Source organism: Sprattus sprattus, assembly GCF_963457725.1.
Source record: "Sprattus sprattus genome assembly, chromosome: 1".
NCBI classification, from domain to species: domain Eukaryota; kingdom Metazoa; phylum Chordata; class Actinopteri; order Clupeiformes; family Clupeidae; genus Sprattus; species Sprattus sprattus.
This window is the reverse complement of record NC_137920.1, coordinates 26,433,336-26,505,424: the sequence shown is the minus strand read 5'-3', so window position 1 is coordinate 26,505,424 and position 72,089 is coordinate 26,433,336. Positions and strand designations below refer to the sequence as shown.

General features: G+C 42.2%; 2 protein-coding genes across 2 annotated transcripts; both read left to right on the top strand.

Annotated features, from left to right (window-relative positions):
• Positions 1-14,472: 14,472 nt before the first annotated feature.
• LOC308368853 (zinc finger MYM-type protein 1-like) lies at positions 14,473-16,194 on the top strand (the record flags this gene model as incomplete). The annotated part of the gene is made up of 1 exon (XM_080843136.1): positions 14,473-16,194. The coding sequence occupies one exon, from the start codon at positions 14,473-14,475 to the stop codon at positions 16,192-16,194; it is 1,722 nt and encodes a 573-aa protein (XP_080699262.1).
• A 10,005-nt stretch (positions 16,195-26,199) lies between these two features.
• On the top strand, positions 26,200-59,086 carry LOC308366569 (NACHT, LRR and PYD domains-containing protein 3-like; the record flags this gene model as incomplete). The annotated part of the gene is made up of 9 exons (XM_080840285.1): positions 26,200-26,503; positions 26,717-28,514; positions 42,175-42,345; positions 43,434-43,604; positions 46,077-46,247; positions 47,923-48,093; positions 51,751-51,924; positions 55,995-56,041; positions 58,551-59,086. 9 exons carry the CDS (start codon positions 26,200-26,202, stop codon positions 59,084-59,086), a joined length of 3,543 nt encoding a protein of 1,180 aa, XP_080696411.1.
• Between the last annotated feature and the right edge of the window lie 13,003 nt (positions 59,087-72,089).

Genomic DNA, 72,089 nt, shown 5'->3' with positions numbered 1-72,089 from the left:
AGATCTTAAAAAAAGTGTAATTTAATAGATTGTTTTTGCGTGAAAACACCACTTACAGACATTTTCAATCAGTCTCTTCAATTATGCCATGTACCTGCCTGTTTCAAATCTGCTGTCATCATCCCTGTACCAAAAAAGCCCAAGATCACCTGCTTGAATGACTACAGACCGGTCGCCCTCTCCTCTGTAGTCATGAAAGTATTTGAACGCCTGGTCCTCTCCTATCTCAAAGCATCCACTGACCACCTCATGGACCCCCCTTCAATTTGCATACAGACAGGGTTGTGTGCTGTCCCCCCTGCTTATCTCCCTTTACACGAATGACTGCTCCTCCCATGACCCGTCTGTCAAGACCATCAAGTATGCAGACGACACCACCCTGATAGGTCTCATCAGCAACAACAACGAGTCTGCCTACCGGAGGGAGGTCGCCCATCTAGAGTCCTGGTGTGCAGTCAGCAACCTAGAGCTCAACGTCAACAAGACAGTGGAGATGATTGTGGACTTCCGAAAAAAGGTTCAGACATATCCCCCACTTGTCATCAACAACTCATCTGTCACTGTAGTCGAACATTTCAAATTCCTAGGCACAACCATCACCAACACACTAAAATGGGACCATAACATCACTCAACTTGTGAAGAAAGGCCAGCAGCGCCTGTTCTTCCTTCGGCAGCTGAGAGGACTTCAGGTCAGCCCCCCCATCATGGTGCAGTTCTACAGGGCCATCATTGAGAGTGTGCTTACATCCTCACACTTGGTCTGGTATGACTCTGCCTCTGCTCGCTCTAAGGCCAGGCTCCAAAGAGTCGTAAGGGCTGCAGAGCGCATCATCGGCTGCCCCCTTCCTTCCATCAAGGACCTCCACAGCTCCAGATCCCGCAGGAAGGCTGTGAAGATCACAGCAGACCCCTCACATCCTGCCAACTGCCTCTTTAACCGTCTCCCCTCTGGACGGCGATATAGGACCATCAGGACAAAAACTTCACGACACCTCAATAGTTTTTTCCCCCAAGCAATAGCCCTCATAAACAACTCTTGCACATGAGCTTTATGGCTCCTCCCAGCACTTTATTTATTTAACTTATTTAACATTTCTATTATTGGACTACCTCCATGATCATACTGGTACTTTCTTGTATTGTTGTCCTGTCTTGTCCCTTTGTTCTGTTCTATGTTCTATTTGTAATGCTCCAGCCTGCATGGAGAATACCGATCTAAATTCCTAGTACCTGTGTACATGGCGAAATAAAGAAATTGAAGATTGAATTGAATTGAAAAGTTATGTATGTAATGCTGAACCCTGGCTGTATTCGCGGATCTTGTTCAATCAGATTTGTGCAAGCGCTTTGTTAGCATGATATGAATTTTAAGACAAAACTATTCAGTGAAAAAGTTTACTTTAGTAGATGAGGGGGGAGGGGAGACAGTCATGCCTGAAGAACGCACACACCTTAGGTGTTGTGGTATTATGCCCAATATGTACATGCGTCACCGCAGGTGTGGTGAATGCAGGTACTAAACCTGTTTAACTAGATAGCAATAGCTTCACATTAGATAACTAAGAGGAAGAAAAAACAGTTCTGTCATTTAGCTTCACTAGGTTTCGTAATGAGCTTGAGACGCAAACACATTCAGCGGTAAAAGTAAGCCTGTGTTATACTGTAATACCATAAGTGCAACTGGTGGTGGGTCTACAATTCATCTGCTTCTTAATCTAAACTGAGTCGATCTGTGATGTTGCTCTTGATAAGTTGAACCGAATCATACAGACCTTTCTTCCTTGTGTCGGACTTCTTTTTATTTTGAAGCTTGATATTTCATCTTATTGAGATACACAAAGAAGACTGAGGTAAGCATGAGTGTGACGTTTGAGGTGGTTTTAGATTTCATGACCTGACAAGTCTCTGAATGGGTCCTTGAACGACAGCTTGATTTTGATTTCAGAATCACGGTAGGCTGTAGGGATGCAGTGATACAGTGGGCCCATGGTTCATTACGTTTCAATTTTTTAAGCCACAGAAACGCTACGGTTTTGGCATCTTTATATTTAAGAAAAGAATACAATCACCAATTAACTATTTATGAACTATTGAACTATTGACAATTATCTATATATTTTGCCTATAGACAAAACATGGCAACATGACTGACCAGATCTTGCTTTGCTGCTGAAATGTGTGTGGGAGGAGATACTGTAACACGGTTGCTTTTTTTATTAGGTGATTTAATCCCGAATACCGAATGCCATTGGCCATCATTAAACATCATTATCATAAGTTAGCTTGTTAGTGTCATTGTATTATAATTTTGTAATTTTGTCAACATGAAACAACAATAAACAAACAAATATAAAATATAAAATAAACTTGACTAACCAATACATTTGTGGTAAGGTTTTCCATTGCTTTGGGAAAATCATCCTGATAGATTTTCCATGACACCCTTCTGTCCTTACATTTAATGGTTCAGTCTAATGTAGATGCTTTCCCACAGACCCAAACACCCCTCTGTCTCTACATTGAATGGTTCAGTCTAATGTAGATGCTTTCCCGCAGACCCAAACACCCCTCTGTCTCTACATTGAATGGTTCAGTCTAATGTAGATGCTTTCCCGCAGACCCAAACACCCCTCTGTCTCTACATTGAATGGTTCAGTCTAATGTAGATGCTTTCCCGCAGACCCCACCACACCACAAAGTTCACACGAATTAATTTGTTTTACCAGTTGGAAATAGGTTTTGACTCCAGGTATTACATGGGGTTCAGAAAGAGTCATATGCAAATATCTCAAAGTTTCCTGCTAAGGGCTCAATCTGTTGATGAATTCGCTTCTGTGCTTAAGTGACTGCAGTTAAGGCCTTTGTCGACTTTTTTCACTATCTTTGTAGGATGAAAAAGTGGAATTCAGTCCAACGTCCAATAAGTCAAAGGGTAAATTGATTGAGTTCACTGAATTATGATTATGTGCTTTCATAAACAACTTGGGAACAAAAAATTCTTTGAGTACAAGCCAAACATGAAGCAGTCAAACAGGTTTGTGTATGTGTGTTATTGTGTCGTGTGTCATGGTAGGAGCAGGGGCGGTTTTAGCAAATTGGAGGCCCTGGGCAAAGAACAATGTTGAGGCCCCCCTGGTTAATTAGCAATAAAAAATCGGAAATACGACGAGGTCTCCTGGTGGCCGAGTCCCTGGGCAACTGCCCGGTTTTCCCGTTCGTCCGTGCCGCCCCTGGGTAGGAGCTCAATCTTTGTTTGAGAGCAAACTTCAGAGGTTGTTACTTGTTACCATGGAGCAAACCTCTCCTTACCGTTTTAAAGGCAAATGTGTTTATGCGGTAAATTTGAAAAAAGAAAAAGAGATTTACACAGAATGATTCCCATACACCGGCACCCATATTCAGTGAATGTGAAGATAAAGAGATACAATGCCAACAGGCTCACCAAGACCAGTAGGGGTGTGTTATCTTTCTCTGGAACTCTTAGTCATAACATGAGTCACGAATCCTGAAAAGCTAGTTACGTAAAGGACAAATGCAGTGGAACAACAGGGATTTTAAATGCCATTCTATTACAGTACAATTTTTGTCAAATTCAGCTATTTTTCTCCTCATGGCCCTTAAAGTAAAATTGGTACCAGCCTCACATGGGCACCGAAATAATGTAGGTACTGTAATAGTCGTTATGCTACCGGAGGAGGAGTTAAGCTTACAGAAACACAGAACACACGTTCACTGTTTATTACAACTTATAGTTAAATACATACAACCTGACCACCCTGGAATGGACGTCCAACTAGGGGGTCTGTATCAAATTTATTTTCAATTTCTCTCTGTGATATTTCATAAAGCTTTGCTGCTGAAATGTGTGTGGGAGGAGACATTGTAACAGAGTTCAAGAAAATGTTTACTTGAGTAGTTTGAGGGGGGAGGGGAGACATTCATATCTGAAGAACACACACACAACCTCAGTTGTTGTGGTAATTTGTATACATGCGTCACCGCAGGTGTGGTGTGATGCAGGTACTAAACCTGTTTAACCAGATAGCAATAGCTTCACATTAGATAACTACTTGGAAGAAAAAACAGTTCCGTAATTTAGCTTCACTGGGTTTCGCAAAGAGCTTGAGACACAAAAACATTCAGCGGTAAAAGTAAGTCTTTGTTATACTGTAATACCATAAGTGCAACTGGTAGTCAAACTTTATCAGTGCAATGAGAGATTGTGAGTTATCAGTGGCAGTTTTTGAACAGTAGCTGGAGCTCTTATATTCATTGTTTCAAATCAGTGAGGTTTCCTTGAATCTATTCCTCTATATCAGTCTTGAATTCTTGTACTTACTTATTAGTGGTGGAGCAGTCTTCAATTTGTGTAAGACATCCAACCACCTAGTCAGTGGTAGAGCAGTCTTCCATGTGTGTAAGGCATCCAGCCACCTAATCAGTGGTGGAGCAGTCTTCAATGTGTGTAGACATCCAACCACCTTATCAGTGGTAGAGCAGTCTTCAATGTGTGTAAGTATGGAGGATTATCGGGGCCAAAACTAAATAAATAAATAACTAAATAAATAAATAAATGAATGGTTAAATACTTGGATAAATACATAATTAGATTTATTTATACCTACATTTATTTATTTATACTTACATATATTTATTTATACTTACATATATTTATTTATACTTACATTTCGTCATACATTTTGTCATACATTTTGTCAAACATTTTGTCATACTTACATTTTGTCATACATTTTGTCATACATTTTGTCATACTTATTGTCATACTTATTGTCATACTTATTGTCATACTTATTGTCCACGGTGTAACTTGCTTGCAGCAAAATAAATCCGTCATCCCCCGTCACCAAGTCAGGGGGCGGGTTAAAGCCTCTGATTGGTGGTTCAACTTGAATTGACTGCTTTTGACTAATTCAAGATGGCAGCACCCGGTGTGGATTAAATAAATGGAATATTGCATGCTACAGTAGTCGAAATGTTGGCTGTAGCTGAGGAGATGGAGGCAACTGCAATTCACATTGTTTTTAAAATCATATTGAGGGCTTCGCTGAGATTATATCAACGGTATCGGCCCTGACTGACACAGACATAGATGAAAATGTGTTCACGATCCTCAGCGAGATGGTATTAGATGAGGCTGAGTGATGGTCATACATCCTGGAGGTGGTCGTACTCTGTTTGATCTTCGGCTGGCACAATTGAACACTTCGCACTCTCTGGCCTGAAAATACAAGATATTGCGAACCTTTTTCGAGTGTCCAAGCGCACTATCAAGCGACAAATGCAGCAGAGTGGTATCAGGTATTAATAAGAGTAGACTGTGTCTGTGTCAGGGGTATAGATGTTCGGGATCTGGAGAAAGTAATGGGTAAACGTCCCTTGTCATGACTAAAAGGAGAGCTCCAACTATTAACTCTCTAGTCTGAGAGTTGTCATTTGTTGGGGAGCTGTGAGACTCTTTCTCTGAGACTGTTGTAACGTCATTACTGCTTGACTGTCACTATGTTTACAGTATTGTGCCCTATAAAAGATGGTCCTCCGGCCTTCAGAGCGGAGAGAGACATGATTGAGACCTAAGCCTGGTGTTGTGTGTTTTTTATTGTCAGAGGTCTGGGTTTCTCTCCCAATCTACAGATTGATAAACGTATTAAAATCCAGAACTCAACTGAACGTAGACCCCGTTTATACGGTGGGAAAACGTATATATTTTCATGCGGTTTGGCCTTTCATTTACGAGAAAAAACGGAGGTTTTATCACGGGAAACGATCATTTCTAAAAACTCCGGCCTAAGTGGAGATTTCAGGAAAACTCAGTTTTTGCGTGTGCACTGGGTCAAACGGAGTTTGCGTCACATATGCGCCTAAAATGCATTCGTGATGTGAGTGTCCTATATTTACTGTTTACTGATCATAGATGCTGTTAACGTAGTGCTCATTTATACGTTAATGCAAACGCAGGATTGCATTCTTTCAACCCTATAACTGAATCTCTCAACCCTTCCCCAGTGTGTGACTATTGGCTTTAACAATGGTATCCCCTGCACTTCCACCAGTGGACTACGAGTTTTACATTCCATCTTGTCTACCTGTTGTAGCCAAATAAACGTATAGGACATATCTAGGACTCATAGCCAATTTAATGGATTAGCAGCCTACTTATGCAAACCTACAGGTTTAGCATAGTTATGATGGCGTATATGCGGGTTCATGTAAACAGAACGTTTTTTGGAAAAAGACCTTGTGTGTACGACATTATTTTTGAACGGAAGGGCAGAAATATTCTCTATTCTGTAATTACCCGGCTATGTGTAAATGTGGTCTTACTCTTAGTCATCCGTTTATGAAGAGACGGACAAAACACTTTCTTCATCACTGGTGATTCAAAAACTGAGGACATAAGAACCATGCTACAGCGTAACATTCTAATAGCAGCCTGATGCAAACTATGGAAGAGATAGACGTGATGGGGTAACGACAGCGCTACGACCTGGCTACGACTACTACGGCCAGTGCACCCAGTAGGCCACATTAAACCCAACATTTCATAACACTACTAGAAATACTACTAGTTGTAGACGAGTTGAGTGCCTCTTAAATTAAGGATGCAGCCTCACGCAGCAGCTGAGGGTATGTCTTCTGGGACATTCTGGTATCTTGATTTATTTAAATAATGCTCAATAACTTTCATTAAACTAAATCTGGCGCTTGGCATCCATAAACGCCAAAATTCAGTATCCCTCGAGCCTGATCGACTGGTTGAGCCTGCCTGGTGTGTAACACCAATCAGAGGCTTTAACCCGCCCCCTGACTTGGTGACGGGGGATGACGGATTTATTTTGCTGCAAGCAAGTTACACCGTGGACAATAAGTATGACAATAAGTATGACAATAAGTATGACAAAATGTATGACAAAATGTATGACAAAATGTAAGTATGACAAAATGTTTGACAAAATGTATGACAAAATGTATGACAAAATGTAAGTATAAATAAATATATGTAAGTATAAATAAATATATGTAAGTATAAATAAATAAATGTAGGTATACATAAATCTAATTATGTATTTATCCAAGTATTTAACCATTCATTTATTTATTTATTTAGTTATTTATTTATTTAGTTTTGGCCCCGATAATCCTCCATATGTAAGACATCCAACCACCTTATCAGTAGTAGAGCAGTCTTCAATGTGTTTAATACATCCAACCACCTAATCAGTGGTAGAGCAGTCTTCAATGTGTGTAAGACATCCAGCCACCTAATCAGTGGTAGAGCAGTCTTCAATGTGTGTAAGGCATCCAACCACCTAATCAGTGCTGGAGCAGTCTTCAATGTGTGTAAGGCATCCAACCACCTAATCAGTGGTAGAGCAGTCTTCAATGTGTGTAAGGCATCCAACCACCTAGTCAGTGGTGGAGCAGTCTTCAATGTGTGTAAGTGTTAGATAAATTATATTAAGACGTTTATATGGAGGTAAATCCCATCATATTAAAAAAGGCAGTGCGCACAATGGAATCACCTAAAGTCCTTTACGAATGCAAGATGAGAATAAAAGGTTAAAAGAAGAAATCTTAACCAGGCTTATTAAAGAGTGTCAAGATCGGATTCATAGCATATAGCCTATCCACAATGTGTTATGGTGTTTGTGATTATGGACGCAGATCTATAAAGGAGGAAGAGAGTAGGCTAATAGCGCGTGTATGAGATGAAAGCAGTGTGACAGACCCGAGCGCAGGGTGACAGTCTGTATGTGGGTGTGGCCACACAGTTCAGTCAAAATCAGCGTTCAAAGACATAAGGGTTCATTAAGGATGGAAGATCATCACGCAAACCAACACAAAATGCAGATTAGGAAAACCCAATTACAAATCCAATGCAAAAATGTATTAATAAAAAAAAGTTAAATAAAACCTGCTAATTGTCTAATCAAGCAGAGGACAAAGTTCAGCGCACAATATTCCCATTCACATACCTGACAAGGAACTAACCTCAGTTGACAGAACAGGTGAACACAAAGAAAGGTGGCCAACACCATTTACCACAAAAGGGGTCACAAAGTAATTAAAGTGTCCTAGCCTCCTAAAGTTCTTTCAATCGGGTGTGTGCATGTTTGCATTTTTACAAGTAGTCCGCATGTGCGAGTCTTATGAGTCTCGCCCTGCGACCGACACAAGGAGCAAAAGCATTATTTTTTTTTTTTCAAGATGACACAATATTGCTTGACATTTTCATAGTAAAGATAACTATTTTCTGTACAAACACTGATTTTTCTTTTTGTTCGGTAACTTCACTTGTATGGCTTGGTACAACGTCTATTGTTTTGAAAATCCAGTCTATGAACACCACTAGGGGCGTCGGTTTTTACCTTTTACATAGAAAGTTGCTATTGCTTATGGAGGACTGAAAGTGCCAAAATTCAATAAATAAATACACCATCAATAATTATTTAAATGTGTCATTAATTAATTAAAATGGGAATTAAATACATAAATGTTTTATTAAATGTGTCATTAATTAATTCAAATTGGAAATAAATACATAAATATTTCATTAATTAATTAAATACAAATTCATTTTATGTCAAAAAACACATTTAATTATTTCACTATTTAATTAATTATGTCATGGTCCTGTGTTGCAGCGCATCAATAATTTATTTTATCTGTCAAACTCACCCATCAAAGTCAGTGGGCGGATTCCTAAAACCTGATTGGTTACCCTGCACATCAAGTCAAGGCTTACCGATTCAAGATATTTGGATTGACGCAGGCCTCATTCCTAAACGCTGTGTCAAACAAAACTTTTTCTTAAACGCTAAAAATCCAGAGCGTGCGAGATGAAGAAAACGGAAAATCGATCCAGTAGTGGACCATGGATTAAATACCTCGAAAGCAATTTAGCCATCAACAGAAATGCAAAACAAAATTGAAAAGTCAGTAAGGAAAGCTAAAATGTATGGGGAAATACGAGGAGAGTTGGATTCAAAAGGACAGGGTTCAAAAGGACAACAGACCTAATAACAAACACATTACAAATAATAAAGAGGGCTTTCATCCATCAAAATGTGTTGGTTTGTCTGCTTTGTATACATTATCTCTTTCAATCTGGCTTGTTTTTGTGTGATATTACACTTGATATTAACAGTTGACTAAGCAAGTTCTTGTAGCAGCTAGCTGCTAGCTGTCGTGAGGTACTATGCTAGTCAACTCCCATCATGAGCTGCATTGCCTGCTCGTAGAAAACCCGTAGTTGCATCATTAACTGAGACCGTGATGTAGTGCTGGTTTTGTATTGTGTGTACTGTAGAAGACTTGCCACTTGAAAAAAAAGAAGCTCTTGACTAAGCACGTTCGTGTAGTAACTAGCACTAGCTGCTGTAGGTTACTGCTACAGTTGTTAAGTAGCTAGTCAACTCCCGTCATGAACTGCATTGCCACTCGTCTGATCTACGTGAGAAAATATAGAAAGCCATGGCCAAGTAAACAGAACTTTTATATGTCGTGGAAAATTCTAAGAGTTCTCAAGAAACTTCTCAAGGCAAATAGGTGTGAATATGCTGAAAGGTTTATTTCAGAGCAGTGTTGTTTTTGGCAGGCATTTTAGATTTAGTTTTAGTCTTAGTCTTTTTGACGAAATGCTTCTTAGTTTTAGTCCCATTTTAGTCATTTCTATCTTTGAAAGTTTTAGTCTAGTTTTAGTCTGACGAAAACTCAAAAGGTTTTAGTCTTGTTTTAGTCCGACGAAAACTCCAAAGGTTTTAGTCTAGTTTTAGTCCGACGAAAACTCAAAAGGTTTTAGTCAAAAATCAAATATACATAAGATGCGTGTATTTATTTAATAGGCCAATACATTTATCATAATGAAACACACTGGCCTTCAGGTGCCTTTTGAGGTTTGTGGTATTTTTTTCCTGTGAGTTTGAAGCCGCAGCATGAAGTTGTGGTCGTGGCTTCGTCTCCGTGACCGTCGTTCGACTCGGCTCCCTGTCCCCGTACTGCCCGTACAAGCAGGGCTGGAAATTAACTTTTTGGCTGGTAGATGAAATTTTTTACCAGCCAATCATATTTTTTACCGGCCAAAATTAAACCTGCCATTTCAGACCTACTCTGACATTGTTTGATCTAAACAATCTTTGCCTATGATTTTAATATTATGTTAATCACTCTCAGAATGGATTAAAAGAAATCAACCAATATTGCCCAATTGGCTGGTGACTGCCGCAACACGCGCTGTATGCTATACCCAGGCATCCTTAAAGGCCCTCCTTAACTATACATTCATTATTTAATTTACTTTTGCATGACCACAATTTTTTAAAGCACATTCAAGAGTTGGCTATTAAGAATGTACTTCAGATGAATTAATTTAACCTCATAAGAAGCGCTGCATTAGGTCTACTAAAAAAAAAATCTAAATTAAGCTTTGAAATGACACCTATATGATAGATAAATATTGTCCAACTAACACTACAGCATGGATATTCAAAAGCTTATCATACTATAGTCTTACTGATCTGACAAAAAACCGCATTGAAAAAAACTAAGGGAAGGCAAACATTACCTCTGCTTCACTGAAGGGGGCGTGCGAGAGCAAAGGAAAAAAACTTACCGGAGCATGAAAGTGTAGTGGGCGAAAGGCTTGATGTTTTGAACACATGTGTTACACAAAATACAATGAGCCACCTACTGCAACATGCCCTTGGTGTAGCTGTAGCTGCTGTTGTGGCTGTTGTTTCTTCCTCCCTAGATGTTCTCTGCACCTTTGCTTGAGGTGATGCAACGGCAATGAATTGGCACATTATTTTAGCTTTCGTTTAACTGCGTTAACTTGCGTGTGGTCAACTAAGTCGGTTTCAACTTTAAAATCGCTCTCGAAATATTAGAACTTTATAACCTTTGTATTCGCCGGCAAAGTATTAGAACTTTGTATTCGCTGGCAAAATTGTTGTATTAAAATTCTAAGAACTTTATGTTACCCCTTCCCTTCTCCCACTGTTCGTGTTGGCGTTGCAAGCTATTTTTAACCATGACGGGCGCAATAGTCGGGAGATTTGCTCCGTAATGCCCCCCCCCCCCCCCCCCCCAAAAAAAACCGTGCACATTAACACTCACGCGCAGATAATGGGTTACAGCCTAAACGTATTGCCCTTACAATTTAAGTGAATTCTCCTTCTGCATATTGTTTTTTTACTTTTTCACTGTCGATTTCCAAATCTGTGTGAATATTCATGAGAGCAAGTCCGGTCAGTCTTTTGTCAGTCATCGTACTTCGTAGATATGTCTTAAGATTGTACTTAATGACCGCTCAGCAGACGTTGTTTAAACGGGCATTGTCAACAAGACTTAATGAATGTTTGGGTGGAAATTTGCCGAACTTTCCAGGGCTTGACAAGGCTCACTGGCCAGGCTCAGCGCATGATTGCAGACTCTCTCTTTCTTTCTTCTTCTCACGTAGCAGAAGGTACGCACAGTGCGTACAGCCGTACGGCAGCTGCGCGTGAGCGAGGCTTTTAGTGTGTGATGGGGGCGTGACTGTTAGGACAAGCAGCTGGCTCCATTTCTGATGTCTGAGCTCTTGATTGACATTGCACGCATATTATAGTTGGCGGAAAAAAAGCATGTTTTGAAACTTTGTTCGTCCACTCACTAACAATTGAGTCTCGTCTAGTTCTCGTCTGACGAAAATGTCAAACATTTTCGTCACATTTTAGTCTTTATATGGCTTTGGTGACGTTCGTCTTCGTCTCATTTTCGTCATGGAAAAAAGGGGTCTGACGACGTCATTTTCGTTTTCGTCTTGCCTGACGAAAACAACACTGTTTCAGAGGAATTAACTACTGCTGAGCTGGTCCATGGAGCATCTCAAAAACTCTAGTCTAAAGTGATCAAGTAAACAGAACTTTAACTTTAGGTCGTATGGTACTACATGGTATTAAAAAGTTAAACAAAATTTAAGTTTTATCGAAATGAATTTGCGTTCTCGCTGGAAGAAGACCACTCGTGAATAACTCACAATTTTAACCAAAGTAACATGTCACAAGATTCCATAACGTTATTTTTGGTGCTGGAACCGGTGGAAAAATGTCTCTCTCCAGGCACTTCAGACTAAAGCAATGGATCAGACTAAATCAGCGTTAGCCCCGCCCACTGACTTTGATGGGTGAGTTTGACAGATAAAATAAATTATTGATGCGCTGCAACACAGGACCATGACATAATTAATTAAATAGTGAAATAATTAAATGTGGTTTTTTTTTTTACATAAAATGAATTGGTATTTAATAAATTAATGACACATTTATTGAAACATTTATGTATTTATTTCCAATTTGAATTTATTAATGACACATTTATTGAAACATTTATTTATTTAATTCCAATTTAAATTAATTAATGACACATTTAAATTATTATTGATGGTGTATTTATTTATTGAATTTTGGCACTTTCAGTCCTCCATAATTGCTCATTATCAACGCAAAATATATAAAAACAAAAGTAGATTTGAGTTTAGCAAGGAAGGTTTTACCGGAGGACGATTGCATGCAAGAACATATCCGTCGTTTTTCATTGAGGGTAAGCATAATTAGTCAAAGTTACTGTTGTAATGTCCTATAGCCTACTAGAGGTTGTGATCCCGTTTCGTGGACTGAATATGGAAGATTAAGAGGTTAGTAGTCAGAGATGACACGAAAGTTTTCACGGACTTGATGGGCCCAATTGCGTTATGCCATGCTGTAGATTCGGCCTACATTTGAATACCACATTTTCAGACCTTAACTGATTTGTCTTGACTAAAGTCAAATACATGTACTAGCCTATACAGTCTGTTATCCGAATCCATAGACTCCGCATAGATCATCCGCAGTTGTAATACGATAAGTCAATTTGAACATTTAGGGGAAAAAATGGCTTGAAGACTAGGAAGTGACATTTTTGTCAGTAGGTTTGTAAGCCTATGTAAAGACACATGTTAAACAAGCACTTACATGTTCATTTGTAAGCTGTGTGCCCATTGTAACGTGTCTTGTAAAACATTTTTGAGTAAAATCATTACGGTAAAAGTTCAGCTCTTCCGCTGCTCCATTCCATTGAAGACGACGGTGTAGCAATGGGAAGCTCGAGACAGGTGCCTCGACACTGACTGCGTCGGATAGTTTGTCTTGTAATCGTTTTCTAACTGCTCATAACTTTTTCCGTCGAGGTCAAAGATGTGAAATAGAATGAAGGACTAAGGAAAAGACAACTGCGGTGCTAAAATAATTCCACTTCACGTGGGTCTGGTCTAGGCTACTCATTATGCGAAGTTGTTATTGACGTTAGTTCATAAACTTAAGGAGGGGAAGTGAAAACATAAGCCCCTAGGCTACTGGTTGCGTTACAATTGCAAAACAGTTTACATATAAAATCTCAGACTGAATTTAACCATTTTGAAATTGCTCGAATTTACACCACCTGTCAGCTCTCCCTGTGACTAGCGGAACTGCGGTATGCATTGTTTTTTATATGTACAGAAATATTCAGCCAGCCAACCTCATAGACCGCGGAACCGGCCGGGCCAGGGGGGCCGTGGCCCGGGTAACTTTTTGAAATGATTATTAAAAAAATAAATGAATGTTTTTTTTTCAACTCAAAACCTGTCGACAAGATCAAACTTAAACACAACCCATGCTGTAATAATTTAATCAAGCGTATTTCTAAACCAATATTGTTCACGTCACACGTCATGCATGAATGTTGCAAAATGTAGACCTATAACTGTGCAGCACTGAAAATCGCGCGAAAGAAGTAGTAGTGATTGTGGTAGACTGCAGAGATTGTTCGTGGCGTGGATTGGAATATCAAAATGAAAAGGCACAAAACCATTTTTGAATATTTCAAAGGAAAACAAATAAAAAGCGCAGCATCATCTGATGGGACAGCTGTACCCCAACCTTCAACTGTGGACCACCAACCAAGCAACAGAGAGGAATGTTCTTCAACTCCAACTACGCTAACCGAACCAAACCTAGCTGAGGCTAGCCATGGGAACTGCTCAAGTGAGTGCTGCAGGGATCTTACAACTCCTCATCAACCAAGCAATCCCGATGTGCTAAAAAGAACCAAGAGGGTGCAAGGGACAGGTTCTTCACAACGCACCCGATCCTTGCAATACCAGTGGTTCAAGGATTTTGCTTGGCTGACTCTATGTGAGACCAGAGGGAAACTGTTCTGCACGCAATGTCGCTGCTGTGCTAAGAAAAACCTAGCGGTGAGTAAGAACGAGCCTGCTTTTGCCGTGAACGGTTTCAACAATTGGAAAAATGCTGTAGATACATTCAGGGAGCATACAAACAGCAAGCATCACAAAGACAGTGTTGCTCAATTTCAAACTCTGGTGTCCCAGCAGCCCAGCGTAGCAGCTCAGTTGGACACACAGTTACAGTCAAACCAGAAGCTTAAGAGAGAAATGCTGCTGAAGCAGCTATCTTCGCTACGTTTTCTGGCGGGCCAGGGAATTCCAATAGACGGCAACGAGCCCGAGAACAGTAACTTGTACAAGTTGATGCAGCTCCGATCAGAGGACTGTCCTTCAATTAGCAGATGGCTCAGTGACAAAAACTACATGTCTCATGACATAGTGAATGAAATGATTCACCTGATTTCACTTGATGTTTTACGAAAAGTGCTGTCACCTATTCGGGATGGACATTATGCTATCCTCGCAGATGAATCCAGAGACATATCCAACAAAGAACAGCTTGTCACAGTGCTTCGATGGGTTGACGATGCGTACACAGTTCGTGAGGATTTCATTGGGCTTTTCGATTTACCCAAGACAGATGCGCAGACCATCTTTAATGTGCTAAACGACATTCTGACCAGATGCAATGTGTCACCGGGTTTATGCAGAGGGCAGGCTTACGATGGTGCTGCTAATATGGCAGGCCATCTGAGGGGAGTTTCTGCTAGATTTAAACAGCAAAATCCTGCAGCAATATTTGTGCACTGTTTGGCACACTGTTTAAACCTCTGCCTTCAAGATGCTGCAAAGAAATGCAAAATTATTCGAGATGCACTAGACATTGTGCATGATGTGGCACAGCTAATTAAGCAGTCCCCCAAACGAAACAACGCATTCCAGTCACTAAAGGCCGAGCTGAAACCAGAAACACAGAACCTTCGCACGCTCTGTCCTACGAGATGGACAGTGAGAAGCAGGGCCCTGAAGTCAGTCATAGACAACTACTCTGTACTTACCACTGCGATGGAGGAGTTTTCGGAAGAATCACACGATGAACCTGGTCGAAAAGCTGCAGGCATTTTGGCTGTGCTTGAAAAATTCAGCACCTACTTTGGTCTACGCCTGGCGCACTTGATTTTTTCCCCAACTGAGCAGTTGTCCAAGACTTTGCAAAATTCCAACATAATGCTGCAAGATGCGCAAAGCGCAGTCACTGTGACACGGGCTTTCATCCAAAGGCAACGATCGGACAAGGAATTTGACAGCTTCTTCAAGTCAGTTAGTGAGGAATCTACCGATCTGACTGAGCGCCCCCAGCTACCCAGGCAACCAAGACTGCCCAAAAAGTTTGGAGGTGATACACAGCACCTGTTTGATGGTGCATCACAATACTTCAGGAAGCAGTATTTTGAGGTGTTGGACATCATTGACAATGAGCTGGATAGGCGCTTCGACCAGCGTGATTTCGGAGTAGTGGTGGACATTGAGAGGCTACTAGTGACAGCTGGGAACGGGGATGAGGTGACACTCCCATCATCCATTACGTCTCTATACAAAGATTTTGACTTTGATCAACTCTCCGCACAGTTGCGCATGTTGCCAGACACGATTAAGACATCTGCACTTCAAAATGACAAACTGTCAGTGAGAGTAATAAGCAATGCAATGAATGCTGTTCCTGTCGCAAAAGACCTGCTGCCCGAAGTACACAAACTTCTGAAACTTTTTTTCACCATCCCAGTCAGTACGGCATCAGCAGAGCGTTCGTTTTCCACACTTCGTCGACTGAAATCATACCTCCGATCAACAATGACACAAAAAAGACTGAATGACTTGATGAACTGCCATATTCACCGTGACATTCTGGAGGACATCGACATGACAGCCATCGCTAAGGAGTTTGTGCAGGCCAATGATAGACGCAGGCAGGCCTTTGGGAAGTTTTAAGCGTAGGTCAATGTTTTTTTTTAGCACTGCCGTGTGCACTCTTCTTTGTTCAATGTTTTTATACTGCATTGTACTGATACAAGTGAGTTTATGTTGAATTAACATCTTACTGTGGTGCTTTTGTTGTGTATTGTTGGCTGATTGAGCATTTTATTCTGCACAGTTATGTGCTGGCATGTTGTGGGCTTAAGTCATGACCATTGATTCATCTATGTAGGCTAGCCTTCTGTGCTGTGTTGACTGTTTTGGCAATTTGCGCACTTCTGTGCTGGCATATTTTGGACTTGGGTTATTAGTGTTGTTGGCTGTTTGGACATTTAAAGTAAAATCATCCTGGCAAAGTGATGTGCATCCGCATCCGCATTCTCGCTCTCTCTCTCTCTCTCTCTCTTTAGTACTGGTACAAGCAAGCAGTTTCAGTTGCGTTACCACCGACCACCGAGGTACCTTTCTTGTGCATTTTATTCTGCGCTGTTCTGTGCTGGCTGACGTGACTGATGGCATTACGTGCGTGTCCTCGTATACCGTGCATAGCCTTGGCTATGGATAATGTCGGACCTAAAATGTTGGTGACCCCCTCTTGCGATTGTGGCCCCCCCTTGTTCAAACACGTTCCGCGGTCTATGGCCAACCTTACAAATCGCTCTCTTTCGCTCTGACTTTCTGAGTGTGTGGGTTGCGCAGATGAAACATTTGACAAACAGCTTATTCAGGCAAACTTTTCATGGGCGCAACCCACAAACTCAGCTCTGCAGCACATCCCACTAATACATGTTCCTTGCAAATGTGGCACCATTTGAAAGGGGAGTAAACAGGCTTTCCAACGGTATAATATGTATTGCCAAGAAGCATTGTTACAACAAAGAAATAATCTTCAAAACACAAATTTCCTTAGTTTCAGTATATTTTGGCACATTTTTCATGATGGGAGCAATGCAACCCACATACTCAGCTCTGATGCTCATCTCACCAACGCATGTTCCTTACAAATGTGGCACCATTTGAAAGGGAAGAAAACAGGCTTTCCAACGGTATACGATTTATTGTCAAGAAGCATTGTTACAACAAAGAAATAATCTACCAAACACACATTTCCTTACTTTTTGTTCTATGTTTAGTTCAAACTAATGTCCATAGCTCAAAACTGTTTGTCACAAACAGAAAGTCGGTTTTGTCTACAGTTGATTTAAGCAGTGATGTTTTTAATAGTATAAGTGTTCTTACTTGAACCATACAAGTATTTCAATAAATAATAAGTCACATGTCTGTGTGCTGTTATTGCAGCATTTTTAAAATTTGTCTAAGGAATTACCAGTAATGGACACTGACTGTTGCCATGAGAACTTATGATTGTATACCATTTGCCATAACATTTAACCCAAATATTGTCATGTAAGTTTTCTGAAGGGGAGGAATTAAGTAAGGTGTTCATTTTCATCTTGATTTTCATTCTACTTCCTCTTACTTGTCATTCCAGTGCTTCCCCTGCTTCTGTCAACACGTCTGTTAATGGGGTAGCAGAAGTCGACCCCCAATCCGATTGGTCCACACGGCTGCTAGACGTAAGCACTTCATAACATTTTCATGAAAGAGACGGCCACTCACACTGCTTTATGTGTGTCTTTCTTTCTCTCTCCATATCGATCTGTCAAGTTCCCTGTCTGTCTTTCTTTATTCATTTATTCATTTGTAGACACACAGACCGGTGTCTCCAGTGCCCTGCTCTGTGTGTCTATGAAGAGTGACTTTATCCATGGCAGACCCTCCCAATTTCAGCAGTGGACCACCACAGTCTGGTAAACTAGCAATGGGAAGCTCGAGACAGGTGCCTCGACACTGGATGCGTCGGATAGTTTGTCATGTAATCTTTTTCTAACTTCAAGGTCAAAGATGTGAAATAGAATTAAGGACTAAGGAAAAGACAACTGCGGTGCTAAAATAATCCCACTTCACGTAGGTCTACGCTAGGCTACTCATTATGCGAAGTTGTTATTGACGTTAGTTCATAAACTTAGGGGAAGTGAAAACGTAAGCCCCCTAGGCTACTGGTTGCGTTACAATCGCAAAACAGTTTACATATAAAATCTCATAGACTGAATTTAACCATTTTGAAATTGCTCGAAATTACACCACCTGTCAGCTCTCCCTGTGAGTAGCGGAACTGCGGTTTGCATTGTTTTTTTATTTACAGAAATATTCAGCCAGCCAACTTTACAAATCGCTCTTTTTCGCTCTGACTTTCTGAGTTTGTGGGTTGCGCAGATGAAACATTTGACAAACAGCTTATTCTGGCAAACTTTTCATGGGCGCAAGTTAACCCACAAACTCAGCTCTGCAGCACATCCCACTAATGCATGTTCCTTGCAAATGTGGCACCATTTGAAAGGGGAGTAAACAGGCTTTCCAACGGTATAAGATGTATTGCCAAGAAGCATTGTTACAACAAAGAAATAATCTACCATACACAAATTTCCTTAGTTTCAGTATATTTTGACACATTTTTCATGGGCGCAACCCACATACTCAGCTCTGATGCTCATCTCACCAACGCATGTTCCTTACAAATGTGGCACCATTTGAAAGGGAAGAAAACAGGCTTTCCAACGGTATACGATTTATTGTCAAGAAGCATTGTTACAACAAAGAAATAATCTACCAAACACACATTTCCTTACTTTTTGTTCTATGTTTAGTTCAAACTAATGTCCATAGCTCCAGGGGCGCCTGCAGATTTTTTTTGGGAGGTACGCACAGAGCCACCGACGTTGTTTAAACGGGCATTGTCAACAAGACGCAATGAATGTTTGGGTAAAAAATTGCCGAACTTTCCAGGGCTTGACAAAGCTCACTGCGATTTGACTGTAACTCATTTAGCTGTTTCCACTGCTCCAGCTCTGCATACTCAACGGCCATTAGTTGTCCGTACTCCGATTTTATTTCCTGCCATACAATTGTCGGATAAGGACGAGGGGCGTAAGATACTGAAGCAAACCCTGAATATGCTGATCATAAAGTCAAATGACTGCGTTCATTTGGACAGGGAGTTCGTAGTACCGCAATTCTGCAGTTTCCCTATTGTAATATGCGTTCATAATATTGAATTACAGTGGCAATGCATGCGTCGTGCTGGGAACAGCGTGTGTCAGATAACTTTTGTAAGCGTTTGTTTGTGCTTTAATCACTATTCGTTTGTTTGTGCCTTGTGCACTGGCCAGGCTCAGCGAATGATTTCAGACTCTCTCTCTTTTTCTTCTTCTCGCGTAGCAGAAGGTACGCACAGTGCGTATAGCCGTACGGCTGCAGGCGCCACTGCATAGCTCAAAACTGTTAGTCACAAACAGAAAGTCGGTTTTGTCTGCAGTTGATTTAAGCAGTGATGGTTTTAACAGTATTAGTGTTCTTACTCGAACCATACAAGTATTTCATTAAATAATAAGTCACATGTCTGTGTGCTGTTATTGCAGCATTTTTTAAATTTGTCTAAGGAATTACCAGTAATGGACACTGACTGTTGCCATGAGAACTATGATTGTATACCATTTGCCATAACATTTAACCCAAATATTGTCATGTAAGTTTTCTGAAGGGGAGGAATCGAGTAAGGTTTTCATTTTCATCTTGATTTTCATTCTACTTCCTCTTACTTGTCATTCCAGTGCTTCCCCTGCTTCTGTCAACACGTCTGTTAATGGGGTAGCAGAAGTCGACCCCCAATCCGATTGGTCCACACGGCTGCTAGACGTAAGCACTTCATAACATTTTCATGAAAGAGACGGCCACTCACACTGCTTTATGTGTGTCTTTCTTTCTCTCTCCATATCGATCTGTCAAGTTCCCTGTCTGTCTTTCTTTATTCATTTGTGGACACACAGACCGGTGTCTCCAGTGCCCTGCTCTGTGTGTCTATGAAGAGTGACTTTATCCATGGCAGACCCTCCCAATTTCAGCAGTGGACCACCACAGTCTGATTCAAAGTCAGTTGTCAGCTATTACTATATATTTGACATTCTTACATTTTACTCATACAAATATTTCCAAGAGTGGAGAATTACTTGCATGTGTATGTATTTGTGATTGAGTGTGAGTGTGTGTTTGTTTGTGTGTGTGTGTGTGTGTGTGTGTGTGTTTGTTTTGTTTATTTCTGTGTGTGTTTGTGTGTGTGTGTGTGTGTGTGTTTGTGTTAAAGGGCGAGAGTGAAGGAGAGAGTATGCAGACATGCTTACCCTACTAACTGTTAGGAAAAAGTGTTATTTATTTATTTTTGTCTATTATTTTGTCTCCTTATGTAACCAGGCCACAGACACACAGAACAGTGTCTCCAGTGCCTAGCTGTGTGTCTATGAAGAGTGACCACTCCATGGAACGCCCTCCCAATTTCAGCAGTGGCCCACCACAGTCTGATCCAAAGTCAGTTGTCAGCTATTATATTTGACATGTTTGCATTTTACACATAGGCCTACAGATATGTACAAGAGTGGAGAATGACTTGCATGTGTGTGTGTTTGTGATTGAGTGTGTGTGTGTGTGTGTGTGTGTGTGTTAAAGAGAGAAAGAAGGAATGAGAATGCAGACATGCTAACTTCACTACCGTAGTTTCTGGACTGTAAGGCGCACTTAAAAGCCTTTAATTTGATCAAAAAACAATAATGCGCCTTATAATCCGGAGCGCCTTATATATGGATTAATTCTGGTTGCGCAAAATGTTTTAGTACGACTTTGGTAAACTACAAAGCCGCGCCGTTTGCAGCATTACGGCTACCGTATTTTATATAAAACCTCGAACATTACATGGCTTCTGACCACTGCTGGTCTATTTGCTGGTGACTCGGTGTTGGAAGTGCTTTCTCTACAGCTAGCTTGAAATGACAAGGGGCGCGGGGGACAGTTTACCTCTGGATCTCCCAAATGGAACTTGTTAGGTTTGAATTTTCCTCTGCTAAAGTAATAAACTAAGCCTACATGGTCATAGGCAAACTCATTATTCACATTTTTGTCATTGTGTGAGTACCTTCTTACTTTCACCACTGATGTTATGCTAGGCTTAGGCAAGTTATCTCTGGTTTAAACTAGCTAACGTTAGCTATTTGCTAGCTAGCTAGACAGCTATCGTTATGGTGTTAATTGTCTGACTGCGTGTGTTTTTGCCAAACGTTCACGTTGTCATTTCAATCCATGAGCTACTAAAATGAGCACATCGATTGTTAAACCATTATTAAACTTAGCATTTTGATTGTTTAACAGCATTGCCGATGTTTGACACTGTCAGATAACTGACCTAGCAGCTACGCTAGGACACTGCCCTGTCAGCATATAGTAATTTGCTATGGAGTAATGCTGGTAGCGTTGGTCTCTATCCATTAAATATGGATTATCTCCCTCTGGAACGAAATACTGTTTTCTGATTGGCTAATGGGGTGTACATCAAGTTTGTATAGATGGACACCTTGGACTTAGTCCCAGTAGAAAAGTTAAATCGCCGTTCCATATCAATGCTCTTCAATGGTTACCATTGACAACCAACGTAACGTTTATTTTTTGACAGCTAGGATAATTTGAACCAAGATGGCGGCGTGTTGGGACAAGTTAGTGGGCAATGTTTTATGTCAATTAAGCTATCTACACGACTTTTTATATGTCTAAATTTACTCGGTTAGTTGTTCATGTTCTACACGAATGTTGCAGAGTATAGGAATTCTTAACTGAAAGTCTCGAATATTATTTGTAGGCGGCTGTTAGCGCTTAGGAAAAAAAAACATTAAAACAGATGGTAGCTCACACGGCTAACTAGCCGGCTCGATTGTGAGCTTTCGACCAAAATTACTAAACTTGACCTCCCTGTTGCTCTGTCCAACTTCACCATCAACGGAAACGTGGAGTTCAACTGTAAATAGTAAAACCTTATGAACAATACCTGTGTCCGTGTGTCCGTTTACTTTACAGAGGTGAGCTCATGAGTGTCACTTTGCAGCAACGCCCGGGGAAACTAAAGGTCCAGTTCCACGCACTACTTTCTCTAACGGGAGCACTAGGCTTCAAATCAAGAATTCATCAGGTTATTATGCATATTAAATTTCCTAAAGATAACGGAAATTCTAAATAATAATAAAAATAAAAAACTTTTTGGATGTTGTAAACTGGAGATAAGCGGGATAACGGCCTCCGAGCTGTCCAGTTATACGAACTTAATGGACCGCTCCGCGTCGTGTTGTTCTTTGCCCCGCAGCGTCCATTAACTTCGTATAACTGGACAGCTCGTCGGCCGTTATCCCTTACATGTATTTCACGTGTAGAACCTATTTAGAATGGCTGACCTTACATAAAACGGCAGTGAAAGACAAGCCTGGAGACAAACAGTAGGCTAAAGGAGGGGGAAGTGTGAGAGTATATCAGCATGCTAACGTTATACTTATTAGCAGCGAGGCTAGCTAGCTACGATGTGTTTCTGTGTTTTTGCTTTATGCGCCTTATAGTTCGGTGCGCTTTATATATGGACAAATATCGAAAATAGACTATTCATTGACAGTGCGCCTTATAATCCAGTGCGCCCTATAGTGCGTAAAATACGGTAACTATAAACAAAAAGTGTTGGAAAATGCTAAAACCATTATTTGACCCAGGATGTGTGTGTGTGTGAGCGGATGAGAGTGAGGGAGTGAGTGAGTGAGAGTGTGTTTAAGAGAGTGAAACAGAAAGCGTGAACGAGAAAGTATGCAAACATGCAAATCCTACTAGTAGTGTTGGGAAATGCTGAATCCATTATTTGACCCAGGATGTGTGTGTGTGTGTGTGTGTGTGTGTGTGTGTGTGTGTGTTTAAGAAAGTGACACAGAAAGCGTGAACGAGAAAGTATGCAAACATGCAAATCCTACTGACTGTTAGGAAGATGTGTTAGTTAAGTAAATATATTATTTTGTCCACTTATGTTACCAGGCCACAGACACACAGACCAGTGTCTCCAGTGCCCAGCTGTGTGTCTATGAAGAGTGACTGGTCCATTGGACAACCTCTCAATTTCAGCAGTGGCCCACCACAGTCTGATCCAAAGTGAGTTGTCAGCTATTATATTTGACATGTTTACATTTTACTCATACAGATATGTACAAGAGTGGAGAGTTACTTGCATGCGTGTGTGTGTGTTTGTGATTGAGTAGGCTTGTGTTTGTTTTTTGTGTGTATTAAAGAGAGAGAGAGAAGGAATGAGAATGCAGAAATGCTAACTTCACTAACTATAAACAAAAAGTGTTGGCAAATGCTAAAACCATTATTTGACCCAGGATGTGTGTGCGTGAGTGGATGAGATTGTGTGTTTGTTTGTGTGTGTGTTTGATTTGATTGTTTCTGTTTGTGTGTGTGTGTGTGTGTGTGTGTGTGTGTGTGTGTGTGTGTGTGTGTGTGTGTGTGTGTGTGTGTGTGTTTGTTTGTTTTTGTATGTGTGTTAAAGAGACAGACAGAGGGAGCGTGAACGAGAGAGTATGCAGACATGCTTACTTAAATAACTATTAGGAAGTAGTGTTGGGAAATGCTGAATCCATTATTTGACCCAGGATGTGTGTGTGTGTGTGTGTGTGTGTGTGTGTGTGTGTGTGTTTAAGAAAGTGACACAGAAAGCGTGAACGAGAAAGTATGCAAACATGCAAATCCTACTGACTGTTAGGAAGATGTGTTAGTTAAGTAAATATATTATTTTGTCCACTTATGTTACCAGGCCACAGACACACAGACCAGTGTCTCCAGTGCCCAGCTGTGTGTCTATGAAGAGTGACTGGTCCATTGGACAACCTCTCAATTTCAGCAGTGGCCCACCACAGTCTGATCCAAAGTGAGTTGTCAGCTATTATATTTGACATGTTTACATTTTACTCATACAGATATGTACAAGAGTGGAGAGTTACTTGCATGCGTGTGTTTTTGTTTGTGATTGAGTAGGTTTGTGTTTGTTTGTGTGTGTATTAAAGAGAGAGAGAAGGAATGAGAATGCAGACATGCTAACTTCACTAACTATAAACAAAAAGTGTTGGCAAATGCTAAAACAATTATTTGACCAAGGATGTGTGTGCTTGAGTGGATGAGATTTTGTGTTTGTTTGTTTGTGTTTGTGTTTGATTTGTTTGTTTCTGTGTGTGTGTGTGTGTGTGTGTTTGTTTGTTTTTGTGTGTGTGTGTGTTAAAGAGAGAGACAGAGGGAGCGTGAACGAGAGAGTATGCAGACATGCTTACTTTACTAACTATTAGGAAGTAGTGTTGGGAAATGCTGAATCCATTATTTGACCCAGGATGTGTGTGTGTGCGTGTGTGTGAGGGGATGAGTGAGTGAGTGAGTGACAGAGAAAGCGTGAACAAGAAAGTATGCAGATATGTTAATCCTACTGACTATTAGGAAGTACTGTTAGTTAAGTAAATATATTATTGTGTCTACTTATGTTACCAGGCCACAGACACACAGACCAGTGTCTCCAGTGCCCAGCTCTGTGTCTATGACGAGTTACCGTTCCATGGGACAACTTCCTCCTAATCTCAGCAGTGGACCGGCACAGTCTGATCCAAAGTGAGCTGTCAGCTATTATATTTGACATGTTTACATTTTACTCATACAGATATGTACAAAAGTGGAGAGTTACTTGCTTGTAATTTTGTGATTGAGTATGTGTGTGTGTGTTAGTTTGTTTTGTATTGTTTCTGTGTGTGTGTGTGTCTGTGTGTTTGTGTGTGTTTGTTAAATAGTGAGAGTAAACGAGAGGATATGCAGACATGCTAACCTTACCAACTATTAGTCTGATCCAAAGTAAGTTGCCAGCTATTTTATTTGACATGTTTACATTAAACTTTGCACTCAGTGATTAAAGTAGCATAATGGATCAATTGCTAATCGCTAACGAAATGCTAGTTGCTCAAACTAGGGAAATCTCTTGAAATGTGCTTTGTACTTTGACACTATGGCCAACTAGTTAGTCATCAACATTATATTGACTGTAAAGGCCAGCAAAGTTTTATTGTCATTGCCAAACGTACAAACAATTGATGCCAAAGTATGACGGCTCAGGTTTGGATGAACCCTTTGGCCAGCCTCTCTCATGGAGAGGTCATGATTGACTAGGTGATCAATGACTCTTGCCATAATTTCATTAGAGCATCTTACTCGAATACCACATCCCCTGACAGGGGACCCTCTACCTCTACCAGAACCTCTTCCTTGTCCTCATCCTGAGGTTGTTGGTGCAGCCTCCTCGATACATGCTTGGTTCCATCTATTGACCTATTTTAGAGGTTGAGAACTACTTGGATTAGTTATGCACAGAGAGTTCACACAGGTGCTGACGATATTTAGAATATACAAAGCAGTTTCAGTAGGTTGCTACTAAGTGTCTGCAATGTGTTGACATGGTTATTGAATTAGGTTTCTTATCTTTCTCTGAGAAGTGTGTAAACTGTTTTGAAAAGTGTGTTAAAACTCAAAGTAATTTGTGTGAAAGAAATGAGAAATAGTTAACCCATTCGCCAGAGAAGACTCTTGCTGTGCAAAGAAGATGTGAGCATTAGATTAAGTTGACCAATGATTCGCTAAATGTGTGTAAGCAAACGAGAAAAACTGTAAAGAGAGAGAGTGAAAGAGAGAGTATGCAGACATGCTAACCTTATTGTGTGTGTGTGTGTGTGTGTGTGTGTGTGTGTGTGTGTGTGTGTGTGTGTGTGTGTGTTAAAGAGAGTGAGAGAGAGCAAGTGTGTGTTTTTGCAGATCCTGGTGTAAGGTGTTCTTCCAGATCAATGAAAAATGTGATTATTTGTGTGATTTATTGGTCACAGGAGGAATGTTCTGACCCAGGATCAGTCCAGGTGTGGAGTGTGTGAGCAGCTCCTGAGAGACCCAGTCATCACCACCTGTGGACACAGTTTCTGCAGGCAGTGCATCAGCAGCTACTGGAGCCAGTCTGCTCCATCAGGAGACTACAGCTGTCCCCAGTGCAGAAAGAGATCCAGAGCACAACCCTTTCTAAACCCTGACATAACCATGGCACAACCTCTGATATACCCACATACAACCATGACACAACCTCCTGTATATCCCCCTACAGCCATGGCACAATCTTCTCTCTACCAACACAGAGAAATGTCACCGCTTCATCTCAAGCCATCTACAACCATAGCACAAGTTCCTCCATATCCACACTCAGGCTCGGGGCAGAACCCTCTTTACCCACACTTCCACATGGCACAGATTTCTCCACAGCCTCCTTTGGATGAGCACATAGTCATGGAAGGAAGCAATCATCTCCAAACTGAGCATGCTCCTGTCAAAAGGGCCAAACTACCAGGTGAGTCTTTAAGTATTTCTTTCAAAACTGCTTCAAAGGGTTTCTGCATGAATAGAAACGCTATTTAGTTAAGAAACAAAATGATGATGACCTTTTGAAGTCCATTGTTCTCTGTTACTCTTCTTGAAATATGGATTAGAGAGACGATACCAAATTAGTATGATGCTGATCTGTTTTGTTTGTTTGTTTGTTTGTTTGTTTGATGCCAACCAGATGATGTCCTGAACAGAGCACTGGTGAATCATAAAGCCAGTATGAAGAGGAGGTTTGAAAGCATATCTGAAGGTGTCATAAGATCAGAGACTCAAACACTCCTGAACAAGATCTACACAGAGCTCTACATCACAGAGGGAGAGAGTGAAGGGGTGAATAATGAACATGAAGTTTGGCAGGTAGAGTCAGCATCCAGATCACAAACTACAGAAGACACAGCAATCAACTGCAATGACATCTTCAAGCCCTTACCTGGACAGCAGAGACCCATCAGAACTGTCATGACCAAGGGCATTGCTGGCATTGGAAAAACTGTCTCAGTGCAGAAGTTCATCCTTGACTGGGCAGAGGAGAAAGCCAACCAGGATGTAGATTTCATGTTTATACTTCCGTTCCGTGAGCTGAATTTGGTCAAACATGATCAGTACACTCTTCACAGGCTCCTGCTGGACTTCCACCCTGAGCTTAGGGAGCTACAGGATGGTGAATACAAAGACTGCCATATTGTGTTCATCTTTGATGGTCTGGATGAGAGTCGACTTCCGTTGAATTTCCAAGAGAACCAGAAGTTGTCGGATGTGACACAAACATCATCAGTGGATGTGTTGATGACGAGCCTCATTCAGGGAACTCTGCTTCCCTCTTCTCTCATCTGGATTACCTCCCGACCAGCAGCAGCCAGTCAGATCCCTTCTCAGTGCATCAATCAGGTGACAGAAGTACGAGGGTTCAATGATCCACAGAAGGAAGAGTACTTCAGGAAGAGGATCAGTGACCAGAGTCAAGCCAACAGAATCATCTCACACATTAAGGCATCCCAGAGCCTCCACATCATGTGCCACATGCCAGTCTTCTGTTGGATCTCAGCCACTGTCCTTCAGCAGATACTTGAAGAGGATGATGGGAAGGAAGCCCCCAAAACTCTGACTGAGATGTTCATACACTTCCTGCTCATCCAGACCACCAGGAAGAATCAGAAGTATCAAGAGGGAAATGATACAGATAGTAAGAGGCTCCTGGAATCACATAAGGATGTCATACTGAAACTGGCAGAGCTGGCCTTCAAGCATCTGGAGAATGGCAATCTCATGTTCTATGAGGAAGACCTGAAAGAGTGTGGTATTGATGTGAGTGAAGCCTCAGTGTACTCTGGCATGTGCACTGAGATCTTCAGGGAGGAATGTGTGTTTCAGCACAAGAAGGTCTACTGCTTTGTGCATCTCAGCATCCAAGAGTTTCTTGCTGCACTTCATGTGTTTGCCTCCTACTTGAGTAAAAACATGGAGGCCCTGACACCATTCCTCAAAAGGAAGTCCAGGTCTTTGCCAGATGTGCCTCTACATGAGCTGCTAAAGAATGCTGTGAACAAAGCCTTGGAGAGCAAGAATGGACACCTTGATTTGTTTGTTCGCTTCATTCATGGCATTTCTCTGGAGTCAAATCAGAAACTTTTGGTTGGTCTCCTGACACACACACACAGCAGCCCAGAAAGTGAGAAGAAGACTATCCGAAACCTGAAGGTGATGCAAAGGCCAAATATCTCCCCTGAGAGATGCATCAATCTGTTCCACTGCCTGGTCGAAATGCATGACTCTTCTGTTCATGATGAAATAAAGGCTTTCCTGCAGGCAGAGAAGGGTTCAGTGAAACAGCTCTCACTGGCTCACTGCTCAGCCTTGGCTAATGTGCTTTTGATGTCTGGGGAGGTGCTGGATGAGTTTGACCTGAAGAAATACAAAACCTCTCCAGAAGGTCGCAGGAGGCTGGTTCCAGCTGTGAGATGCTGCAGAAAGGCTCTGTGAGTTAAGTTCTGCATTAACCTTGACACTGAATTCAGACTTGTTGTCATAGAAATGCTTTTGTTAAGAGGTGTTACTACAGGTAGCTTGGTACTATAGGTTTAAAGTTCCACTGTGTTTTTTGCTTAAAGAAACTTAACTTGGTTTACATAAGTGTCTTTGAGAGAAGTAGTGCATACTTTTGTTTTTCCTTACCTGATGAAATGTTTCTCAAGTCTTCTTCACTTTGTTTGCTACAACATTTACATCCAACCTGAGAAATAAGTAACCCTTCTGCAGTTCTGCTCCTCCATATGGCATGAATGGGGAAGGAGGCACTCATAGTTTTATATATATTTTCTTCTCTTGTCTCTTCGACAGACTTGCTGACTGTAAACTATCAGAGAGGTCATATGAGATTGTGGCCTCAGCTCTGCAGTCTGCAAACTCCCCCTTAAGAGAGCTGGATCTGAGTCACAGTGACCTGCAGCAGTCAGGAAAAATGCTGGGCTCTGCTCTACAGAGTCAAAACTGCAAACTGGAGACACTGAGGTCAGTAATATTGGAGACCGTGTTAAGAGACGCATACTGTTTACTGTAGCCTGTCTTAACCAGTCAATAGCAACATCAATGTTTTACTCTAGGCAGAATTTGCTCTCTGATTTCACAGTTTGTGATATCTGTTAAACAATTTTGCTTTTGCAGGCTTGCTGGCTGTAAACTGACTGGAAGGTTTTTGGCCTTGACTCTTCAGGGGGCAAACCCCCACCTGAGAGAGCTAGACATCAGTGACGGCGAGCTTCAGGACTTTGAAGGAGAACTGCTCCATCAACCACTGAATCAAGACTGCAAAGTCAGGTCTGTATATTAAGAGAAAAGCTGTCGGACAGATAACCCATGTCTTCACACATTTCCTTTGTTACTAGTATTTCTTATTTGGAAAGTGAAGAGGTGTAGAGGACATGTTTCTTACAGCTGCTTCCTCCCCCTCTGTTGACTCATCTGCTGTAGACTCAAGCAAAGCTCCTGTGCGGTTGTGGCTTCAGCTTTGCAATTTTGTGTTTCTCAACTGAGTGTCTTGCATATGAGTGGCTGTGATCTGCAAACATCAGAAGAGGATCTGCTCTCTGGTCTTGGAAACCCCAACTGCCGACTGAAAACACTGAAGCAAGTAATATTGCTGTTTTTCTAAAAACATCATTGAGTCTTATTACTGTGTGACCAAGAGTCTTTAATCTGGTACGTATGCAACCAGAGAAAACAACAGCTAAATTGTACCTTTGCTGTCACATAAGTTTAATTTAGTGATTCTCTCAAGTGTTTAGGTTCCAGATATATTTTGTTTAATAGAGAGATAGAAACAGAAAAGAAACATGCTGAGTGTCTGTGGACTAGAATGTAACCTGCCGCAGTCAGGAGAAATGCTGCTTTCTGCTCTACAGAGTGCAAACTGGAGACACTAAGGAAAGTAATATTGTAGACCGTGTTAACAGACACATACTGTTAAGATTGTGTCAACCAGACAATAGCAACATCAATGTTTTACTGTTAGGTGAAAAATTCACTCTCAAGTTATTTCAGGACTCCAGAGTTGTAGATCAATGCATTTATTCGATAACAATTGCAATACGGCTCACCCACGTCCGGCAGGCCAGAGAGAGACCCCCACTCACTCCCACACTCAAGCAGTTGAGAGAGAAGCCATATAAAACACATTGCACAAGGTTTATATAGATAGAAGTTTAGCGTTTTCTGGTGCCCAAACTATTTGTCAGCAAGGATAACCACGTGGGTCTCTGATGTCCAAGGCTCACTGTCTTGCAAGGATGGCAGTTTTGCACAAGGTCGGAATAAGCACAGTTCGACCCTTCTTATCACCTCTGGTCGAAACATGCTCTGGCACATATGCAGACTAATTGGCACCTTATAATCTAAGTTACACACACAAAAAACACAGAAAAGCCATGTTCCTGTTTACATAAGCACATGATTCATAACAGTGCTTGGGGATTAACTCCATCATTTACTTTAGGTAGATTTTGCTCTCTGATTTAACAATTTTTGATTATCTGTTCCACAATTTTGTGTTTGCAGACTTGTTGGCTGTAAATTGACTGGAAGATGTTTGGCCTTGACTCTTCAGGGGGCAAACCCCCACCTGAGAGAGCTGGACATCAGTGACAGCGAGCTTCAGGACAGTGGAGGAGAACTGTTCCATCAACCACTGAATCAAGACTGTAAAGTCAGGTCTGTATATTAAGAGAAGAGCTGTTGTACAGAGAACCCATGTCTTCATGCATATCCCTCTTTACTCCTCGTCAATTTCCAAATAAGAGATACAAGTAGATCACATGTTTCTTATAGCCGCTTCTTCCCCTCTGTAGACTCATCTGCTGTAGACTCAAGCACAGCTCCTGTGTGGTCGTGGCGTCAGTCTTGCAGTTTTGTGTTTCTCAACTGAGCGACTTGGATATGAGTGGGTGTGATCCGCAAACATCATTAGAGAAGCTGCTGTCTAGTCTTGGAAACCCAAACTGCCGACTGAAAATACTGAAGCAAGTAATATTTCTGTTTTTAGAGAAACATCATTGAGTTTTATTACTGTGTGATCAAGTGTCTTACATCCGGTATACAACCAGAAAAAAAAGTTGTACCTTTGCCGTCACATTAGTTTTATTTAGTGTTTCTCTCAAGTCTTTAGGTTTCATATATATTTAGTTTGAACCATACACAAGTTACTGATAAAAGTCGTACACAAGGGACCAATTCCAGGTGTACCTACAAAGTGTAAACTTTCCTTTTATTAAGGTGTATTGGATTCTGAAAGAAGTGTGTCTTAGTCCTGGATCCAAGGTCAGGTTTGCAGATAATCAGGAAACTTGGGAGAGTGTCCAGAGTAGAAATATGTTTATTCCAGCGTCACAGGACAAACCTATCGCATGGTACACGATAGGTATCTCTCTCAACATACTGAGAGGAGTAGCAGATATTTATACAATCATCCAGGATATGGGAGGGAATGGGTGTGTCTAGAGGTGGGTACTATTTCTGATTGGATGATTGAACCTGATTTAATCACAGTGAATGAGTACCTTGATTAAATCCCCATGAATAGCAGGAAGCTAGTTTGAGTGCATCAACTCAGTGATATCTAACGATTCCCCCCTATGATCATCGATCAATCTTACATCATGATCACAATAAAACCTAACAAAACCATAACGAACATTATCAGACATAGTGATCAAAACAATCCAACATTGTTACAAAATGTCAACAAACATGTGTTCCCATAGTGTAGTGGTAAAAAGTTTTAGAACAGAACACATGTTCTTATAGTGTAGTGGTTAAATCTGACAACCCCCCTATGATCATCGATCAATGTTACATCACGATTAAACATAATCAAACATTGTTCTAGTACAAACACACATGTCTTCATAGTGTAGTGTAGTGTAGTGGTTTCAATGTATATTCCTATAGTGTAGTGGTATTAATGCACATTGAAAACCTGATAGTTGCATACTGAAATCTTCGTTGACTATGGACAAGGCTCCTGCGGTGTCATTCGCAATCTTGTCCATAATTGAGGCTACTTCTCTGACCTCATCCATCACCACGGTAATACCATAGTTTAGAATGACGGCTGCAAAGAAGCGTTGGGCTGGGGTAGCAATCCGCACACCCAACATGAATGTTCTCTTTGGGCATGGGCATATGCGTGTGCGACATCACCATCGGACTCATGGTCGCCATCCACTCGATACGCCTTGGCGACGTTGTTGTCATGCTGATGGCTGATGTCGTCAAAAAAATAAAATCTCGTAGTAAAAAATATCTCGTAGTCAAGTTCATAATTAAGTCAGCATCTAAAATTCCCATCCAAATCATCATATCATTGCTAAAAGTAATGACATGATTAACAAAAAGGCATGACTTAAATTATCCGTAATCATACGTTTTTTCTTTGCGCCCCGCCAGAGGTGGTTGTTCTGGAGGCATGCGCTCTATGGGGTTGGTGAATTTGTACAATTTGGTTTCCCCCTTCACCATGACTGCAGTTTGGGAAAGTGACAGTGCTCTGTGTATTGTCTTACACTTCAAATTCTTCCTGTCACATGGCTGTAGTCGTTGTCTCTCCACTGGCGGTATCTGCACTTCTCCAGTGTTTGATGGACAGTGTTGACTCTCAACAATTATCAGGTTGTTAGGATTGAAGCCTTGGCCCTCCAAACCTACAGTTCTCTTCATGACTTCCTCAGCTTCGCCTGCATCTTCCACTGACTCCGGTGATATGTGTGTTCCCACGTCTGGAATCAATGGCTCCTCAGATTCCTGTGCCTTTTCTATAATCCCGCAGTAACCTGGCTCTGGCCATTCGACATGGCGCAGCTCACTGTCAACTGGGGGTATTTCATCTTGCACCGAACCTAGACCATCTTTATCATTAGGCACACACACATCATCTTTGTCAAGCTGCTGGCTTTCAGCCACCGTAAGAGACCGTAAGGAGGGCAGACTTAGTTTCCCGGAATCGCGGACATAAGGGTCTGTCTCTGATGATCCGTCAACTTCGTAAACCTTCTGAATATGTCTTCAGCATCATTACTCTCCTCATCACCCTCTTTGTGATGGTTATAGCGAGCTGTATATCTGCCACGTCTCTGAGTGTTGCACTGTTTCGCCCAGTGGCCATGTTTCCCACACTTATAACATGCATCATATGATCTGTCTCTGGGTTCATACTGTGGTTTGTATTGTTGCTGTTGTTTAGGCTTTTGTGCATTTAAAAGTCTCAACATGCACTCCTGTTCCAAATTCGAATCCCAGGTGTTGACGCATCTGAGTTTGTGTTCGACATCCCGTTCCATCCTTCTTGCCACGTTGATAAGCATTTCGAAAGTAAACGTGGTATCCTCCCATGTAGGTGTGGTCATCTTGACAGCCTGTTTCACCTCTGGATTAAGACTGTGCAACAGATTAGCCTTGAGAGCACCATTGTCGCTTGTTCCAATGTTCTCCTCTGTCAAACCACTCATGCCTGAGTGTCTTAAAAAGGTTTCAATGAATCTTTGTGAAAAGTCATCAACAGCCTCATTAGTCCTTTGTTTGCAGGCGGCTATCTTGGCCCAATCAGTGGTGGCGTTAGTGGAACTTTGGATGTAATCACGTAATGCCTGCCAGCCCTCCTCCATCTTCTGTTGACTGTCTCCTAGGCCTCTTTCAACAGCCCGCCTTATTTTGCTTGATTCAGAGGCATTGAGTATTGTACACATCATTGCGACGCCGTCTAAAGGATGGAGTTGGTAGATGTTTCGCAGACGGTTGATTTTGGACCATGCCTCCATGCCCGACTTGCGAGGATGTTGCAAGTCTTTAGTCCATTGATCAATATCCTGGGGTTTTGCCGGTTTATATCCATACGTCACATTTCCACTGGCATGCCTGGTCGTTAAAGGTCTCAGCTTGATTGGATTATCCGAGTCCATTGCGTCATCACTGTCCTCACACACGTCGCTGTCTGTGTGGGGAGCCATTGCTGATTGCAACAGTCTTCGTGTTTCAGACTGAGCCGCTTCCCTCATTTCCTGAAAGGGGTACAAGGTCTCGCCAGGTAGCGTCAGTTGATCAGAAACATTAATCCCAGCCTGAGTCGTTAACATTTTCTCCGCCTTCAGCGATCTCACATCTTCCGCTAGAGCTCTGGTTTTATTCTTTTCCACAATCAATTGTCTTTCGGTCTCAGATTTTTCGGCCTTCAACTTTGAAAACTCCGCCTCTCTCTCAGCCTTCTGGACAGCTTTTTGCCTACGTGTGACTTGACTCAGAATTAGCAAAGCGTATGGCAATTTGTTTGTACCCGACAGCCGCTGCATCTTTCCCCATGCGCGTTTTGCATCGTCAATCGGCCATAAATTGTCACTGTCAGGCACAATGTCATATTTGTTTTCCAGCTTCTTTTGTAGCACATCTACCTTCAAATGGTCATTGATGAAACCTCTTACAGATGAAATTATGGTTTCTTCATCAATTTCAGGAGCTGCTCGCCCACCCTTTTTATTGGTGGTTTTCTGCTTAACTTTTTCGTTCTTTCCGATCATTTTGGCTTTTGCCAAAATATGGATCACAAAAACAACAGCTGAAGCCTTCTCTTCACTGAGTTAAAATAAGCAAACTCTCAATTGCAATTATCTGCAGTCTACTCTGCGTTCGACGTGCACTGTATGTTTTTTCCGAAAACGGTTTATCACCATAACACATACACACCATACGGTAACTTCTGTCCCGCAAAAACCAAAGTGCATACAATTAAGTATTAAAATGTATCACTTACTCATAAATGATCTGTCTCGGAAAAAACAGGTTCACTTATGGGCCCAATCTTCACAAGTCCTTATATCGAGTGCATACAATTAAGTATTAAAATGTACCACTCACTCATAAATGATCTGTCTCGGAAAAAACAGGTTCACTTATGGGCCCAATCTTTACAAGTCCTTATATCTGTTAGATGGATCTGACGTACACAGCTTTTTCCGTTCTTTTTTTCAGCAAAGGAAAGATGATTATACTCCGTATCCTATCTTCTTCTTTTTCCTTCTTGAAACTGGGTGGAAACGCCAGATGAAAGAAGTGTGTCTTAGTCCTGGATCCAAGGTCAGGTTTGCAGATAATCAGGAAACTTGGGAGAGTGTCCAGAGTAGAAATATGTTTATTCCAGCGTCACAGGACAAACCTATCGCATGGTACACGATAGGTATCTCTCTCAACATACTGAGAGGAGTAGCAGATATTTATACAATCATCCAGGATATGGGAGGGAATGGGTGTGTCTAGAGGTGGGTACTATTTCTGATTGGATGATTGAACCTGATTTAATCACAGTGAATGAGTACCTTGATTAAATCCCCATGAATAGCAGGAAGCTAGTTTGAGTGCATCAACTCAGTGATATCTAACAATTCAAAACACAATTCTCCATATAATTCATCCAGGGCTAAGTATTTAATCAACTACATTGTTTTGACATCAGCAGACTCTGTCATTATCTCTATCTTCTTTCTCATGCGAATTTTGTTTAAGAGTGTCTTATCTATATTTTTGAGTGTACACACACACTCACATATTTTAAAAATGTTTTGTCATGCTGTCTTTTAGACTTAACCTGTTATACCAGCAGGGCGTTTTTCACAATTTCCGACCCATTTTGCTCTGTTGTCTCTCTCACATTTAAAACTTAAATATCTCTGGTTCTATACATTGCATAATAACCATTCATGGCTTAAATTAAAGAAGACACTTGGGCCATCAACTGCAATTAGTTAAAGTGTTTATTATGTCATTTTAGTTTACATTTCAGAGCAGTAAAAGTAAGAATTGTCAGGGAAAAACACAACAACTTTTTTTTTTTTTTTTTTTTGTTCAGTATATAAATGGGTTTTGAATGTCAGAGGAAACCAAAACCTTTACTTCCTGATTCACCAACATCTTGACAGTGTGTGTAAAAAATTTGAGGAAGATAGACAAAAGTTTACAAGTGCTACACATCAGTTTCCACATGGTGTCATTTTAGACGTCTCCAAGTGTCTCCTAACCTCTCCAAAGTCACCAAATACAAAAGTAACTGAATATCCAGCATTCAAACTTTTTTCTTGCCATCTGTACTACAGCAAACCAATTTGAATTCATTTCAATGTAAAAATTTGAATTGTACTGTATTTTCTTGTAAAAATATACATGATTGTCTATGGGCTATCCAAAACCTACCCAAACCTACCCAAATCCACTTAGAAGTACATTTTCACATTATCATAAATGTTTTTTGTGGTTTTGAACTTATTTGAAGTGAAGCCTGTCCTGGTGTTTGTTCCAGTGGTCTCAGTCTTTCATAAAATAAAATCAAAATAAAAAAAATGTCAACACCAGAGCCCCGTTAGCCAGAACAATTACAAATGCCTCACATGTAATGTGCTGTTTCCACCTCCTACAACGTGGATGAGGGGTTGGTTTTTAGGAGGCAATGGGAAAAAAATAACTATTTACAAATATGTATAAAAAAACAATACATACAAATATAAAAAATCAGTGTCGGCACTTATGCCAATATCTGAAGCAACACCGCCCTGGGATGATGCACAGGGGCACATCACAAGCCTCACAAAGCCTTATTGTGGGATTCTTGCACATTTTGCACCTCCTCCTCCCCTTGGAGGCTTTCAGGTTTGGATCATTGGACAGTTCACAGGCTTCTTTTGGGACGTGGTCTGTGGACGTGGCTGCCCCAACAGCTGCCTCGTTGGATGCCAGCTCCTTCCCAACTTGACCCAGTGCCACACACAGTTCAATCCTGAACTACTTCTGAGTGAGGGGTTTCTGGTTCTTCATCTCTGCCATCTCTTTGTGGATGAGATAGCTGTTCACCACCGCATTGTCCACAAAGTGTAAAAAGAACTTCATGTACCAGCGCATTGTTTTCCGGGTCACAGTGTAGTACTTGATTAGAGCATCAGAGAGGTCCACTCCCCCCATGCTCTGGTTGTAGTGCTTGACCGGATCAGGCACAGGAAACTCCCTTCTGGACCAGGTACCATCTGGGTTGCGGACACGGCGCTGCACACACTGACCACTGTTCGCTTTGTGTATGGATGAACACAATGTAACATCACGTGTGTCTTTCCATTTTACGTACAGCAAGGGGCCCTCACGTATCCAGCGCATGTCCCCTCTGGCAGCCTTCTTGTGCAGCGCATTGTCTGTTGTCCGTGGAAACCCCACACGGTTCTCCCGGATGGTCCCACAGGCCCCAAAGCGCTGCTGGTGTAGATGTGTGAACAGTTTAGTGCTGGTGTAGAAGTTATCTACAAAGACATTGTACCCTGTGCCAAGATAGGGCACCTTGAGCAGGTTGTCAACCGCATCAAATGTAAGTCCATTGCCACTCTGAGACGTCGCCTTTCCCTCATAAATGGTGAAGTCACACGTGTAACCACTCTGGCTGTCGGCCAGGACGAACAGTTTGTAGCCCCACTTTGTGGGCTTGTCCTTCAAGTACTGTTTCATCCCGATCCTTGCCTTTGTGGCTACCATACGCTCATCAACAGCCAAGTTCTTATGTGGGTGGTAGTTTGCCCTGCAGGCCGTGAGGAGGTCATCGTGAAGAGGCTTCAGGCGGAAAAGGCGATCATAACCAGGCTGACCACGGAGCTGGTCATTTACCACATCAGCAGCTGGGTCACTCATGTGTAGATTTGCTGTGATCGCCTCATACCTGTAGCCTGGCATCACACTGCGAGGATAGGGAAACCTGAAAAAGTTTTCCTTCTTCCAAAGGTCCCTTGCAGCGGTCACCTTGACCAGGCCGAGATACATTACAATGCACAAGTAGTTGCACATCTCAGATGGAATGACTTCTGTCCATCGCATCTTTGCACCCGCCGCAATCTTTCGGGCAGCATATTTGTTTGTGTTGATACACAGGGTTGAAATGGAATTGTCTGTGAAAAACAGGTCGAATATTTCTTTTGGGGTGTATTTTTGCTGGGAATCCAGCTGTGGTCCAGGCGTCCTCTTAGGGCAGAACGGGAACTGTGGGGGGCACACGTCCTCCTCAGCACCAGCATTCCATCTATTCACCGGTGGGGCAGGTGTGGTGGGGGCCTCTGAAGGAGGTGGCAGTGGTATGTGTGCAGCTGCTGTCACTCTCCTTTTGGCCCTTGCAGGAATCTGTGAGGGGCACACATTCTCTTTAGAACCACCAGCATGCCCTCTATCCCCCAGGGGGGCAGGTCTCCTCCTCTTGGAAGGAAGCGGCCATGGTGTGGATGGTGTCCTGGAGGATGGCGCTACTCTCCTTTTGGCCTTCATCTGCCTCCGAGCTGGAGGAGGCATTGACGGTCCTGGGAGGTCAGGTGTGCCTCGTGCAGGGACATCTCTGAAAAAAAATCAATAGGCAAATGTTATAGAAGCAACCCAGTGAAAATAAAACAAGATTACTGAGTAAGCATAACTGAACATCTCCAAAACAACTGTAAAATATCAAAACACAGCATGCAACTAAAAATAAGATATATGTAACATGGTCACTAGATCTTGATAGAATGGGGTGGGGTTAGGTGCTAATTGCTCAGTTGTCTGTGAGACAAAAGATAGTACATATCTAGATGTCTGGGTTACAGTGTCTGATAATACATACTAATGGGGATACTCTAATGCTGGTGGGATGAGAACAGGTGACAAAGGGTGAAGAGGGGGTCGTTGATAGCAGGAAGGGAGCTGGTTTATAGAGTTCCAGACGCTAATTGCTCAGTTGTATGTGAGACAAAAGAGAGAACCTGTAGACGCTGGGTAACAGAGTCTGATAATACATACTAATGAAGATACTCTAAGGTTGATGGGATGAGATCAGAGGACAAAGGGTGAAGAAGGGGGTTTTGATAGCAGGAATGAGGCTGGTTTATCAAGGTGCTAATGGGTCAGGTGCGTGTCCGTAAGGCAAAGATTATAGACGAGTATATTCTCTTCCAGTCATATGAGCATTTCTTACTATGTAAACACCATTAGTTCCTTTATATTACTACTTTTATAACACTATTACTATGCAAACAGCAAACAAATAAGACCAGGAAAACGTCAATATAAAATAACCAATGAGTACGTGATGAAGGCTGCATCCACCCATATAAAATTAGTAGCTCAGTCAGCTTGCTAGCATTCGTGCTTTCTAGGCAGATAATACTTGGTAATTATATTGTGGAAACAAGAGTATATTCTGTCATATCAGTTACATGACCATTCCTATCTATGTGAACAACAGTATTAGTTATATTCTATTACTACTTTTATAACATTATTACTACGTAAACAGCAAACAAATAAGATCAGGAAAACGACAATATAAAATAACCAATGCGTGCGTGATGAATCCAGCATCCACCCATATAAAATTAGTAGCTCAGTCAGCTTGCTAGCATTCGTGCTTTCTAGGCAGATAATACTTGGCAATTATATCGTGGAAACAAACTTAAATGCATGCTCACAGTAGTAAATGCAGATATGTACTTACATGTCAAGGACACGATCAATGCGTTCATCCCAATCCAACTCATCGAGGGAATCAATGCTGGCGCCGTCTGAATTATCATCTGCCCACTCAAGGCACTCGTCTTCTTCACTGTCTTCAAACATGAACTCCAAGGCCTGTTCTGTGGTGTACTTCTTCATTCTCACAATAGTATAATACAGTCTTAAATAATATAAACTTTTGGACTATAATAACTTTGAGCTGAACTCGGATGAAACTAGCGCTACCGTCTTCGCGTCACTTGACTGTCAGCTGTCGAAAAAAACAGAGCAATGACCTGCGTCATTACGCACTGGCAATAAATCTTGTTTAGTCAGTTACGCATTATCCAATCAGACCTTTAAATTACCTAATGACAGGCAAAGGAGGTACCGTTTTAAACCTGAGAATAAGTACTATTGGATACAATAAGTGTCAATCAGTTTCTAGTAACTTGATAGGAGGAATCGCCATTTTCGTAAAACAATCAGAGATAACAAAGACGGGTAGAGATGCGTAGTACAAATGTAAATTAATGAATAACAAGGAATGAAATACACTGTGGCGAAAAATAACAACACAGTTTCGTAGAGTTCATATATGGCTTTTATTATTAAGGTATTTTTCAGGAAAAAAACATTTGTCTTGGCCGCGAGCAGTTAAGGAAAATTCAAACACGTTGCTAAAAGAGGTAGGGGGAGGTCCGTGTAACGCCAGCGTCTCATGCTGAATCAACGGGTTAAAGGCTGTAAACTCACACATGAGTCATGTAAGGTTGTGGCCTCAATTCTGCAGTCAGCAAACCCCCTGCTAGAGCTGGACCTAAGCAACAACGTCCTGAGAGATTCTGGAGTTCAGCTTCTTTGCAAGGGACTGTCTACTCCTCACTGTAAACTGCAGACATTAAGGTTGGTCTTACAAAATCATGATTCCTGATAACATGAACAATATCAGCATAGTTCTGTATCACACATCACCACTTAAGCATTCAAATGGAATAAACAGTGAGTATTGCGTGTATAGTGTGGTTTTTTTCTTCAGGTTAAGTACGTGAATGGCAGGATAATGGAGTGTTCTCTTCTTATTTTTTTCCCCCATTGAATTCCTTACACAATGAATTTACTACATTTAGTTTTTGTACTTTTCACAGTTTTACTGCAAACATAAAACAGTATAATGTAGGCTACTGTTTTGCAGTGCTGGATTGTCAGCTCGATGGTCATCTGTAGGAGTCTGCATGCCTCTTGACAGTTAGCATTTTCCAATACCAGAACATCAGGGATCTACGGTTAGAAGACTCTCACTTCAGGCTCTAATATTAGAAGCCTCTGATGTTGTTGACATGCTTAAAGTCTGGTGTGGAAGTACTCATTTGAACATGGATGAGAGTTTGCTCTTTAATAAGCATTTCACTGTGGCTCTGGAATGTTGAGAGTGTAGGGGTTGAGTTGCTGACTTCCTAATGTGTAATAACTGTGACTGTTGGCCAGTGATAATGTTTGTCTTGTTCATATTTCATAAAATTGAGCTCCAATACTACACTGAGTATGGGCTCTGACTGCAATGCCAACAAGCATGGCTGTTCTGCTTTCTTTACATGCTACAGTACACCCCAGCAATATTGTCATGACTTGTGCTTGTTAAATGGACTTTTCATCTGACTGCAACAATCTTGTCTTAACCTCAGCATCGATAGGCCCAAATCTACACTATTGTCCAGTAGTAAGAGATAAGGAGGGGATTTTAATAGCACTGGCAATGATTGAGTTTATCATGAATCAGAAGCTTAAGTAAAGTGATCCAGACTGTATCCTGGGGGTTTACTGGGCTTGATATCCAAGATGGCTATGTTTCTCACAATTCTCTCTCTCCCTCTCTGTGTATGAAATTGTGTGTGTCTCTTTCAGGCTCTCTGATTGTCATATCTCAGATGACGGTTATGTTTGTCTGGCTTTTACTCTCATGGCAAACCCCTCTTGTGTGAAAAAGCTGGATGTGAGCGGCAATTATCCTGGGGAATCGGCAAAGAACCTGTTATTTGCTACACTGAAGGATCCTTACTTTAAAATGGAGGAACTACGGTATGTTCTCTAAAGTTTTTTTTACTTTAAAATGACTAATTGAAGATAGATTTTGCAGACTGAAGATGTGATGAATTACATTTTCTGAAAGAACAGGAGAAAATGTCTTTGAAGAAGCATTCACACAAGAGATGATAGATGATACAGTGATATCCATGAGGCTAGCTCTTATGTGCCCCACACAAAATCAAACTACTAGACTTTTGTATATGATGATTAGATACTGCACAGAAAAATGCATATGCAGGGAGGGGATTTAGGAATAACTACACTTTTTTTTTTTTGCTTTGTAAAATTAAAGTATTGTATACTGTTCTGTCGATGATTGTCTTCCAGACTAGCTGGTCATAGACTCAGTGATAAATCCTGTGAGATTGTGACCTGTGCTCTGAAGTCATTAAACTGCCTGCTACAGCTGGACCAGAGTAACAATGACCTGAGAGATTCTAGTTTTGTCTGTGTCATTCTAAACGTTTGTACAGTAATGTTTTTATTCAAGCTCGATGCCATGTTCTACTCTCTGTCTCTCTCTCTATGCAGACTTGCTGGCTGTAAGCTAACAGAGATTTCATTTGAGATGGTCTCCTTAGCTCTGCAGTCTGCAAACTCCCCCTTAAAAGAGCTGGACCTCGGTCACACTGACCTACAGCAGTCAGGAGAAATGCTGGGCTCTGCTCTACAGAGTTCAAACTGTAAACTGGAGACACTGAGGTCAGTAATATTGTACACTGTGTTAACAGGCACATACTGTTAACTGTAGACTGTGTTAACCAGACAATAGCAACATCAATGTTTTAGTCTAGGCAGAATTGCTCTCTGATTTCACAATTTGTGATAGTCTGTTACACAATTTGGCTTTTGCAGGCTTGCTGGCTGTAAACTGACTGGAAGGTTTTTGGCCTTGACTCTTCAGGGGGCAAACCCCCACCTGAGAGAGCTGGACATCAGTGACAGCGAGCTTCAGGACAGTGGAGGAGAACTGCTCCATCAACCACTGAATCAAGACTGTAAAGTCAGGTCTGTAGATTAAGAGAAGAGCTGTTGGACAGATTACCCATTTCTTCACACATTTCCCTCTTTACTAGTATTTCTTATTTGGAAATTGAAGAGGTATAGAGGACATGTTTCTTACAGCCGCTTCCTCCCACTCTGTAGACTCATCTGCTGTAGACTCAAGGACAGCTCCTGTGCGGTCGTGTTGTCAGTCTTGCAGTTTTGTGTTTCTCAACTGAGTGACTTGGACATGAGTGGCTGTGATCTGCAAACATCAGAAGAGAAGCTGTTTTCCTGTCTTGGAAACCCCAACTGCCAACTGGAGTCACTGAAGTCAGTAAAACTGTTCAGAAAGGCCTATCTACATAAACACAAGTGCTTGTTCGTGTGTGCATACCCGTGTGTGTATAGCATTGAATCCACACTGAACTGAAGACACAAAAATACATTTTTGAAGGAGGCTCTACAAGTTTGCAAAGCTTTATTCCATATTCTCTGTGGTGGTAAACTAACAGAGTGGTCTGCTGTCTATCCTCTCACACGGGCATACTATTTCCTTTCACACATGTGTTTTCCTATAACAAGACAGTGACTTTGACAGCGAGTGACTTTGAGAGCATTGCTCCAAATTGGGCAAGACATATTTATAAAGGAAGCGGTCAAGCTGTAATGCTGCAAAGTTTTTAATTTCTGCAAATGGAGGATTTTGTGATGAAAAAGAATTCCAAGCATCCATTTATTATTTAAATATTATTATTATTTTTTTCTTAACTACTCTCTGTCTCTATACCTCTCACTGTATGCAGACTTGCTGACTGTAAGCTAACAGAGGAATCATGTAAGGCTGTAGCCTCTGCCCTGCAGTCATTGGTCTACCTGACCGAACTGGATCTCACAAACAGTGAACTGAAGGATTCTGGTGTTCAGCTTCTCTCTGCAGGACTTAGTAGCCCTCACTGTATACTACAGAAACTAAGGTTGGTGTTTGTCTCATTCTAGTATCTAGTATTACTCCTGATTGGATCTTTTGATGCATGTGCTAGATTAGTTTGCTGTCCATGAACTGTTCACACTTCTGTCTATACAAAACCATCTGCATTTTGGCCGAAAGTAACAGGACACTCCTGCCAACTATCAATGTCTCCTGGTACACTAAGTAGTTGTAATGTTGTATTGAAGGTTAAACACATATTCTCAAATGATTGGGTGTAGGTGGTCAGTAAATGTATTCAGAGTGTTGTCTCAAAGTGATTTTTCTTCAGGGGATAATTACAATTACTTTGACCCATGGTATGGATTCGCCAGTCAATCAGTGTGGGTTTGGATTGTTGCAGATTTTTTACCACACTTTTGCACTTGTATAATCGCTGCCTAGCAAGAGCCAGCTAGAAATCATCATGACGTGTTTTCATTCATTACTGTAAGAACATTTTTAATGCTTAAATATAACTGATACAAAGTGTCCCATTTGTATTGTTTGAAGTAAAGGTCTGTTAATCATTTTTTAATCAATTTAAATTTCTCAGATAGAGAGGCTCCCCAAGGAGACCAAAATAAGTTAGTAATTTCATACCACAGGAATGGAGACCTCAGTCAGGCAATGGTAGAAAAATCAGGAATAATGGGGCACATCAAGTGAGAGAGTGCATGGCTTCACATAAAGATTCACCACCTTCGCTAACTAGACAGGGAACAAACATGACTTTTCATTTTTTTTCCTTTTCACACTTGTCTCAACTCACTCAACTTGTCCACTTTTTCAAAACACTTATGCAAACTAAACTATGGATACTTTTCCATCGCTTAGATACAAAATGCATTCAATGACCACCAATGCGCCAGATACGGCCTCCATCATCCATCAAGCATCCATCAAGCAACGCATGTCATGTGAGCCAGGCGTTAATCTCTGTAAGCAGTGTGCTACTGGCTAATGAGAAGTATTAGACATTTGTTGCCATGCGTTGTCTATTCTCTTTGTTGCGAGGCAACCAAAAGAGAAGCTCCTCACCAGGCGAGTCCAGTGGGCAGAGAGGGGTATCTGCACTCTTGGAGTGGGTGAACAAGAGAGAAAGATGCATGGAACTAGTGGTCTTTGTGGTCCAAGTGGCATCAGGATAAAGGTTTACAGTAGAGGCTGTTTACGTAGGTTCCGGATTAAACCATATGCAATGGATGAATTCCAGGTGTATCTACAGCATATAGATATAGTTGTCGCTGAAGACATTTCCCCACCATTACTGCTGTATATGTAAGTCCCCCTTAAAAGAGCTGGACCTCGGTCACACTGACCTACAGCAGTCAGGAGAAATGCTGGGCTCTGCTCTACAGAGTTCAAACTGTGAACTGGAGACACTGAGGTCAGTAATATTGTACACTGTGTTAACAGGCACATACTGTTAACTGTAGACTGTGTTAACCAGACAATAGCAACATCAATGTTTTAGTCTAGGCAGAATTGCTCTCTGATTTCACAATTTGTGATAGTCTGTTACACAATTTTGGCTTTTGCAGGCTTGCTGGCTGTAAACTGACTGGAAGGTTTTTGGCCTTGACTCTTCAGGGTGCAAACCCCCACCTGAGAGAGCTGGACATCAGTGATGGCGAGCTTCAGGACAGTGGAGGAGAACTGCTCCATCAACCACTGAATCAAGACTGTAAAGTCAGGTCTGTAGATTAAGAGAAGAGCTGTTGGACAGATTTCCCATTTCTTCACACATTTCCCTCTTTACTAGTATTTCTTATTTGGAAATTGAAGAGGTGTAGAGGACATGTTTCTTACAGCCGCTTCCTCCCACTCTGTAGACTCATCTGCTGTAGACTCAAGGACAGCTCCTGTGCGGTTGTGTTGTCAGTCTTGCAGTTTTGTGTTTCTCAACTGAGTGACTTGGACATGAGTGGCTGTGATCTGCAAACATCAGAAGAGAAGCTGTTTTCCTGTCTTGGAAACCCCAACTGCCAACTGGAGTCACTGAAGTCAGTAAAACTGTTCAGAAAGGCCTATCTACATAAACACAAGTGCTTGTTCGTGTGTGCATACCCGTGTGTGTATAGCATTGAATCCACACTGAACTGAAGACACAAAAATACATTTTGAAGGAGGCTCTACAAGTTTGCAAAGCTTTATTCCATATTCTCTGTGGTGGTAAACTAACAGAGTGGTCTGCTGTCTATCCTCTCACACTGGCATTGATGCATACTATTTCCTTTCACACATGTGTTTTCCTTTAACAAGACAGTGACCTTGACAGAGACAGAGCATTGCTCCAAATTGGGCAAGACACATTTATAAAGGAAGCGGTCAAGCTGTAATGCTACAAAGTTTTTAATTTCTGCAAATGGAGGATTTTGTGATGAAAAATAATTCCAAGCATCCATTTATTATTTAAATATTATTATTATTATTTTTCTTAACTACTCTCTGTCTCTTTACCTCTCACTCTATGCAGACTTGCTGACTGTAAGCTAACAGCGAAATCATGTAGGGCTGTAGCCTCTGCCCTGCAGTCATCGGTCTACCTGACCGAACTGGACCTCACAAACAGTGAACTGAAGGATTCTGGAGTTCAGCTTCTCTCTGCAGGACTAAGTAGCCCTCACTGTATACTACAGAAACTAAGGTTTGTGTTTGTCTCATTCTAGTATCTAGTATTACTCCTGATTGGATCTTTTGATGCATGTGCTAGATTAGTTTGCTGTCCATGAACTGTTCACACTTCTGTCTATACAAAACCATCTGCATTTTGGCCGAAAGTAACAGGACACTCCTGCCAACTATCAATGTCTCCTGGTACACTAAGTAGTTGTAATGTTGTATTGAAGGTTAAACACATATTATAAAATGATTGGGTGTAGGTGGTCAGTAAATGGATTCAGAGTGTTGTCTCAAAGTGATATTTCTTCAGGGGAAAATTACAATTACTTTGACCCATGGTATGGATTCGCCAGTCAATCAGTGTGGGTTTGGATTGTTGCAGACTTTTTACCACACTTTTGCACTTGTATAATCGCTGCCTAGCAAGAGCTAGCTAGAAATCATCATGACGTGTTTTCATTCATTACTGTAAGAACATGTTTAATGCTTAAATATAACTGATACAAATTGTCCCATTTGTGTTGTTTGTAGTAAAGGTCTGTTAATCATTTTTTAATCAATTTAAATTTCTCAGATAGAGAGGCCCCCCAAGGAGACCAAAATAAGTTAGTAATTTCATACCACAGGAATGGAGTCCTCAGTCAGGCAATGGCAGAAAAATCAGGAATAATGGGGCGCATCAAGTGAGAGAGCGCATGGCTTCACATAAAGATTAACCACCTTTGCTAACTAGACAGGGAACAAACATGACTTTTCATTTTTTTTCCTTTTCACGCTTGTCTCAACACACTCAACTTGTCCACTTTTTCAAAACACTTATGCAAACTAAACTATGGATACTTTTTCCATTGCTTGGATACAAAATGCATTCAATGACCACCAACGCGCCAGATACGGCCTCCATCATCCATCAAGCATCCATCAAGCAATGCATGTCATGTGAGCCAGGCGTTAATCTCTGTAAGCAGTGTGCTACTGGCTAATGAGACGTATAAGACATTTGTTGCCATGCGTTGTCTATTCTCTTTGTTGTGAGGCAACCAAAAGAGTAGCTCCTCACCAGGCGAGTCCAGTGGGCAGAGAGGGGTATCTGCACTCTTGGAGTGGGCGAACAAGAGAGAAAGATACATGGAACTAGTGATCTTTGTGGTCCAAGTGGCATCAGGATAAAGGTTTACAGTAGAGGCTGTTTAAGTAGGTCCCGGATTAAACCATATGCAATGGATGAATTCCAGGTGTATCTACAGCATATAGATATAGTTGATACAGAAAGGCCTATCTACATAAACACAAGTGCTTGTTCATCTGTGCATGCCCGTGTGTGTATAACATTGAATCCACACTGAACTGAAGACACAAAAATACATTTTGAAGGAGGCTCTACAAGTTTGCAAAGCTTTATTCCATGTTCTCTGTGGTGGTAAACTAAAAGAGTGGTCTGCTGTATATCCTCTCACACGTGCATTGATGCATACTATTTCCTTTCACACATGTGTTTTCCTATAACAAGACAGTGACTTTGATAGCGACAGAGCATTGCTCCAAATTGGGCAAGACATGTTTATAAAGGAAGCGGTCAAGCTGTAATGCTACAAAGTTTTTATTTTCTGCAAATGGAGGATTTTGTGATGATAAAGAATTCCAAGCACACATTTTTTTTCTTAACTACTCTCTGTCTCTTTACCTCTCACTTTATGCAGACTTGCTGACTGTAAGCTAACAGAGGAATCATGTAAGGCTGTAGCCTCTGCTCTGCAGTCATCTGTCTCCCTGACCGAACTGGACTTCACAAACAGTGACCTGAAGGATTCTGGAGTCAAGCTTCTCTCTGCAGGACTAAGTAGCCCTCACTGTATACTACAGAAACTAAGGTTTGTGTTTGTCTCATTCTAGTATCTAGTATTACTCCTGATTGGAGCTTTTGATGCTTGTGCTAGATTAGTGTGCTGTTCATGAACTGTTCACACTTCTGTCTATACAAAACCATCTGCATTTTGGCCAAAAGTAACAGGACACTCCTGCCAACTATCAATGTCTCCTGGTACACTAAGTAGTTGTAATGTTGTAATGAAGGTTAAACACATATTATAAAATGATTGGGTGTAGGTGGTCAGTAAATGGATTCAGAGTGTTGTCTCAAAGTGATATTTCTTCAGGGGAAAATTACAATTACTTTGACCCATGGTATGTATTCGCCAGTCAATTAGTGTGGGTTTGGATTGTTGCAGACTTTTTACCAGACTTTTGCACTTGTACTGTATAATCGCTGCCTAGCAAGAGCCAGCTAGAAATCATCATGACGTGTTTTCATTCATTACTGTAAGAACATTTTTAATGCTTAAATATAACTGATACAAAGTGTCCCATTTGTATTGTTTGAAGTAAAGGTCTGTTAATCATTTTTTAATCAATTTAAATTTCTCAGATAGAGAGGCTCCCCAAGGAGACCAAAATAAGTTAGTAATTTCATACCACAGTAATGGAGACCTCAGTCAGGCAATGGTAGAAAAATCAGGAATAATGGGGCACATAAAGTGAGAGAGCGCATGGCTTCACATAAAGATTCACCACCTTCGCTTACTAGACAGGGAACAAACATGACTTTTCATTTTTTTTCCTTTTCACACTTGTCTCAACACACTCAACTTGTCCACTTTTTCAAAACACTTATGCAAACTAAACTATGGATACTTTTCCATTGCTTAGATACAAAATGCATTCAATGACCACCAATGCGCCAGATACGGCCTCCATCATCCATCAAGCATCCATCAAGCAATGCCTGTCATGTGAGCCAGGCGTTAATCTCTGTAAGCAGTGTGCTACTGGCTAATGAGAAGTATTAGACATTTGTTGCCATGCGTTGTCTATTCTCTTTGTTGCGAGGCTAATGATACATGGAACTAGTGGTCTTTGTGGTCCAAGTGGCATCAGGTTAAAGGTTTACAGTAGAGGCTGTTTACGTAGGTTCCGGATTAAACCATATGCAATGGATGAATTCCATTTGTACCTACAGCATGTATGAAGTGAAAAATATAGATGTAGTTGTCGCTGAAGACATTTCCCCACCATTACTGCTGTATATGTAAGTCTTGGGCTATCAATGACACAAAGGGACCCAAAAATGCAGCCGTAACAAACATATTTATCCAAAGTTGCATACAATAGCATATTGCATTGCTCAGGAACTGAACCCTGGTCAGATACTTGTTCGTCAACAACAATAACCACTGTACCACTGATTACACAGGGTACATTTGCCACACTCAAAAGTGATATACAGTATACAGTATTGTGACAGGCAAACCAAAATATCACAAATGTTTGTTCTTGGTGTCATGGCAACAGCTTGCCTTGAAATATTGATTGTATATGGAGAATTTTAGGTTTGAATAAGCTGTGCTAAAGATTCTTTCCTAAAGTATCAAGGCAAGGGAGAATGTTGCGGTACTGTAAATGTGAAGTTCATAATTTCACCCCTGATCAGCATTAGGGCTGCAGGACACTTCTAGTGATAGTCTCATGTGATGTTGTTTTACTCACTGCACTGGTAAAGAAAAGTGCCTGCTCAGTTTCTTTTGTACTATAGTATACCACTGAGAATTTAGCATGGAGCTACATTTCATATTAACTGTTTTATTTTGTATTACAAAATATACGGGGTGTCATACGTTTTTCTTTCCTTTTGCAATGCAACACTAAGTTGCCTAGTTTAATGGGAGAGAGCATATGCTATAGTTATGGCAGCATGAGTCACTTTTGGGTGAAGTATGAAGTGTTTTGGTGGTTGTTTGGCAACAATGGTTAACTAATGTTCTGAGGTGTGTGTCTGTGAAGAGATTTGAAGAAGTGGGCATGGTATTGAGACAAGTGTGAATATTATTGGAAAAAACTGTTAATTTTGTATCAGTTGAAGGGAGAGGAGTGTTCATCACAGAGTTCGTATCACATGGGCCAAACGTATGACCTTAAAATCATAACTAAAACACCCCAGTCCTTATCACTGAGAAACACAGAGGCACACAGATATAAATGGCACATTCAGGAACACACAGATATCTGCTTACCCTACTTCTAATGCTGAAAAGATAAAGGCATCTGAGTAGAATAATATGACTTTAGTTCTGAATGGAATCTCTGGAAACGTTTTGTTCTTCAACATCTTGGGATTCATCATCAGCTAGTTTTTAATAGCTCCATTTATGAATGCTGTTATTGATTTATCTGCTCTTACAATACATTGGGTAACACTTTCTATGAAGCCTAGCTTTATAAGGCCTATAAGGGAATTATAAGGGCCTTAATAATGCCTTATAAAGTAGGTATAAGTCATTGTAGCAATCATTATAACTATGGTTAAAAGTCATTGTGATGACATTATACACCTTTATGATACATTATATCAGTTCATTATAAATGGTTATGTGTTAACCCTCTTCGTGTCCGATGGATTCCACCCCAGCACGTTCTTGTTTGCTGAATTCCACTTCAGCAAGGGCCGTGCCATCGGGATCCCACGCCATTATCAAGAGCTCCGTTCTCACGACTCCAAGTCTCCTTTGACTGTCTTGTGCCGTTTATCTCAGTTCCGTGCCTGTCGTGTAGTGAAGCTTCAAAGTAAAGACAAGCAGGATGATCTTAACACTGTTTACTGAGAACTGTCAGCAGCATGAAAGTACGTGACTAGTAGCATTGAGGTTCACTCTTCTTCTGCTCTATGTATGTAAATTAGCTAGCATTAATTATGGAACAGTGCCTCCTAGTGGTAGCACAATATAGAACAGTATTGCAGAACACAACAGTGCCCTATCGTGAGTGAAGCAGATTAGGACTCTGTACATTTGTGCAATCCTGAGTTTGTTTCTATGTTTGTTTAGCTTCCTCCCCAGTTAGTTTTAATAGTTAATCCCCGTTTGACATTTGACAGATACACAGACTAATGATCACATATTTGTAATGAATCATTCTGTCTTAGATTATAGCCATTTATATTTAACTGACATAATGTATAATAAAGGTGGTTATGAGTGCTTATTATTGTGAAGACATTATACATAGTTACAATGAGTGCTACAATAACTTATAGCTACTTTTTAAAGGCATTATTAATGCCCTTATAGGGCCATATAAATGCAGGCGTCATAGAAAGTCTAACTGACACAGACTGACGATCACATATTTATAATGCATTATTCAGTCTTAAATTATAACCATTTTTAATTAACTGATATAATGTTTCATAAAGGTGGTTATGAGTCATTGTGAAGAGATTATACATAGTTATAATGATTGCTATAATGACATAAAGCTACTTTATAAGTCGTTATTAAGGCCCTTATAATGCCCTTATAGGGCCTTATAAAGCTAGGCTTCATAAACAGTGTTACCATAAATTGTTTTACATAAATAAATGTGTTGGATTTTGACTGACAAAATACCTGAATAAATAGCTGAATTTACGAATACTGTACATACCTCTAATGCATTTCCCTTCTATAATAATGTGGAAAATGTATCTCTTGTTTCAGACTGTCCGGTTGTCTCATCACACATGAGGGCTGTTCTTTCTTGGCCTCTGCCCTCAAATCAAACCCCTCCTACCTGAAACAGCTGGATCTGAGCTACAATCACCCAGGAGACTCAGGGGTCAGAGAGCTCACAGAAAGACTGAATGATCCCAACTGTAAACTAGAGGCTTTCAGGTGAGTGCTGGGTGTTAATTTGGGTGTAAATAATACTTGATTTTAGGTGACATATTCTGGATAGACTGGCTATTCTCCCCATTTATCTGTTGGCTTTCTTCCACATCCTAAAATGGACACAGTGGTAATTCTTGGTGTTTGTGGCACAGGTTGTTGATGAGGGCACCAAGGCCCAAGGAGTTCGAAGGGAAATTTCTAATGGAGGGGATGGGGAAAGTCTTTTCACAATGAGCACTAAATGAGGCTATATCCACACTAATACATTTACCTTTCGGAATTATCTCTTTCCAGACGAGCTTTTTATCTCTATCAGAAATAATCTCCTTTGATACTAACATGCCTGAAAATGAATATCACATGAACATTTACATACACTTCGCATGCACTCTATGAAGGGCTGATAACGCTGCTGGCGTTTCTCTGGCGCAAGTGGTATTTTGCAGTTTCAAAACAACGGCGTGCGCCATTGACCACAAAAAAGCTGGTCTAATGTCAGAGGCGCAATGTCTAAAGTCTGTAACGCGTATTCGGAACGCTCTTTTAAGGGCGCATGTGCTTGCCCGCACATTATAGGACCTATAGGCTACACTTTACTTCTGTCGTTTTCACGAGAGATTTACACCAATTTTTTGGCAAGCCATATATAATTACAAGGAAAATAAAGTATTTACCACATGAGGAAATCATTGTGATATCCGTATCCAAGACATTTTAAAACTAGGCATACATCTAGCGTACACATTGACCCAAATGATTCAGGTTAATGGAAGCTGCGTGCCATTTGATTTATTGTATGGCTTTGTTGCATTTATTTAATGCCAGTATTATTATAAATCTTGTAAACTCATCTCTGTGTATGTGGACTTTATTTATGTACCTTGGGTTTGGTCAGCTGGTGCACTGGCTTGGGTGCCGATTTCCATGCCCCAAAATCCCTGTACGCTCTCAGGCGCGAGGGTAGACGTGGCGATGTCCTCTGCTGCCGTCAGATCCTGGGTCGAGGCAGATCCACCTCCCGTGAGGCCACGAGAACGTGTGTTACCTTCCAGCTTGGATGTCCCACGTCTCCGGACGTCATTATAGCGTTTTCGGCACCGTTTTGGGCTGCCCCGTAGCAGAAACAATCACGGCAATATCTTCCCATGCTTGCTTGACTTTTGGAGGGTTTCTCGCATCCCCATATATATATATCTCCCAGCTTTTTACAAAGCCATACAATAAATCAAATGTCACGCAGCTTCAATTAACCTGAATCATTTGGGTCAATGTGTACGCTAGATGTACGCCTATTTTTAAAATATCTTGGATATGGATATCACAATGATTTCCTCATGTGGTAAATACTTTATTTTCCTTGTAATTATATATGGCTTGCCAAAAAATTGGTGTAAATCTCACGTCGGTCTCCTCGGCTGTGAACATTTCCGGTCTTCCACCAGGTAATTACGCCATCAAAATAACAAGCCGCTATGGACTATGCGCTCCTCGCTCTTAAAGGGAATGTGAGATGACGCTCGGATTGGTTTATTGCATATTACGCCCAAACCACACCTATGGCTGAGTAACCTCCTTTGGACCAACCCTTTTGACACTTGCGCTGGACGCAAGTGTGTTTTTTCCGCCGTTAAAATAGCAACTGCACCATAGAGCCGCCCACACAGCTACTTGCGTTTGGCGCCGTCCTACTTGCGTTTCTGATCGGCAAGATAGGGCCCCCAGTGTTAGGTGAAAATTCACACTCAAGTTTACCTCGGACAGAGTATAATTGTATTCAATCTGCACATTGGGCTCACATATGTCCTGGCAGACAAGTGAGAGGCACAGGCTCTCTTCCAGACTGCAGAAGATGAGAGAGAAGCAAAGTTAAACACATCACACAAGGATTATATAGTATAAAGTTAGGATTATCTGTTGCCAAAGCACTAGAGAAAACTACGTGGTGGGTCTCCCACATCCGAGGTCATCTTGCTTTGCTTTATGCAACGTAATGCATCAGCAGGGCAGAAAAGAAAGGACAACTTGATTAATGAATCACCTCACAAAAGCATGTGATTAACACACATACATTATTACATACATGATTAAAGTCAGAGTTTCACTTATCTCTATCACTCAGTAGCGTAGCGAAGGCGCCAGGCATAAACATAGTAACTGTTTTGAAGCTTAAATGTATTAGTGTGGATGTAGCCTTAGTCTTGAACACTATGGGAGGTTGCATCTTCTTTCTTTTCCTAAATGGATGTGCATGTTGCTCCTCTTCCTAAACTCCAAGACGTCATGGTGCACATGTCCTGCTTGTATCACCAGTCAGCAGCCACTTCTATTCCCCTCATCTTCTCTCAGTCTCAGCATGATGCAGCCAGGGCTAATGGCAGTCAGTGCTGTTGTCAGACGTCTGTCTCAACCAAAGCTTCCCAGCAGTGCTGTGGGTGGATCCAATTGTGACTGGTGCCCATAGCAACAGTGTTGTTACACTCCTCCCATTCCTCCTTCCATTTCCCCTCTCCACTTCTCTCCTTCCAGCAGGAACTGATCACACTGCAGCCCCACCTGCCTGACTGTCTGGGTAAACTGGGTAAAATATCTGTGCTTGTGTCACACCCCAGTCTAGGGTCAGATGCAAGTACAAAAGAAAGAGTTTGAACTGTGGGAAAAAAATATGAAACATGAAATATGAAACATGTAAAGAATTGATTAAACAGGAGACGTAAGAAACTTGGAAACAGAACATTTACAGTATCTAGTCTAAAACAGATTGATAATGGCATGTCTGAATCCGCACGCTTTGGCCTTGTCTAGTCTAGTGTCTAGCCTAGTGTCTAGAGTCTCACAAACTGGAAGAGTGTTTGCAAAGGGTGGAACCCCATTGAAACATCAGCCGGCAGAGGTTTTGTCAATCAGGTGTCATCAGCCCATAGGACATCCTGGAGAAAACACACACATACACGCATACACAAGGAACTGCAAACACAAGAGCAATCAAGTACTAAACAAGCAGAAACACACACAGGGACACAACAGCATGGGATGGTTGCAGTCCTTTACTATGCCTGCATACTCTCTGGTAGTAAGTGAGCTCCAGGGTTGGGAGTGGACCTCCTTCTCTGTTGTCTTGATGACTCTCTGGTGGTCCTGAGCAGTGCTGTTGTCATGCCACACTGTCAGCCTGTTTGTTATCATACTGTCAATATCACACTTGTAGAAGTATTTAAGGATACTGGGTGGCCTCCTCAATTTTCTGAGGAAGTGCAGCTGCTCCTGGTCTTTCTTTGATCAGCTGGTCTGTACTGTTTGACCATATGAGGTCAGTGCATCACCAGTGCAGACCCGTCTATGTGAAACAACTGATGATGTTTGTGCTGATGTCCTCTGTTCCTTCTCCTTAGATCCACAATCATCTCTTTAGTTTTGCTGTCATTGAGGGTAAGGTTGTTCTTATGGCACCATGTCACTCAGCTTGACACCTCACTCCTGTACGCTGTCTCATCATCACTAGTGATCAAGCCTATGACAGTGGCGTCATCAGTAAACCTGATGATGGAGTTGCTCTCATAGGAGGCAGTGAAGTCATGTGTGAAGAGTGTGTAGAGCAGAGGGCTCAGCACTCAACCTTGAGGGCAGCCATTGTTCATGATTAGTGTCTTTGAGGAGAGAGGCCCAATGCTGACAGATTGTGGTCTGCTAGGGTGGAAGTCCCTGATCCAGCTGTAGAGGGAGGGGATAAGGCCATGAGTAGTTTGCCTGTAAGTGTGGGTTTCGACGATGGTGTTAAATATTGAGCTCTAGCTAATGAACCACATTCTAACATGGCTGTCTTTGTTTGCTGTGGAAACCCTTAGTTGATCTGATTTGTTGATGGGGAAACTGAAAAGGGTCCAGTGTGTCTGTGAACAGCTATATGATCGCTGTCCTGAAATAATATCACAGAAAAAATAACCAGGCTATGGAATATCTTACTGTTTTTGTTACTGTTTTTGTCCTGTTGATTTGTTATCAGTGAATCATTGTAATCAATCAAAACTATATACGTTGTGCCTCAAGTGTATTTTCTTCTCTCCTCCTTTTTTGAGGTATGACCATGGAGGAGAGCTCAGGATGAAACCAGGACCGAGAAAATGTGAGTGATTTTATTCATTTTTCCCTGAAAAAATACACACACATGATTGTATATGAACACATGGAAACATTGTGGAGATGTGTATGAAAAAGAGAAAGAGGTTGTATACATGTTTATAGGTTTAGTAGTGCATGTGATCATGTGTGTGTGTGTGTGATCAGGCTGATGTTTCTTTTGTTCACTTGGTCATTTTCTGATGCCATTTGGCTTTCTTAATTCTAAAACATGAATGTGATTAAGCCGACTCCCAGCTCATACAGCTGTTGCTGAGCAACTGCAGGGTCTGGCCCTGAAAACAGCTGCCAGCTTACTGCCTTAAGATTATCATGACATGTGCCATCCTGACAATGAAAGCTGAACAGAATTTATGTCTGACACTTACTGAACCAAGCCTGGCAGTGTTTGGTCTGTGATGCTTACCTGAAAGGATCCACACCTGAGTTTGTGTGTTGTGTCCTTAGGTTTTTACTTGCCTGCTAGTGTGTGTGTGACATATTGTGGTGTTTTAGTTTTTTGTGTGTGTGTGTGTGAATGAAGACATTTCACATACTTATTCCTGCACACACAAGAGATCACACATATGCTTCCTGATCTCCTACTTACACATTAACAAACACAAACAGAGATAGAGATAGAGAGAAAGACTCACACTCACACGATATTGCACATATACTCCTTCTCTACACACACAGAAAGATAGAGACATGTGCTCTCACACACACACACACACACATCACATATACACAAGAATGCAAAAACAGATACATTCTTATACACAGACATATCACAAATACACAAGGATGCACATATGCACACATACACATACACACAAATATCACAAGTACAGAAGGATGCACATACCCACACACACACACACACACGCATACACACAGACACACACAAACACACACAGACACACACACACACGCACACGCGCACGCGCACGCGCACACGCACACGCACACGCACACGCACACGCACACGCACACGCACACGCACACGCACACACGCACATGCACACGCACACGCACACGCACACCCACACAAACACACACTCACAAAAATCCCAAATACAAAAGGATGCACATACACACACACACGCACAAACACATATACATATACACTCACACACACATATTACACTTATACTCCTTCCTGAAAACAAACTCACAATATATTATACATATATTCCTTCCTGACACACACACACACACACTCACAAATATCACAAATACACAAGGATGCACATACGCACACAAACACATACACACAAATATCACAAGTACAGAAGGATACACACACACACACACACACACACACACACACACACACACACACACACTTTCTCTCACTTGCATACATACACACACTCACACGAAAGATCATACGTTTACCTCCTGATAGCCACACACACAAATATCACAAATACAAAAGAAAGCACGTACACTCACACACACACTCTCTTACCTATATGCATATACTCCAACACACACACACACACACACACACACACACACACACACACACACACACACACACACACACAGATTCACATACGCTCAAACACAAAGGATTCCATGTATACTCCTTCCTGTCACGCACGCACGCACTCACTCACTCACTCACTCACTCACTCACTCACTCTCTCTCTCTCTCTCTCTCTCTCTCTCTCTCTCTCTCTCTCTCTCTCTCTCTCTCTCTCTCTCTCTCTCTCTCTCTCTCTCTCTCTCTATCTATCTAACACAAACATACACATAGAGAGACACACACACAGCCATACACGTACACACACACACACCGTTATACACGTACACAAACACACACACACACTTACCAAATGCATACACACACACTCTTACCTATATGCACACACACACATACATACACACACACACACACACACACATACACACACACACACACACACACATAGACATAGACATACACACAAATATAAATACATACAGTATATATGGAGAAAAAAAGTGACAGAAATACACACACACACACACATTATCCAACACGTACACGTACACGTACACAAGCACGCACGCACGCACGCATGCACGCACGCAACCGCAAGAGATTACACATATACTCCTTCCTGGCACACACACACACAAATATCACAAGAATGTACATGCACACACTGAAACAAACACACACACACAGGAGATTACACATATACTCCCTGTTGCCTTCTTGACACACATGCACACAGGTATCATGAATCATGCACTCACACACACAAATACACACTTCTAATTCTCCTCCCAGAATGTTTTACACAGAAACACACACAAATAAACACTCTTCTCATTCTCCTCCTATCATTGTGTGATGGTGTGTGTATGTGTGTTTGAGCATGCGCTTGGTTGTGTGCATTTAGGAAGATGTGTGTATCCGAACATCTGTATGATTGTGTGTCTGTGTGTGTGTGTGTGGATGGGTGAGGTTGAATAGTCCCTTTCCTACCCCATATCCTGATGTTCTTTCCTTTTGTCTGCAGATGCCTGTGAGCTCACACTGGACCCCAACACAGCAAACAGACGTCTCTCTTTCTCTGAGGGGAACAGAAAGGTGACACGTGGGAGTGAGGATCAGCCATATCCGGACCACCCAGAGAGATTTGACTCACATTATCAGGTGCTGTGTAGAGAAGGTCAGTCTGGACGCTGCTACTGGGATGCTGAGTTGAGTGCTCATAGGGATGAGATAGCAGTGGCATATAAGAGCATGAAGAGGAAAGGGGGGAGTGATGACAGCAAGTTTGGATACAGTGACAAGTCCTGGAGTCTGGAATGCTTTGGTGAAAGTTACTCTGCCTGGCACAATAAGAAGAGCATTGACATACCTGCCCCCTCCTCCAGCTCCAGGAGAGTAGGAGTGTACCTGGACTGGCCAGCAGGCACTCTGTCCTTCTACAGCGTCTCCTCTGACACACTCACCCACCTGCACACGTTCCACTCCACATTCACTGAGCCCCTCTATCCTGGGTTTTATGTTTGTTCTGACTCCTCAGTGTCCCTGTGCCAGATCACATGACCTCCTGATCCTGCAGGATCACCAGAGTCTGCAGAAGAGTCACACACTCCTGTTCAAGCACCATTGTGTTATGCTGTGATGGAACATAATAATGATAATTAATATATAAGTATTGAGCCTATTACATGTTTATAAACATACTGCTATGGAGACCAAGGTTAATTAAGCATCACTGTAATCATAGTTAAACTGTTCAAAATATGCTGGGAATAAAATAGGGAAACAAATTTGAATCTCTCTTTGTGTGTGTGTACTTAGTCACCAGTCACACACTTTTAGTTCTTTCTATGATTGAGAGAGGGATGATTTACAAATCCTTTACAAATGACAAACTGACGTGACATGTGATCTCTTAAAGGTGTGTGTGTATGTGTGTGTGTGTGTGAGTCTGTTTGTGTTTGTCCTAACTCTGACTGCTTACTTGTTTTAGTATCTACATACCCGACTCATTTACACACACACACACACACACACACACACACACACACACACACACTCACAAAGACAAAGATAGACTGAGAAACACACACATAGAAACACATACTACTACACTCATTCACACACGACAGATTACACATACTCCTTCCTAACGCACACACACATACCCACACACAAACACATATGCACTCAACATCTGTAGTTCTGTATAGAGTCTGATCATATTTAATCTGGTTTAGTATAGAGTCTGATCATATTTAATCTGGTTTAGTATAGAGTCTGATCATATTTAATCTGGTTTAGTATAGAGTCTGATCACATTTAATCTGGTTTAGTATAGAGTCTGATCATATTTTATCATATTCAATCTGGTTTTTCAGCCTCTGCTGATAACAAGTTACAGTAATGGGGGGGGGGGGGGGGGGGTATTTTTTTGACCATAACATTATTTCAATGCACACCATTCAAGCATTGGGAGACATTGCCCACATGTTTAATTTGAAATGTCTGACATATCCTTCATTTGAACTGAGCCATCCTGTCCAAAGTAGCCTCCTTACTGGGATTCAGCCACCAACAACAATAATGATCCTTCTCAGCGCTTCTCTCAGTACCCCACGACCCAAGTTGGGCTGGGGCAAGGCAGTGGATCACACCACCACAAAGTGGGAGGGGGGGCAGGGGGGCAGTAGACTACTGAACTACTGACTGACCTCAGCAATATGGCTGATCAGCCATTATGCACACACACACACACACCACACACACACACACACACACACACACACACACACACACACACACACACACACACACACACACACACACACACACACACACAGTATTATTTCCTGTTGCTAATTGTGATCTGATTTGTAAGTGGATAACACAACATTGTCGTAACATCCTGTCACCACTAGGTGGCAGTAGTGCGCTGCATTTCATAGTGACACATTTCACCACCAACAGCCCATTTAGATGCCCTTATTGTTAATTATGTTAAAGCCCATTTACACTATTATGTTCTGTAGGCATATCCACATGATTGTTCCATAACATAACCATAACATCTAAATTAACTCTTAATCAAGTTTCCTTTCTCCTACCCGTTGTAGGCCTCCCTTCCAAACACAACAAGGCTGTAACTACAGTATTTATTGAACAGGGTATCGATGTCTTTTGGAAATTAAGTTATAAAAATGAGTTCCAATGTCCACATAGTAAGGCCTATCCGTGTTGATGAATTGGTCTAATGTCATGGAAAGTAAACAATGAATCTATTTAATTTATTGTTTTATTGCATACTACAGGATGCATTTAGTAATAAACAGGTCATATTTTCCCCACTAATTCTTAGGCTTTTTCCCCATTTGATGTTTTTAGTGGTCTAATTTCTATTTACCACAACTAGTGTTCTACAAAAATATGAAGCGACTTCTCTATGGAAGACTGCAACAACAGATCTGATGTTGGATTGAAGGCCATTGAAGCTACATAAAATACCCAGACCTGCAGAGCAGGTGTCAATGCAGATCGATTTGCAATGGAGACCCGAGTCAGGAGCTGGGTCCTTCTTGAGAATGCTGTCATGACCCGGCTCATGAAGCGCAACATACATTTGAGCCAGACCACAGAGTGTCCAAAAACAGGAGGTTATTTCAATAGAGTGCGCACCAGCATCAAACACAGGGTGAAAGTGCAAAGGCACCTTCTGAAGACCAACAGCTTACTTTTACTTTTCATGCATCATGCGTTACAATAACATTCTAGTATGTTGTTTTTGTTGTTGTTTTGTGTTTTTGGGTAGGATGTATAGATTGTCTGACAAACATAGGCTATACACAATTCCACATATGCTTTTGCTAGAAATTAATGAAATATGGTAAAACACAAATTAGACACATATATTTGCAATATACTGTTACTGTACAGTATATTGCAAATATATGTGTCAGGGATGTTGTTGAGGTAAAACTAATTTCTAACATCACACTAACTCTAGCATGGTCTTCAGTCCATCACGCATGTCAGTCCATCAAGCGAATGGGACATGAAGCAGTGGCAGTGGTTGAGAAAGAGTGTGCATAACCTTATACCAGAGGCCAAAATAAGCAGAAATAAATTGCAGTTAAAAATTAAAGTGTAACATCTGCTCAATTTGGGGCCTCTCTCCTGTGTATGTTCGTTGATGAATTGCACGAGCGGAACGGTGCAGGAAAGGAAAGGTTTTGAAACACTGGGAGCATTCATGTTTTTTCGTTCTTGCGTTCCATTGATTGCTGATGTCTTATGACTTTTTTTTTCTTTCCCCTGTACTCCTTAAGCTAGAATGGATCCTTTGACACCCTATTACATTAGAAAGCCTTTCGGGTAACTGACACCATTTAGTTTACTCGCCATGCTGCAAGGATCCTGCTGTCTTCCTGTTGGTGAGCTGGAGGCTGTGTTTTGATTTCCTGTATGTAGTGAGGCCAGTAAAGGGTATGATGGTTATACCCCAAAGTAGAGTCCGACTACGCCACCCCAGGGAATACTTACACCAGTAAGCCCCAGGGAATACTTTCTAAGTAATTTTCAGTATAGTGTTGATTACACTGTTAAATTCAATTCATATACACAAAGGCAAAACAGGTTCTTATGCACGAGGCGACAGACGGGATTCCAGTTTAAAGAAAGTTTATTGATAACTGAGGGGAAAGGGTAGTGGGAGTAGAGGTAGATGGTGAAGTAACCTGTGAACGAGACCAGTTAGCAAGGTACAAAAATATATTTATTGATAATTATGCCAGTAAGGCTAAAACAGGGAAACACTAGACTATATGCAGTGCTAAGGGGAACTTACCTGAGGGAGGCAGACTAGCAGACGGCGTGCTCTTGGATTCACACCGCACACGTGCAAACACACACAAAGAAGTGGTTCTAAGGTGAACTATTACACGGCAAGCAACCCACAGCACACTGCACACACAGCGCAACACAGCACACAGCACACCCAAAGCACAGCACACTAACCAGCTTGACACACCCGCATGCAGTGACAGGGGCCCTCCACCATGCGCCTAGCCTCCCTCTGGAAGCACCCAGCGACTGCTAAATGGAGAAAACTAAAACATTTATTGCACCAGGAGAAACCAACAGTCAATAGTAAACATGAATCACTCATAGACAATAATAGCTATTACTCATAGCCATCAAACACGGACCAGAACAAATAACAAACATGCACCGGGACAAGCTACAGCGCCACCAGGCTTATCCAGTCACATGCAAACGGAAAATACACAAGACAGATGCATTGCCACGGCTTCAAGACAAAAAGAAAATGACAAACAAACAAAACGAAAACCCAGCTCCTCAGAAATACGTCAGACAGGCATGCACAACAGGGTAGTATAACTCATGCACTTGCTAGATCATAAAACTGTTTTCTGACCAAACAAAACAGCAGCACCCCTGTGTTCAGACTCTCCAGCAGTCTCACAGGCTAGACAGATTGGATTCAATGAACACAGCCGGAATGGCGAGGTCAGCGGCGAAGTACGGCTCCTATCTATAAAATACACGCTAATTAAAGTATGTATGACAGTGTGCATAAAGCTACGCATTTTCTAGTGTTACGTAGTACAAACAAGGCATACCTGAACATGCAGGGACAAGGGCATACCCGAGGTAAGCGGCAGAAGGAAGGCTATGATGACTGGGCTACAAAACAAACATGGAAAGGTAAGCTCAAAAAGTTCTAAGTAAAAGTTATGCCACTTGCTAGCGAGCAACACCTACCCGGCTGATCAGGAAATCACCTCAACAGGGGGAAGGGGTGTGGTTACAGACACCGTCATGCACGCACACAATGTTTGGTCCTTTTATCAGTGTCTAAGTAGAGGCTACCAATGACTAGGCTGACGCTAGTTTGACGCTGATTGACTGCAAAATCAGGGAGTGTAGGTGTAATGACACCACCCTACCACAATTTACCTAGGGGTCTTGCATCGTCGTCCCGACGATGGGCTAACAAAAGGGTACGGGCATCTTTAACACAGGACTTATGGCACAGATGTGGGAGAGTCGACAGCCCCTACTGCAACCCCCAGTGCTGGTCTTGGGAGGTGATGCATGTTGGAATGCTGACCCGCTGTGGTCCGGGCAGTCCTTCGCACTTCGGTGGCATTGCCGTCTGGTAGGCAGATGGGTACATCTGCAACAGCTGGCAATTCCGGTCCCTCTTCAGGTTGGGGTCGTGAGCTGGAAGGCCCAGACAGCAGGGCTGGGCAAGGAGAACGAGCAGCCACTGGTACTGGCATTGCTGCAGGGGCAACCGAAACTGCAGGTTCGGGCTGTGGAGGGGGGTCAGGTATATTGAGCAGCAGGAACCCTGGATCATCATCAGGTTCCTCTTCTGAAGGGGCCAAACTGGGTAGGACAGGAGCTGGCTGGAGGAAAGTCTTGGCACCTACATGTGGCTTCAACATTGTGCGATGGACATGCTTCACTTTTTCCAGGTTGTTGACTGGCGCAATTGTGTACACCACCCCTCCCAGCTTAGGGACCGTCACCACTTGGTGGAGTTGTGAGTTCCACAGGTCTTGAATTTTGTGTCGGCCCCGAACTCCATGATTGCGGACATACACCAACTGCCCCTCCTGCAATGACACGTCCTTCACCCGATGGGCATGGTAATTTTCCCGCTGTTCTGCAGCTGCGGCCAGACGTTCTCTGGCCCCCTCCCGGGCGAGGTGAAGTCGTGTCTGGTGTTCCACAACCCAATCGCTCACAGTGCCTGCCATTGGCTCTGCTACTCCTCCCAACAAAAAGTCCACTGGCAGCTTTGGATCTTGACCAAACAGAAGGAAATAGGGTGACTCACCCGTGGACTGGTGGGGTGTGGAGTTGTAACAAAACACCACCTGGGGGAGGCAAGAGATCCAATCTCTCTTCCGTGAAGTGGGGAGCACCCGCAGGAGATTGTGCAGTGTTCTATTAAATCGCTCGCATTGGCCATTCCCAGCCGGGTGATAAGGGGTAGTCCTGGACTTGGCAACATCATAAAGGACGCATAGTTGGTGTATCAGTGCGCTCTCAAAACTGCGACCCTGGTCTGAATGGACACGGCTGGGAACCCCGAACTTATAAAACCATTCCATCACTAGTACTTGCGCCACGGTTTGGGCACGCTGGTCTCTGGTAGGGATCGCCAAGGAGTATTTGCTAAAGACATCAGTCATTACTAAGACATTTTCAACCCCATGATGGGAAGGTTCCAGTACGGTAAAGTCAATAGCCAGAATTTCATTTGGACGAGACGCTAGAAGATGTCCCATGAAGCTGTGCGCTACTGGCTGAGTGTCTTTACTGATCTGGCAGCGTTCGCACTCTTGACACCAGCGTTTAACCTCTGCAAACATCCCAGGCCAGTAACACCTCTGCTGCACCAATCGACTGGTCCGCTCGATGCCCTGATGACCATGGCTCTGATGGAGCTGAGCCAATACCACTGGCTTCAATGGGGACGGCAGGACTAGCTGGAGAATTTCCTCGCCACCGTCTGGGCGGAGGATCCGACGGTACAGGACTCCATCCTTATCCACCAGCCGATCCCATTGCCTCAACAGCACAAGGGCATTAGGAGGCAACTTGCGTCGCTCTGTGGCAGTCGGGCGTTCCTTCCTCTCCCAACAGACCAACAAGTCCTGAATGTCCGGATCTGCTTTCTGCATAGCCTGCAACTCAGAGGAAGAATGATGAGGGAATACAGCAATTGCTGATTGAGTCACCTGAGTCACCTGGGTGGAGCTCTGGTCAGCCACCGCCTGCTGCAGGGATGTGGGAAATGCACTCCCAGGGGCCTCAGCTGATAAAGGGCCTGGGTCCAGATACTGCCGGGACAAAGAATCAGCATTACTGTTACTCTTGCCAGATCGGTACTTGAGGTCGTAGTTGAAAACGGCAAGCTGCGCCGCCCATCGCTGTTCCGTAGCACCTAACTTGGCCGTACGCAGATGACTAAGTGGGTTGTTGTCCGTAAAGACAACACACTTCTGGCCAAGTAGGTACTCACGGAACTTTTCAGTCATGGCCCACTTGAGCGCAAGGAACTCTAGTTTCATAGAGCTATAGTTCGACATATTGCGCTCAGTGGGCCTCAAACCACGGCTGGCATATGCAATAGGACGAACTCGACCACCTTCTTCCTGAGAGAGAACTGCTCCCAGACCACTATGGCTTGCGTCAACCTCTAGGATGAATGGGAGGGAGAAGTTTGCGTAGGCCAGCACAGGTGCCTCCACAAACTTGCGCTTCAGGCCCTCAAAGCTCACTTCACACTCTTCAGTCCATGCTGCGGCTAAACTCTTGCCCGATGCCCTACGGGACTTGGTCCCTACCAGCTCTGCCACCAACTTGTGTAGTGGAGCCGCCAGCTTAGCGAACCCCTCCACAAAGCGGCGATAGTAGCTGGCGAAACCCAGGAAGGAACGGAGCTCTGAAGTATGGGTTGGCCGCCGCCAGTTTGCCACTACATCCACCTTCTTTGGATCTGTGGAGACACCCTGGCTGGAGATCACATGACCCAAATAGCTGACTTCTGTCTGAAAGAAAGCACACTTCTCTAGTTTAGCTTTCAAGCCTTCCTGTTGCAGGCGGCCAAGTACCACCTCCAAGCGCTGCAAATGCTGTGAGACAGAAGAGGAAAAGACAACCACATCATCCAAATACAGCAATAGTGACTGACACTGCTGATCTCCAAAAATACGCTGCATTAGCCTTTGAAACGTGCTAGGAGCATTACAGAGTCCAAAGGGCATTCGGTTCCACTCGAAAAGTCCGAATGGCGTGCAGAAAGCAGTCTTGGCCTTATCAGACTCAGCAACGGGCACTTGATGGTACCCACTCGCAAGATCGAGCGTAGAAAACCAGCAGGCGCCAGAAAGAGAGTCCAAAGTCTCCTCGATGCGGGGCAGTGGGAACGCATCCTTACGGGTTTTGCTGTTCAACTGGCGGTAGTCTACGCACAAGCGGGGTGTCCCATCTTTCTTCTTTACCAGTACGATAGGGGACGCATAAGGGCTGCAACTCTCCCGTATGATCTGCGCCTCAAGTAGCTGTTGAATGTGCGACTTGACTACCTCATACTCAGAAGGTGGGAGCCGGCGATAACGCTGCCGGACAAGGGTATTGTCAACTAGAGGAATCTCATGAGCTAAAAGGCTGGTACAGCCCAGATCCCCATCATGTGCAGCAAAAACTGAGCTGTACTGCAGCAGCACTGACCTGACCTGTTCCTGATCTTGATCTGCTAGGGCGGATAAGTCAAGGGCTTCTATCTTGGATTGAACAGAGTCAGGGGCTATCGGCTCGGACACAGATGCATGTACTGCCCTTACTTCAGCTACTCCTTGGGGCAAGCTGGTGATGTAAACTTCCGCCAAGCTACCAAGAATGCAGTGGGGATACAGTAAAACATCGTTCATACCCACGTTAACTACAGGGATATAAGCTGTTCCCCTAGTTACCTGGACTATTGCTGAAGATGCCAGAAGACCACCTGGCAACCCAGAAGATGGAGGCTCAAACAGGGCAGATGCCCCTAACATTGTGCTGGAACAAGTAGTGGCTATGAACTTAAGTGCTCCCCCAGGGACACGGTGAGCCCTCCCCCCACGTACTCTGACAATCCTGTCCGGGACCTCAGAAGTTAAACTGGCATGGTGGCATCGCTGTAAGGCTTCAAGTACTGGACCAGGGGCGTGCCCTACAGTAGGGGATTTAAACAAGGAGGGGCCGTGTTGGCTGAACAACTCGTTATAACATTTACTAATAATGTTCATCCCTAAGATACCAGGAACCTGAGATGGACAACCCCCTGTGGGGTCCTTGACTACTAACACCCCGCACCCTGGTATGTCTTTATCACAGAGCTTAACATCTAGCTCCATGTAGCCAAGATATGGAATAGCTAGGCCATTGGCTGCACGAAGCTGCAGCCAATGACACAGCCTGAGACGATCCTGACCCCATGGCTCAAAATGACTTCTGAAGAAAGTCTCAGTGATGGTAGACACCATGGATCCGGTGTCCAACAGACAAGGAACCTCTACACCCCCCATGCTAACACTCACATGGGGACATGAGGACATCAGCTGAGGCGCAGGCCCTACATCCCCCCTTCTAGTTCCAGAACCACTAAAAACCCCACCCGAGCTGCGGCTCAACAGGTCGGTGGGCGCTAGTTTTCCTGAACCTGACTGGACTGGGTGGCCCTTTGAAAAGACTGAGATGGATTAGAAAAGGTAGCAGCCCTAGGACGTGGCGGGACCCTTTGGCTTTCACAATCTCGGGCAAAGTGACCTGGCTCCTGACACCTCCTACAAATGACTGGACCAGGAAACACTCTGTTCTGGGGTCTAGAGGCCTGGAGGAGGCCGACATTACGAGTGAGTAGGTCGAGCTGTTCCTGCTGGCGTTTCAGAATCTCTTTTAATTCGACCAACTCAGGGTTAGGGGCCGGGCTACTTGGTGCTGGGTGCGTGTGACCTCTCACCCCATACTGTATACCGTAGACAGAAGGGACAGACTGACTCCTGTTTCTCATAGCTATTGGCATCCCCTCCCGTTCCCATCTCATAGCCTCCCCCCGAGCATCAAGTAAAGTGGCGTCAGGCTGGCGACAGACAAACTGTTTCAAGTCTCTACGTAGCCCCCCATCAATAACATGCTCAATAAACTGGTCACGTAGCATTACCTCTGCGTTTGGGATAGCCTGAGATGATGCCTGCCTTATCTTCCCCATCAAACTCATCAAAGTGAGGGAGAATTCGAGTAAGCTCTCTCCATCCTGTTGCTTTCTCGAAAAGAAAGCCTCCTGTAAGGACACATGAGACTGGGTGCAACCATACAATTCACGCAAGATAGTTCGAACTTTCTTGGGGTCTGTCCTTTCATCAGCAGGCCGATATTTGATCTCCTCCCTTGCTTCTCCTTCTAGGTGGTCAAAAAGAAAGAACGCTTGGTCAACTAAGGAGAGGTGACGAGCCCGCATGCAGGCTTGCACCTCCTCCTCCCATTCGTCAAAACTTATACCAGCCCTACCATTAAAGATTGGACATTTTCGGTCTCTAGGAATAAAAACAAATCTCTCAGTTTGCACATTACTAGAAGGACCTGCAGGGGGTGGGTCTGCTTGGCGTGCTGGCCGTTCTTGCCGCAAGAGGTTATTGTCTGCCTGAAGCTGTGCGACCATATCCCTAAGCTGCTGCATTTCTTCATTAGACATGGTAACTGTAACCCACTACCACAAATAAATAAGGAGAAGCGTTCTTAACTATAAAAGAGAGGGGATCAACTATACCTGTTATCTGCTCCACGAAGGCTGCTGCTGTTTTGTTTTTCACACAATCAAACACACAATTAGTAGGCCTACAACAGGAGCGATAATAAATACACAAAAAAATAAACAGTTTCACAACACTGGATCAACTGGTGCAAAAACAAAATAAATAGGAATCCACGTCTTTTACCTTTACTGTGCAATCCTGCCCGACTACGCCAGATGTAGTTAAATCTGAAAAAGGTCGCCATGGTAGGTCAAAGAGAGTATGGCGGGAAGCAGACAAAAGGGAGACGATGATCACAGTTTGTGATGTGCAGTGACTTCTGAAAAGCATGCTGCAGCCCTGTGCATATATTGTGGTTTATTATTTGTTCAAGACCAACCCCCCCCCCCCCCAATAGAGCAGACAGCGTTATTGAAATACAACATAGTCTTTTATTGTTGTTATTGATAAATGTCACTCTCCCATCTCAGAAAAAAGAGCATAATACATCATGAAAAAAAGACACTATAATAATAACAATTATTATTACAATAAAATATATACACAAAACTTTTTGTTTTTGTTTTTTTTAAACCCAAGTTTACATGGTCTCCCTGAACTTTCTACACGAACATGAATTACAAAAAAAAAAAAACATACTGACCTTCCCTTTATATGCATATCTGGCAAGTACCAGATGTTTGTTAATGGTTTAACTGGTTCATTAGTTAAATTGTTCTTGTATCTGTACACAAACCTGTCATATACGTATGTGGTGCATGCATGCAACACCACCAGTCAGAACCTCCAAAGTCACTTCAGAGAGACCTTCCCTTGCTCTTGTGAACGATGGGTCAAAAACGTCAGTCTCAACCTGCTGACTAATTGCGCTCCGTCAACAGGAATTTGACCTTAGCTCGTCAGTAGGCTTACCATTTACATGAGTCTCTCCATAACTTAGATAAGCAGTGAACACACTGAATTCATAAGACGGGTTATTTCTTTCTAATTCTCTTCATTTTTAAGGATACGATCGCTGTCTACGCAGTAGCGTATAAGCAAAGCTTCCTCGGTCAGTAATATTGAACCTATCCAATATCAGAGCAACATATCGATGCTCCCGTCACAGTTTTCCCCTTCCTGACCAGCAGAGGGAAGCATCATCCCAAGCTTTAATTCGCAATGAGAGCTCACTGGAACGTGCATCTTTTCATCACTACAAGCGCAACATTATAGTGAACTGAACTGACTCCATCACACGTCAAATAATAATAAAAATATATATAGTCACATTTCAATGTACATCGTTTTCTGAAGTTATAAATAGATGTTTCTGTAGAACTATACATATTCTATCTGATACCCTATCTCACGTTGTTTACTAGAAATTACTACCACGACCAAATAAAATAAATCACTTGAGAATTATTTCTTATTGTAGTGTTGACAAGCATACACTTTTAAAAACTTAGTTATTTCACTTTTCACCGAACCTGTAGTGTACAGAGGCTCCAAAACTACTTGTTTCAAGATCACTGAATTTGGTAGACAGCCATGGATTTTTCCTTCTTGCTGATTAATCAGCATATTTAAGAGCCTGGAGTAGAAAAAACAACGACAAAACCAAAACAGAACTGTAATTGGAAACTTAATACATTGTGTTCTTCATACGTCTGACATCCAAATTTAGTTTTTCTGAATTGCTGTCAGGCGAAATAAAAAAAAATCTAAAATTTGGACGAGGAACAGAACGAGACACAACGTGAAATAAAACGAAAGCTATGCACATTTGATCACTCGCCCTAACTTCCCTTGAAGGCATTCCATAAGACGAGTCTTGATAAGACAGCACTCCGTCTTGGGAGTGAGTAGGCTTTCAAAAGGGGTGATACCCAGTTTTCAAGTAAAATCACAGAAACAAAACACATTATAAAAGAATCACAGCCCATTTGCGTAAATAAAAATACCATTAAGCTCGTAATTATAGTTGTTAGAAAATATATACTTTTCAAAATAATTATTACATAGAGAACATATAATTAAAAGGTCCCTTTCAGGCAAAGGGGTCACGTCTGTTCTTCTTACAAGTGCACCTTACAACTAATTATAAGAGTTAAGACCAAAAGTCATCTCGACATCATTTTTATCCTGCAGGAGCCTTCCTTTTCTAGAGACAAGAGACGGTTATGTAAGTAAGGAGCCATAGACAATTCAAAATAATTTAGCAGCTAAACGCTTTGAGTGGATGCTGTTGACCGATATCTGTAACGCCTTTATGAGATATTTTTTGGGCTGAAGTGACTCGCAAAGTGCAGAAAGCGTCCTTCAAAATGCAATAAACATCAAATTAAAAATAGAAAACAAAACTCTTCCTGAATAATTGAAACAAACAAACAAACAAGCAAACAAAAAAAAACATTTAAAGGCAGTTCATCCAAACCAAACCAAAGTGTTGAACTAGCAATGAGATTTGACGAGCTGCTAATAGCGTAGTAGAGGTAAATCAAGAGCGTATCAGACCGGTTACCAACCGTCGTTGAGTCAACTGCTCCAACCGCTTAACTGCTTTGTAAAAGGTCATGTATCTTTCGTGTAGCTGCTCATCAACGGTGTCTTGACACTCAAATGCTAATGTGTAAAACCAGCTGCAGATGAAACAGAGTGGCTAAGACAGAAGCTTTACGTTTTTGGTAAATATCCGCTTGCAGATTTATGTTTGTGTGGCATAACAATATGGTGAGTTGATGGGACTACCTCAAGCACGACTACGCCACCCTGGGGATTTCGCCCAGGGAAATAGTTGATTTAATCTAGCACACACACACTAGGGCACACAGGTTGGTGAAACTGAGGAAGCTTAGAGACGTGTTTCCATAAATAATAAATATATGTTTATTAATACACAGGTATAAAATACACACAACACACAAAGACAAGGAATAACAAACACAACAGATGGATGAACACAACACAAACAGACACTGGACTGAGGCTTACCAGTCAGGCAGGAGTTTTAGACAGCAGGGATATATCTCCGGGAGGGGGGGAACACAGCAACCGTGCACTGCTCACACCAAATGCATATACGGTAAAGGGGTGAATCCACACACAAACACACCAAAAGGGGCTCAAGACCACACACACACACACGGGAGATATTACCACCGCTAGGGTGGGGAAGGAGGAACTACCTTACCTCGAGCACAGTCAACAGAACATTGAAGACGTAACAAACAGAAACAAAACAAAAGTACCCA